Genomic DNA, 70228 nt, shown 5'->3' on the forward strand with positions numbered 1-70228 from the left:
GGAGCAGATGAGAGAGTTTATATCAGCAGAGATTACGTGCAGTATATTAGATCAGACTTTTGTGATCTTTGGTACAGTCAAGGAAGGGATTTTGGAACTTTTGGATAGCCGCCTCGAGGCCTTCCGGGCCGAGATTACTGCGGGGAAGTTAGGGGCTCCTCTGGAGCCCAATGTTTATGGATCTCTGGGATCCTTCAGTACGGAGAATCCCGTTATTAGATCTTGTCATCTGGGATCGGAGGTAGGTTACGCACATTGTCTTCAGGAGAGTTCACTGCATGATTGGATCGTGGTGGAGGTTTCGTCGGCCGTGCAAGAGGAGTTACCCGTCATTATTGGGCGTGTTACTGATAGGTTGACCGCTAAGTTTCAGAGTCAGATGGGCCATTCAGACAGTTGGTGAGGTAGTCGAAGTAACTCGGGAGCAAGAGTTTGGTTTGGATGTGCAGTTAGGGAAGAGGAAGCGGACCTCTAGTCAGGCTCAACGATCTCAGCAGTCGGACGCTGCATTGTCTGACGTAAGAGACCCAACTGGACAGGAAGGGTGTGCAAGGGATGAATGGACACATGAGAACGTTCGCATTAGGTCTAAGTGCGGCAGGTGTGGGTGGAAAGGTCACAATCGCCGGGAATGCACAGTGGAAGTAGAGTTGTGCCATCGTTGTCATCAGCTCGGACATATCACGGCAAGCTTCCCCCGTATAGTGCTTAAGGCAGCTCAGGATTCATCGCAGAAACTTCGACAAGGAGGGGGAGTTCGGGTTCCAATGCCCGTGATTCCGCAGGAAGTCAAGATCGAGCCGCAATAGATCGTTGGTCAGTTTTCCATTTCAACTTCCATTTATGATTTTATTGTTATGGTACTGCATCGATGCTAGCAAGTGTATTTCAACATATTATGTTTTCTGCTTATGATTAAGTTATATGTCATCTGCATACCATGGATGTTAGAGTAGTAGTTCGAAGATGATTCCCTTTAGAGCAAATTCTCAGGATGCAGTCACTGTAGCAGGTGTGTGTGGGGCTCGGGAGGTGTTATACTAGTCTTCAAGAGTGGCTCATATTCGGTATTGGTTAGTTTTGGGGCTCTAGCGGTAGTAAGCATTGGTTGTTAGTAGATCGACCCTTTAGATGGAGAGAAGGATTGGGAATCCTTCCCACACGGGGATCTATAAGGATCTAGTCGAATCGAAGTGGGGGAGAACTATCCTAGAGGCCAGGAGCAGGAGTAAGTGCAATTGGGATGATTTCACAACTTTGTTGGGAAGGAAAGCAGCCCCAGTGGTTGTTGGGATAGAGGAGCGCATGAGTTGGGAGTTTGGGAAACTTCCCAACATTGAGTTCGTGTATTTGCGGTAGACGATACCTGGGTGGGAACCAGGTGCGATATTTTCTCGGCAGGATGCGAGTTTAGTCCGGATGTAAGACTACGGGGTCGCCGTAGCAATCTCCAACAGTTAGACAGAGCGGGAAGAGTAGTAAGGCTGCGGGTATAGTCGTAGCAATCTCTAGCAGTCAGATAGTGTTAGGGTGTTGTAAGTATGCGGGTGTAGCCGTAGCATTCACTGGTAGCTAGTTAGAGGAGTGTGGGCGAAGGCCCGTATCTCCTATTCAGCCTGATAGAGATCGAGGAAGGATAGTTCGTTGAGGATTCAGGATGGTTTAGGACCCGCGCAGCCCTAGATAGGTGAGACCGGGGGTAGGGTCGCTCAGTAGTATGGTTTGGGTGGGACCCATGGGCGAGGCCCTTGTGATAGTAGCAAGACAAGTAAGAGTTGAGAGAAAGAGACCGCTCTAAGGTATAGTTTGGGTGAGACCCGTAGGCGAAGCCCGTGAGATTTTAGCAGCACAGGTGGGACCTGGTAGAGACCGTAGGGTCAAGATAGGGGATCGAGGATCCCAGGACTTATGGGGTCAGGGTGGCTAAGTAGATAGAGCAGTTGCTGATAGCCGAAGATACTTCGGAAATCGATGGGAGGGACTGAGTCATTGATCTTGGGTTCAATAACCGATATGAGTCCGGTAAACCAGTTAATGGCAGATTAGTCGGGACCAGGGTGGTCTCGTTTCATCCGGAAAGAGGACAGGGGATAGTAGGACCTTCGGTTGGGGATAGCGATAGGAGAATTCCTGATGGAGCAGCTAGTTCACCGATAGGTGCTACGCCACTCACAGCAGGGTTGAATAATCTCAGAGGGAAGGGTTTGATCCTGTTGCGCAGCTCTCGTATGAGTCTAATCGTTACAGGGATGAATCTTTTACTCGAAGGATTATCTGATCCATTCGCTATGATGGGCGTTCAGCACTGAGATATAGTAGGAGGAAGCATTCAGTGGGTATCAGTGAAGTGACCAGCACTGGGAGTGGCTGGAAATGCAGATACAGCGAAGACTATGTCCTTCACAGAGATAGGAAATGGAGTTGATTGTGTACCGTTGCCTTGGGAAGTCCGTAGCGGCACAGAGTAAAGGGGTGAGCCCCTTGGATGCCAAGTGAAAGTACTCGGGGAGTACTGGAGGGATTGTCGGTTGGATAAGAGCCATGTTCTCAGGATTACTGGTGATCAGAGTGCTCTCGAGGTTTTTATCTTCAAGAATTAGTTTTGGCTAAATGATCAGGCGGAAGGTCAATCGAAGTGATCCATCGAGGATCGGACTCGGTAAGAGATGTATCCTTCAGGCAGAAATGTTGTGAGCAGATTGCAGGATAGTTGGTCATAGCGGACTTCGAGGAAGAAGTCTAGTTTCAGTGGGGGAGAGTTGTAACACCCTAATCCAGCAGACCAAGAATGGAAAGGAAAACCCTAAGTCAAGGAGTCAACTCGTCGAGTCCAACGAAGAACTCGATGAGTAGGAGCGTGTTCCGTATCGCGGATTAAGTGGCCGACTCGGCGCGTCAGGGGACTGACTCGTCGAGTCTGGTTTGGGTTGGGAAACCCTAATTTCAGGACTTGGTGCCCTATTTAAGAATCATATTCTCATTCCCTCAGCCTCTTTAATGCTCTCTCGAGTCCAGAACGAAACCCTAGTGCGTTTCTTGTGATTGTGAGCCATTTTTGGAGTGTGTGTGGTCTACTTGGAAGCTTGAAGAAGGAGAAAAGCTTGGAGGAATCAAGAAGAGGATTGTAGATCCAGAAATAGCTTCTCAATCTCATCACTTTCTGGTAATCAAGTCCAGACCTTGCTTATCAACCTCTTAGATCTCCTCATGTCCCTTTTGTTTGAGTTTTGGTTCAAAAGCTAGATCTATGGGGACAAGGACGTCCCAAGCTTAGATTCATTCAGATCTGGAGCCCCTAGGTGTGGCTAAGGCATAAAGGTGCAAGATTTATTCCATTAGGATGTCCCATGCAAGCTTAAAGAGATTATCATGGCCTTTTGGAGCCCTAAAGGCCATTCAAGGAAGTAAAGTCCAGGACTTTACGTGGTTATTGGATGCCTAGAGCCTAGATCTTGATTTTCCCCATTTTGGTTTGGAGTAATAAGGGTTTTAGATCATGGAGTTATGTCTTAATGAGCTAGGGTTTTGTCTAAACCCATTAAGAAGGATTAGGAGTGGGTAAAGTTGGAAACTTTACCCTCATGAGGTAATTTCCAACATGTAGATGCAGCTTGGGGTTTAGATCTGAAGTGGAGGGGCTTAAACTGTTAAGATGGACCATTCAGACTGAGGGACTCGGCGAGTCCAAGGAGGGACTCGACGAGTCGAAGTGTATTGTCCTGTTTCTGTTCAAGCTAGAACTCGGCGAGTTTGCGAGTTGACTCGAAGAGTTGATTTGATGAACTGCGAGTCTGTTTAGCCAGGGAACTCGGCGAGTTAGGAGCGGACTCGGCGAGTGGGTTCATGATTTCAGTGTCTTGGGTTTTGTACTCGACAATTTGAATGAGACACTCGACGAGTTGAGTCAACTTGGAGTGTTGACTTTTACCATTGACCGTTGACTTTGACTTTGACCAAGTTTGAACTGAATTGACCTCCAAGGGTGTGTGGTCTAAGTGATATTTTGAGGTATTGATAGTTCGGGGAGTCAAAGGATCAGCAGTCCGGGGGATTTCCAGCTAGCAGCAAGAAGAGTATCAGCAGGTCTTCAGCAGGGCAAGGTGAGTCTCCTCACTGTGTGCATGGGTCTACGGCCACAATGCCGGCCCATTATGTTTATGTTTATGTATAGTAGGAAGACCCGGGGGTTAGCCCTAGGCACTCATTGTGACATGTTTCAGATTTAGATCCGCAATCGGGGTTAGCCCGATGCAGTTTATATGTTCCGGACTTCAGTACGATGCCGGGTGGGGCCCGATGCAGTGGGCAAGGCCCATTATATGTTATACGTGTTATTGTATGGTATGTGGCAGATTGGGGAACTCACTAAGCTTCGTGCTTACAGTTTTCAGTTTTGGTTTCAGGTACTTCCGGTAGCGGAGGGACGAGCTCGGGGTGATCGCATGGCATACACCATAGTTTGTTAGCCTGGGATGTTTTACTCTGATAAAAAAAAGAATATGTTTTGAGATTATACTCTAATTGATATAACAGTTTTGTTTATGAATGAAATGGTGGATGATTATGGCTTTCAATAATGATTTAAAAATGAAATTTTCGGACCATATTTTTAACGATGTTACACTAGGAAGGATCAAGGGTTTCCTTGTAAACCATTGTGTCATTTTCTTTTATCATTTGCTATTACACAATCTGAACATCACAGCCTCTCATTCTAGGCATTACATATGGAGGATTAGTCTGTAGAGGATGTTTTCATGAGGTTCATTATCACAACTAAGTAGAGGTTCTTATTATTCCCTAATAATTTTGAGAATACTAGTGATAATGTAAAATAGTTGTAGTAAAAAAAGTCGAAACCCGAAAGGAATACAAAACAATTAAGTTCATAAAACTTTGTCATTTAATCCTTTGTGATAAAAAGGATTGTTTATGCATGAAAATGCAGTGAGAAAGAAAAGTTTTTTTTGTAGAGTCGATGTTTTGATCCAGGTAGACAGTCTGATAAGCTGTCATAAAAGAACCTAGGATGTTTTTAGACAATATAAGTAAGATGATTTAGTACTTTGGGAGCACGATATCATGCCAATCCTTGCTTAGGATGAAGAAGTGACTTACGTGATCTTTATCCTACACTATTTTGCTAATGATTATGGGACGTAATCATCCTAGGGGGGGGGGGGGGTAAATGTAACGCCCATATGTCACACACCCAAACCGGAACAGCGGAAACATTATGGGGCGGAGGACGTCATGTACAATATCACAACAATGGAATAATAGTAATCAAAGCAACTACAACCATTGTATTAATAGTATAATGTTTACATTGTATTTGATTCATATAAAACTAACTCCAAAAGTAAATAACAAGTAAGTCTCGAAGCTACTATGCTCCATCTTCTTGAACCCGGTGCATGTACCTGTCTACTAGTGTCCTGAGAATACAAGTAGGTTTTGAAAATGTATCAGCATTTAAGCTGGTGAGTTCATAAGCATATTGGTATTCGAAATTATGTTCTTTGTTCCTTGAAAACGTTAGTGTGTTCCTTCAGAAAATCCAATATTCTCTTTTTAAACGAAATGCAGCCTTAAAACCCAAGATCAAATGTAAAAGTGTTATTTCATACTTATAATAGTATACGCGGTTTTAAATAAATAAAAAAACCATTTTGAATGTAAGATGATTTCAAAAATGATAGTTGTTCTGTACTTGACAACAATGTAATGTAGTTTTATAATGATATTAATAAAACCCCTTTTATATGATTGTTAAATCCCCGTAAACTATATGTGTCATTGTTTCCCTATGTGAGTTATTATAACCATACTATTGACATAGCGACCTGTGACGACGTTCTTCAGGCGTCGGATTGTTATGACATTTGTCACCCCAGACATGCCGGTCTAGCTGTTGCAAGCAGCTTAGGTGTGGGTTGTCAATCCCAATATAGATCTATATACAAGTATCACGCTCCCCCTACAAGAGACTCTGATTATAACTATAAGATTTTAACCAGTACTCTAGGAGTACCATGAAGTAGTACCTCACAACCTGATTCAATGAGTTTACGTGTAGTTTAAATGAAAACCCCTTTTGTAGTAGATATGAAACCTTTCTTAGTATGTTCGTAGTATTAATGTACCATAAACTATACCCATTATAATTTATCATATATGTTTATAGTGATGAAAGACCCTAATGTGAATGATTATTTCTATTTCATGGAATAAAACTAATAAGAAATGCAATCATCATGTACCTATTTAGTGCTATACACTTTGCTCAACATCTTACAAAGTGTTAATGAATTTTTAAACTATTTTACTAGTTTTAAACTTTCAATCACTGTTTTTAGAAAAATCATAGTAAAATCATTGTAGGTCGAAAACTGAATCCATAAACTCTGGGAGTTCGGATTATGTGTCTAGTTTGTTCATAATTTTTATTAAGATTTTTAGTGGTCTCTAACCAGTGTGAAAATGTCCATCTTCACAGACTGGTCCGAAATCACTTCTGAAATGATACGCAGTTTTGTAAAATTCACTATAAATTGTAGACAAATCGTATGAACGTGTGTAAGTAGTCATTAGAAAGGTATAAACCTGAACTATGTGCATATAAAACAGTTTTGAAAAATAGTTTGTTTAAGATGGTCAAAATAGTACGTGAATGGACCATAACTTTCCTGTTCAAAGTTGTTGGATGAGTTAGAATATGTTTTGGTGTTGTGACTTGTATTCTCCCCCTTAAAACTTGTAGAAAACATGAAAATATAGGGGTATGAACTCACCTTAAGTGATTCCCTGAGGTGGAAAGTTGAAGAAGAAGGGTTTTCAAGTCAAGAACACTTTGAAGGATGCTTGAAGATTTGAAGATCCTAAGAACAAATATGTCGATATTTGAGTAAATGATTCATGATTTGTATGAAGAAGTGTAGAATATTTAGGAGCTGAATCAAGGAACTTACCTAGAATGGAGAAAACCTCCTGAATACTTCTTGCCAAGAAGATCGTGAGAGAGAGAGAGAGAAAGAAAAGTGTGTTTTTAGATAAGGCAATTGAGATTTTGAATGTGAGGAATAAGATCTCTTGGGTGGATTTGGTTAAGGTAATCTGATGGAGTGTTGGGATGAGTTGAAAAAGGACAATGATTTGACGAGGTAAGGTGTGAATAGTGACGTAAAGTGGGTGATTACCTTATGAATAAAATAATGACTCTTAGACATTATTCATAAAAATGTGTTCTAACTCTTCAAGGTTGTCATGAGAATTACCAGTTTGAGGGTGTTCCCGACGTCAAATACTCCTAAAATTGTTAAAAGGTCCGAAATGGTAAAAAATACGGAATGGGTCCGAGTGTCAGGAGTGTCCGGAGTCAGGAGTGTCAGGAGTGTCCGGAGTCAGGAGTGTCAGGAGTGTTCCGGACCAAGAGGGTCCTTTTGGTTTTTTTCCTTTGGTTTTGAGCTGTTTTCAACAAAGGAAGGGGTTGGGATAGTACATATGTTTATAAAAAGTTGAGAGAGATTTGGGAGAGATTTGAGATACAAAGAGATATTTAGGAAAGATTTGGGAGAGAGAGATAGAGTGGGAGAGATTGAGAGAGACTTTGTTTGTGACCTTTGTTAGTGTTTCGCCCAGTAATGAAAGGTTTGTAAACCCCATTATGCCTCGTTATGATTGTTTTATTCCCCCGAAGGGTACGTAATAGTGTTTCCTAGAATCGTTACATCCCTCACCCTGGTTAGGGCTTAGAATTTCTGAACATGTGAAACTTCCGAGTGATACTTTATATTATGATAGATAGTTGTACATTAGTAAACATAGAGTAATTCCTAACATACAAGCACTAGTTGAGTTAATAGGTTTGACTTGTTGACTTTGTCTTGACCGAAGATTGACGGTTGTCACATCATCCCCCGTTAGAATGAATTTCGTCCTGAAATTAGCATTTCGAATGGGACTTCAAGGGTTGGGGAAAAGATGGGGGGTCATCTGGGAACACTTCGGGGGGGGGGGGGGGTGTGGATTCCCGAAACATCCTTGAGGGTTTTGTTTGTTTATTTATTTATTTATTTATTTTCTTCTTGCTTCTCATTTACTGCACGGGTTAGGAAGGCATGACACCCCTCGTGTGGGTCCTTCTGTGTTTTAAAGCGAGCGGTGATTCTGAGGTCTGTGTCGTTATAGATTAAGAGCGCTTTGTTAGTTGGTCGAATAAGGCCAAGGGTCTCTTCGTAGTACATGAAGTTGGTATGGCAAGGACCAAGCCAGCCCATGTCAAATGTCGATGTTTGGGGCTTCTTTTGTTACAGTTGTTAATTCGGTTTGGAAGAGGTGATTGTTCAGAGTGATAGTGCATTCTACACGCACATTTTCAGTGTTTTCAATTTTATCCTTGTTATTACTACTACGAACTTTCGGCACCGCTTTAGTGAGTACAGGTAGTAAGAGTGCTCCGGAATTTGTGATGAAATTCCACAATTTGATTTTACTAGGTCCCTCTGTAATCGCTTGATGTAAACAAATCGTATATAGTTAAGATTGAGAAGACAGTCGACTAAGTAACTCTGCCCTAAATCCACAATCAAACAAGAAACAGAAAATAAGGCGGAATCACTCACTCTAAGCCTGCAGAATCTTAACGATGTGTGACCCTAATGTTTACACTAAAGCCGTCATAGTTTCCCTGTAAGGATCCTTAGTTTTTGTATGAATGTAGTGATTTGTTCTGACGAGAAAACAATTTACTTACTTTTTAATTGGTACCAGTCTCAGTAAAGATTTAAGTTGTAAATATTATTGGTTGGGAACGTACCAAAAATCCCAGAAGGGTTCCTCGTTGTTTCGACATCTTCTATGGTTAAACTCCTCCTGCTCCTCCGCCATTCCTCTCTGTTGGACAATCTCTCTTGAAATGTCCCGTTGCATCGTATATATGGAAAACTGGTCTTTCTCCGATATTGGTGGTTGAAGTGATGCGTTGGGCCGGAGTCCTACAGAAGCGAGCAGTGTGCCCCTTCCTGTTGCAGTTATTGCAATGCAACACCCGGCAGAATCCCTTGTGATGGAAGTTACACTTGTTGCACTTCGGTAGCGTTCCGGCATATCGATGGGCTGGTGCTGGAGTGGCGGATTTTGTGGCATCATGAACTACCACAATCTGTTGCCTCTTCCAGGGCTCTTGTGTTGGCTGTTTCTCATTCTTGCTCCAAGCCTTTCATTTATAGTTCTTAGGTTCGCAGTTTGTAGTGTCTTGGTAGGCAGACACTCGTTGGTTTCCATGGTTATTACTACGATTGGAATTGTCGATGTCGATTCCATTCTCTCTTGTGTTGTTTGCATTGAGTTGTGCCATGACAGCTGTCACGGTGGCCGTGACCGTGGCTTGAAAAGTGGTGGAGTCTATCTATAGAATCGGTGTTTCGCCGGTTGGCTGGTTACTTCCTTGTGAAGGCATGATTCTGTTGCATGATGAAAAACGAGATCGTTAGTAACTATGGTCGTTTCTATATATATATATATATATATATATATATATATATATATATATATATATATATATATATGTATATATATATAATTTTTTTGAACTCTTCTCAAAGTTCTTCTCAACATCCATGAGATGTACTTATGGTAGGGAGTAGAAGTAGGTATTTTACAAGTGTTAGGTTTACTAAAATAGACTGTGGGTGCCCATGGCTTTCTTCGTAGCTAGGACGGTTAGCACCATTACCTAACCCACCGGTACCACTTGCGTGGATTCGAGTCGTGGTTGTTACAGTGGCCTGAAAAACATCAGTGTCGTACAGTGGTGGATTTGTTGACGTGTTGTTGAGGGTGCGTCTTATGGGTCTATGGGGAGGAAATTTTCTACTGTAAGGTTTTTAAAACAGGAAAGGGTGGTAAGTCTTTAGTAGTGATCATAGGTCGAGTGTTGTTTGAACTAAGTTATCTTAGTTTTGTGTGTATCATGTTCCGACTTTTATGGCGTTTTGAAAACAATTCATAACAGAGGTCTATGTACAATAGACTTATGAATTTTTTAAATATTAATCACCCTTAAATGAAATTTTGTGACTTGATTCACTGATATTAGTGGTGACGAAAGGGGAAATAAGCCTAACACATAGTGTGAGTAGTGTAGTCACTAACTCACTAGGTTATATTAGGTTGTTTATTAACGTGACGCATAAGGTGCTCTGCCACCTCGCATACCTCGCGAGTGGTTCCTTTTGCTCTTGATCCTTGTTATGTTTTTTCCAGTTTCAGTTGTAAAGTTTTGTTGTCTCAGGGCATTCCTATAGTGTTCTTGCTCTTCATAGGTGTGTTGATTCCTTGCTCTGTCATGCTTCAAGTTTTCTCACCGATTTCCATTATGCAATAATGAAAAATCTGAACCCGAATGTCCAAGTGAGCTTCGTAAGTCTGCTTCTGATAAGGTAGGGTTCATTATTGATATCGACGACATCTTTTCTCTTCGACTGATTCCTTCTCGGAATCTCCCTCATGAACCTCTTTCTGTTTCTTCCTTAACTCCTCTGTCGCCTGTTGTAGTGGAGTGGCTATGTCTATCTTTGTTGGGTGTGCGAGAATGGGAGTATCTAAAGAATCTATGATATTAAGTAAAACATTTCTATCGAAATTTTTATGGTGATACTTACCGAGTCCTCCTATAATCACGCAGTGTATGCAAGTTGTATATAATCAAGATCGAATAGACCTTCGAAAAGTAATCCTACTCCAAGACCACAACCAAACAAGGAACATGAAATAGAGCGAAGATAACAATTTCTAAGTCTATAAAATATCAATTATATAGAACCCTGAGAGTATACACTCCGCAATTATAGACCTGCCAGTAAGGGTCTTTTGGTTTTTACATAAGTTAGTTATAGTGTCTAAAATACTCCTATAGTATTTTAAACTTTATGTTCGGTTTTAGTATTCCTTTGCATATAGAGTTGGTAAGTTTTAGACTTGCTGCAACACCGCTATAACTCCCAAATACATGTTGGTCATATCTCAAATGAATATAGTTGATCAGGCCATATTTATCCCAGATATGATTACATAATTGTCTAGGTTTGACTATAGTGTTCAACATCTAAATACTTATGTTTTGTACTTCATGTAATACTTGTTCTAGTATGTCTTCATGTTTGTATACTTCTCATAAAATACTTATATTTTAAAAGTATACTTTTAGTCAGAGCGCTTCGGACCCATTGTATTTATAGTTGTATATCTTCTTATGGGTTGATATACTGAGTTCACTATAAACAATGATATGATACTAATCTGTCACACCCCCAAACCGGAAAGGCGGAAACATTTGGGGGCGGAGGACGTCATGTAAATTTATCACAACAATTGAATAATAGTAATCAAAGCAACAACAACCATTATATTAATAGTATAATGTTTACATTGTATTCGATTCATATAAAACTGAATCCAAAAGAAAATAACAAGTAAGTCTCGAAGCTACTACGCTCCATCTTCTTGAACCCGGTGCGTGTACCTGCCTACTAGTGTCCTGAGAATACAAGTAGGTTTTGAAAGAGTATCAGTATGTAAGCTGGTGAGTTCATAAGTATTTTGGTATTCGAAATTATGTTCTTTGTTCCTTGAAAACGTTAGTGTGTTCCTTCAGAAAATCCAATATTCTCTTTTTAAACGAAATGCAACCTTAAAACCCAAGATCAAATGTAAAAGTGTTATTTCATACTTATAATAGTATACACGGTTTTAAATAAATAAAAAAACCCTTTTGAATGTAAGATGATTTCAAAAATGACAGTTGTTCTGTACTTGACAACAATGTAATGTAGTTTTATAATGATATTAATAAAACCCCTTTTATATGATTGTTAAATCCCCATAAACTATATGTGTCATTGTTTCCCTATGTGAGTTATTATAACCATACTATTGACATAGCGACCTGTGACGACGATCTTCAGGCATCGGATTGTTATGACATTTGTCACCCCAGACCTGCCGGTCTAGCTGTTGCAAGCAGCTTAGGTGTGGGTTGTCAATCCCAATATAGATCTATATACAAGTATCACGCTCTCCCTACCAGAGACTCTGATTAGAACTATAGGATTTTAACCAGCACTCTAGGAGTACCATGAAGTAGTACCTTACAACCTGATTCAATGAGTTTACGTGTAGTTTAAATGAAAACCCCTTTTGTAGTAGATATGAAACCTTTCTTAGTATGTTCGTAGTATTAATGTACCATAAACTATACCCATTATAATTTATCATATATGTTTATAGTGATGAAAGATCCTAAGGTGAATGATTATTTCTATTTCATGGAATAAAACTAATAAGAAATGCAATCATCATGTACCTATTTACTGTTATACACTTTGCTCAACATGTTACAAAGTATTAATGAATTTTTAAACTATTTTACTAGTTTTAACCTTTCAATCACTGTTTTTAGAAAAATCATAGTAAAATCACTGTAGGTCGAAAACTGAATCCATAAACTCTGGGAGTTCGGATTATGTGTCTAGTTTGTTCATCATTTTTATTATGATTTTTAGTGGTCTCTAACCAGTGTGAAAATGTCCATCTTCACAGACTGGTCCGAAATCACTTCTGAAATGATAGACAGTTTTGTAAAATTCAATATAAATTTTAGAAAAATCTTATGAACGTGTGTAAGTAGTCATTAGAAAGGTCCGAAATCACTTCCGAAATCACTTCTGAAATGATAGACAGTTCGTGAATGGACCATAACTTTCCTGTTGAAAGCTGTTGGATGAGTTAGAATATGTTTTGGTGTTGTGACTTGTATTCTCCCCCTTAAAACTTGTAGAAAACATGAAAAGATAGGGGTATGAAATCACCTTGAGTGATTCCCTGAGGTGGAAGGTTGAAGAAGAGGGGTTTTCAAGTCAAGAACACTTTGAAGGATGCTTGAAGATTTGAAGATCCTAAGAACAAATATGTCGATATTTGAGTAAATGATTCATGATTTGTATGAAGAAGTGTAGAATATTTAGGAGCTGAATCAAGGAACTTACCTAGAATGGAGAAAACCGCCTGAATACTTCTTGCGAAGAAGATCGTGAGAGAGAGAGAGAGAAAGAGAGAAAGAAAAGTGTGTTTTTGGAGAAGGCAATTGAGATTTTGAATGTGAGGAATAAGATCTCTTGGGTGGATTTGGTTAAGTTAATCTGATGGAGTGTTGGGATGAGTTGAAAAAGGACAATGATTTGACTAGGTAAGGTGTGAATAGTGACGTAAAGTGGGTGATTACCTTATGAATAAAATAATGACTCTTAGACATTATTCATAAAAATGTGTTCTAACACTTCAAGGTTGTCATGAGAATTACGAGTTTGAGGGTGTTCCCGACGTCAAATACTCCTAAAATTATTAAAAGGTCCGAAATGGTCAAATATACGGAATGGGTCCGAGTGTCAGGAGTGTCCGGAGTCAGGAGCGTCAAGAGTGTCCGGAGTCAGGAGCGTCAGGAGTGTTCCGGACCAAGAGGGTCCTTTTGCACTACTAGAAAAACAGCCTTTTACGACGCGCGAACCATGACACGTGCTGTTTTATGATACGCAATAGTGTGTTCCCTAAAAATAGTGTCGGCTGTCCAAAAATTAGAAGGATTTAGGGCACACATTCTTGCGCGTCCTACAATAAGTGTCACATTGAAAAAAAAAACACGGAGGGCACATAACATAAAATGTGCGTCCTCTAAGTATGTCACTTTATATTTTTTAAATGAAACGAGGGGTCACTTCTTTTGGGGGAAACGAAATTCCGAAAAGTTTGAAAGGTCCGCCATGTTATTACCTTCTTTCCACCGTTCTTCTCTCCTAACTCAAATACCCCAAAAAACCCTAATATACTCTCTTATTTTCTCCCACAGCAAACTTGCACCATCACATACCTGTGGAGAAGATCGCTACCGGAAAAGTGATCTCCGGTTGGTTCCCTCTAAAGAATTCAAGTACTTGCCCCAGCCGCCTTCCTCTACCGCTCGTTCTCTCTTCGACGTCCCTTTCTCTTCTTCTCACTTCGACAAACCCTTTCTCTTCTTCTCAATTCTCGACGTCGACAGCTTCTCCCACCTCCGACGTTTCTCTTGGCGTTGGCGCCTCCCACCTCTGACCTCCGTCCATCTTCGCCCCGCCGTCTAACGCTTTCCAGCGACACCCAGCCGGTGGAGCCCCTCCTCTCCGGCACTTTCCAACGAGACCCAGCCGATAGAGTCCCTCCTCTCCGACAGTGAAGTTTGCTCTTCAATTTAAAATTTGATTCTCTGGGCTGATAAATCAGTGAAGTTACGCCTCAAAAATCGATTTTGGAGTTGTTGGTCGAATCCCCTGATGTCGATTCCCAAGTGAGTTGTATTTTAGTTGGGTTTTTTTCTGATTCCTGCAATTGTTGTTGCATATGATGCTGATTTCTTATTGTAAGTGTTGTTGATTCTTATAATTGTTGCTAATTATTGCAGATACTATACTGTGACATTGGAAATCCACAATCTCTAGAAAACTCACCAAATCCGGTTTCTGTGTATCCACTACTCTTTTGACATCCCTTCCACACCGAAACCAAACCCTCTTCAAGAGACTTCCATGGCTGTTGCTGCTTTAGAACTCGAAGATGACGCTGAAGAAATTGATGACGGTTTGAAACAGAGCTGTTGGGCTAACATGCCTCAAGAGCTCTTGAGAGAGGTCTTGATCAGGATTGAATCATCCGAAAATAAGTGGCCTTCCCGGAAGAATGTTGTTGGTTGTGCTACTGTTTGTAGGAGTTGGAGAGAGATCATGAAGGAGATCGTTAAGAGGCCTGAGATTTTCGGGATGTTGACTTTCCCAATTTCTGTCAGGCAGGTTTACCTCAATTCCTACAACTATGTCTGATTGTTTCGTTTTTTTTGTGTGCCTCGATGATTATCAATCGTTTTAGGGTTGGGATTTTGTTGTATGATTCACTATTTGGGTGTATCCCTTTATTGTGTGGTATTTATTCTGATGTGCTCGTTCATATCTATAAGTTTATAAGGATTTTGTTGGGTGTAAACAAAGGGATACACAAGGGATTGATTGTGTCAATCACATAAGGAAACAAATATTAGGATACATAACATGGGCTGAGAAATTAAGAAATAACCATATCTATTATACTTGTATGATCCACTATTAGGGTTGATGAGCTAAATGATAAATAATTACCATTTTATTCCTCTGTCTGAATAAGTATTAAATGAAAACATGGTTGTTTGATAAGTTTTCTTAACTAACAGAAAATTACAATCTAAATGAAAAAAGAAACAGAATAAAGAAAAGACCATAAAACAATAGAATCAACAAATGAAATACAACTTGCTCAAATGTTCTAAAAGCACACCTGTCATTCCAGCTCCTTTCTTCCTTTCTCTATCCCATACACAAAAGTTGAGGTCTCTATTTTCACACATGCACACTAAAACACACATGGAATAAAAAAAAAGACAAGCTTCATTTGATTTTTTATCCCACAAAAGATATAGTAAGATGTTTTCATAATAGGGATCCAAGTTTCCATATATCACAAGTTTCCATATAGTTAGTGTTTGAGATTGATATTTCTTGCTGACACATGTGAATACATTGTTACATAATGTATAAGCTCCTAATTTTTTTCAAATAAATGTATTATTAGGAATTTTGCAGTTAAATTGGCTTCTTAACTGTTTCAGTTAATAATTAATAGTTTCTTGCTAACGTGCAGCCTGGTCCTAGAGAATCTCTCCTCCAATGCTTTATAAAATGGAAACGGTCTACTCAAACATATTTCCTTTTCCTTAGTTTGACTCAAGGTAAAGTAAACATCATTTAATTCTTTTTTTCTAGGGATAAATGCATGAAATAGCAATGTACTTATTTTAATTATTATTATACCATTGTACTTACATTTCTTCTGTAAAACAACATGGTAATGACTAATAAAGTTGGAGTTCCTAACATTCTTTTTAGCTTGATTGAATTTGAAGGGTATTTCTTGTTTTATTATGAGCTCTATGATTTCTCACATTTGGGTTCCATATTTACTATTTTGTCCCTGTAATCTGGCAGCACTTGCTGATGATGGAAAGTTTCTTCTTGCTGCTCGCAAGTTTAGACGCACCACATGTACCGATTACATCATCTCATTACATGCTGATGACATGTCAAAAGGGAGCAGTAGATATATTGGAAAATTAAGGTGAGTATTTACACTTACAATTACCATTTGAAACATTCAGTTTATTATGATATGATTGGAAAGTAAAGTAAACATCATATTCTTTATATGATTTGATGACATAGGTCAAACTTTTTGGGAACAAAGTTTATTTTATATGATGGTTTGCCGCCTCATGATGGAGCTAAAATGACAAAGAGTCGCTCCACAAGATTTATGGGGTCCACTCAGGTTTCCCCTAGAGTTCCTGCTGGAAGCTATCCAGTAGCTCACATCTCATATGAGTTGAACATGTTGCAGGAATTAGCAATACTATACTGCAATTGGAAGTCCACTCAGGTTTTCCCTAGATTTTCCAATGTTATTTAGTTTCTACATCATTCCTTTAAATTAGTCAAACTTTGTTGTAATCTTTTGACCATGTTTGACTCTTGCAGCTGAATGGCTTATATATGGTACCTATCCAAGGAAGCAAAATATATATGTGATATCATTCAATGAATGGGTGTTATAGTTTACTAATGGAATGGCTTTTTACCATTTGTACAATTTTGGTGTGGAAATGAGACCTATAAAGCTGACTACTAAAGTTTCTGGTAATCACTCTCAGCAAATCATATTTTTGATTTGTTTTCTTAAGTGCCTTAAATCCATTTAAAATATCATGCAAATACAAATCCAGATTTGATTGTTTGTTAAGTTACACCACAGTTTAATGTTTATTTCACTCTAATCTTTGTTTGTTTGAAATTGTACATATGATGTCCAATTAAATAATGCCATTCTTGCTGAAGACAAGCATTTGTCCATGTAAGTGTTCTTATCTTACTTTATCATGGGACATGGATATTACCTTGTTTTTCATGGTCTTATTCTGGTTTGAATTGTTTCTAGGTATGATGAAATGTCATCCAAATTCACTATAGAGTACATTGCTAAAGGTGCTACTCAGAATTCAATCAGAGTTTTCCAGGTAAGTATCTGCAACATTTTTGTGATTGTTCTTCATGAAAGTGAAAAAAGACAGATTTACCCTCTTTATGATGGTTTGCAGTGAATTCTTCAAATCCCTGGTGCAACAAGTTACGTGGGTTTTATGTGGCCTTTAATTTGCACGCTAAGTGTTTGTGAAAAGTCCTTATCAATGATTTGGCATTTAGAGGCACCTTTTGGGATTGAGAAAAATGGGCCTTCTTGAGTTGATCTATTATAATGTTAGAAAGGGTTAGAATTTAGAATAATGAAATAAATTTATATGAATGTTTGATTTTATAAAAAAAAATATGAATGTTTTAGCTTTTTTTTTCTCCCTCAGTTACATTTGTCTACTATTGGAATGATTATTTGTATAACATTAACTTTTGTGCAATGGATTGTATTTTTTGTATATGGTATTTTATTTCTATTATGAGACATGAAATGCAAATTTAATTTGAAAATTAATAAATCTATAAATAATTTTTTTTTAATTAAAATTACGATACGCAAAAATGTGTGTCATCTTCATTTATGACATGACCTTTCTTGACAGCGGTTTTAATGATACGCATTGCGTGTGCGCGTCGTAAATGCGCGTCGTCTATAAACGACGCGTAAAAGCGTGTCGTCTTTCGTTATGACAGGGCCTTCCTTGACACGCATTTGCGCGTCGTCTGAGCGTTTTACGACACACATTGTGCGTCGTAAAAGGCTGTTTTTCTAGTAGTGTTGGTTTTTCTCCTTTGGTTTTGAGCTGTTTTCAACAAAGGAAGGGGTTGGGATAGTACGGATATTTATAAAAAGTTGAGAGAGATTTTGGAGAGATTTGAGATACAAAGAGATATTTAGGAAAGATTTGGGAGAGAGAGATAGAGTGGGAGAGATTGAGAGAGACTTTGTTTGTGACCTTTGTTAGTGTTTGGCCCCGTAATGCAAGGTTTGTAAACCCCATTATGTCTCGTTATAAGTGTTTTATTCCCCCGAAGGGTACGTAATAGTGTTTCCTAGAATCGTTATATCACTCACCCTGGTTAGGGCTTAGAATTTCTGAACATGTGAAACTTCCGAGTGATACTTTATATTATGATAGATAGTTGTCCATTAGTAAACATAGAGTAATTCCTAAAATACAAGCACTAGTTGAGTTAATCGGTTTGACTTGTTGACTTTGTCTTGACCGGATATTGACGGTTGTCACACCATAAGTTAGGGCTAGATGATTAAAGTATAATAGTAATAATTATTATAATTAAAAAAAATCCTTGAATAGGATAATTGTTCGCCGTACGCGTTATGATCGACAAATAGATGTTTTTCATAGAAGAATATTTAGGATAAATAATCTTGATGAGAGTTGTAGTAATCGTAAAATCGAGAGCATACATATAAAGAACGCCTAAATCTGACTTTGTATGAAGAAGTTATGATTTTTCAAAGTTTCAGTATAGCAGTGTGTGATATAGAAATCAAAATTTAGATCGGTTGAGTGTTAGACAAAAAAATTAAACAATAGTTGAAGATCTCTTTAACGTGATTCTGTCGATATAAAAACAGTCGAGAATAGAATTCGTATGAATGAGTTATGATTTTTATATGGAGTTTAACAGTCTAAGCCCTATAAAAATATAACTTTATAAATAAAGTGAGAACCAAGCAACATAGTCTAAAGGAAAGTTGTAGTGTTGGTATATAGCTATGTGTGGATATAAAGAACGTCAAAAATGAAGCCCGTACGAAAAAGATATGATTTTTAGAAGTTTTTCGAAGATCGCACCGCGTAGGGTAGGGCGCGACGTGCCAATCTTCTAGAATGTGGGGTGTGGACCACCATCTTTTTGGCACATGAAAACAAGGAAAAGGATTAGTGTCACCCTGAAGGCACAACGTGCCTCGTATCTTACTATAAATATGTTGTGAATCTTGCTCATTTTCTCACAACTCAAACCCAGATCTCTCTTGTCTTCTTTCACCCTTTGAGTCTGATTTTTTTCCGAACTTCTGAGCATTTTAGTAGGGATTTGAAATATCTAAGATCCTAACGAAGAGAAGCTTCTGTGTCGGAGTTATACCCGTGCAAACTCCCAGTTTTTGCTAAAAACTTTGTAAGGGCTTGTTTGATTTGGTGCTGACCGGGTCCGGTCAGCACTTTTGGCTGACTCGGTCCAGTCAGCTTGTTTGATAAAAGGCTAATAACGTCTGACCCAGTCATTTGGTCTGATTCAGTCATGGGAAATGGCTTGACTCGGTCCTAGGTTAAAAAGAAGTTGACTAGAATATTTCCCAATTTTTGCCCAAACGCTTTGAACGTTCCATGAATAAGCTCACGTTCCTCCTTCTCCCGCTTCTGTCTTCGCTGAAGTTTTATCCTCCCCTCTGTCATCGCCCTCCTCCACCTACTCAAACACAGCCATCCTCCACCAATTTCTACTTAACACCGACAAGCTCTACAATTTTTAGTCTCCCTCTTTAATCGATTGATCTCATGAAATCGATTCATGAATTGTTTTTGAAACCGATTAATGAAATAGTTTTTGAAATCGATTCATGAAATCTTTTTTGAAACCGATTGCTATCTATGATGGGTTTGAGCCATAAGAACTTTCCTATGTGTACATGCAAACCCTAATTGCTTGGATCTAGGTTTCTCTAATTGAACATGCATTGAATCCAAGACTTGCAATACTAGATCTAATGTAATATATTGAATCTAGTCATATGAAATCAGATCTGAAAAATACCTTGAATTACTTGCTTGATACTTCTTCTTCTTGGAGCTTAGAGTCACAATTGTCACTCCTCTAATGGCTTACAAACACCAACTAGCAAGAAGATGATCTTGAGAGAGAGGGAGGAGGGATAGAAATCGGCCCTAGGGTTCCTTGGCTTGCAAGAGTGCCGATTTCTCCACCCCAAGGGTCCTATTTATACTATGAGCTATTAGGGTTTCTCCTTTAACCCTAATTGAATGACTTAGGCCCTAAGCAATCCAAGATCCTTCTAGATACAAGGCTTGGACGAATTTAAGGTTCCCAAACCCTAAATTTCGTCCACCCCAATATCCATAAGGATACATAGCCCAAAATACAACTATCACACATTTGACAGTTTATGCCCTTTATTCAATTAACCTCTTTAAGTCACCAAATTAATTCTCAATTAATATATGACTTATATTAATCAAATAATATTATTATTCCTTAAATATATATTATTCTCATAATATATTAATAATATCTCTTCTCTCTTAACAAATCATCCTGTCAAGTTGCTATGGTGAAGGCAACCCAAAAGGACCATGCATAACCGGGTCAAGTACTTACCAAATATAGTTACAGCCTTAGACACTAATCCAACAGTCTCCCACTTGGATAAGTCTAGTAACTATATATGCAAACACAATCCGATTAGCAATCGTAGCTCTCAAAGACGCTGTCAACTCTGATCTTATCAGTATCCTGTCCTTTAGATAAGGGAACGTATAATCCTCTGTTCTAGATATCGTGCGGACAATTACATGGAACATGGTCATACTTATTGTCCTGCAATTTGTTTCTCGATCTCAGATTCATTTGACATAGAACTTAATCGAACACATCAATTTAGTTCTGACCGGGCCCGGCACATAAGTCAAATCAAATCATCGAGGGGCCCTGATATCGCTTTTACCCTCTTAGGATAAAAGGAACAGATAAACTTCGACTTATATGCATTTATTATCCACTAATCAAGTTACACACAACAATACGTTTTATAACATCAAGTTACTGATGCGTTTGCGCATTATCAATGCATAACCAATTAACAAACAATAAACCATATATCTAGGTTTTAAGACTATATGATATTACCATCTTGTGATCACTCGTGATAAATTCCATGAAGTGATTCCAACAAGTGCGGGTTTATTCCAATGCTCAAATCAAGTTCATAAGCACTCATGAACGTTGCAGCAAACCTTTGCAATGTTTAATACACTTTAGATAATCTACACACCAATTCATGACAGTCTTCATTCATACCTACTTCCAACATATGAACGACTGTGGACTATTCGAATAATTCGATTATTATCAAATAATTAATTACTCAGGAAGTCAAAACATGCAAAATGAAACAATAGTTAAACAATTAACATAAGACAGTAGCTTTACTTATAAATAATACTCCTTTATTTAATCATCAAATGTCAATTACACTTATCTATTACACGTTTCCAAACTATCTAATCTAAACTAATATCGTCCTTTAGCCCAATGCTCCTAGCGTGCTGCAAATGCTTAACCCTGCTAAGTCCCTTTGTAAGCGGATCTGCTGGGTTATCCTCTGACGATACCCTCTTTACCACGAGGTGTCCTTCTTCTACTCGATGTCTAATAAAATGATATTTTCTGTCGATATGTCGAGATCTACCATGATCCCTCGGTTCCTTGGTCAAGGCCACCGCTCCTTCATTATCACAGAAAATTTCCATAGGCTCCTTTATGGTAGGCACAACTCCAAGATCACCAATGAAGTTCTTCAACCACATAGCCTCCTTTGACGCTTCGCTCGCTGCAATGTACTCTGATTCTCACGTTGAATCAGCTACTGTTTCTTGCTTGGAACTTTTCCAAGTCACCGCTCCCCCATTAAGGGTAAAGACCCAGCCCGACTGCGAATGGTAGTTGTCCCTGTCGGTCTGAAAGCTGGCGTCACTATACCCTCGTACCTTTAAGTCATCACTCCCTCCGAGGACTAAAAACCATTCCTTGGTCCTCCGAAGGTACTTAAGTATATTCTTGACTGCAATCCAATGAGCTCTACCTGGGTTCCCCTGATATCTATTGACCATACTCAAAGCAAAGGCCACATCAGGGCGAGTACAAGTCATAGCGTACATGATTGAGCCAACTGCGGAAGCATAGGGTATTCGGCTCATCTCAGCTATCTCAGCTTCTGTACTCGGGTTTTGAGTCTTACTCAATTTGGCATTACTCTTTATCGGTAGTTCTCCCTTTTTCGAGTTTTCCATACTAAAACGTTTTAGTACCTTATCCAAGTAAGTATTCTGACTAAGTCCTATTAGTCTCTTACTTCGTTCTCTCACTATCCTTATTCCTAAAATATAGGAAGCCTCTCCGAGGTCCTTCATAGCGAAACACTTCCCGAGCCAGGACTTAACCTCTTGCAGAGTCGGGACGTTGTTTCCTATGAGCAGTATGTCATCGACATACAAAACGAGAAAGCTAACTATACTCCCACTGGCCTTGACATATACACATGATTCATCTTCACTTCGTACAAATCCAAACTCTTTGACTTTCTCATCGAAGCAAAGATTCCATCCGCGAGACGCTTGCTTAAGCCCATAAATGGACTTCTCAAGCTTACACACTCTATTGGGATGCTTTGCATTGACAAAACCCTCTGGCTGAGCCATGTAAACATCCTCAGCCAACTTCCCATTAAGGAAAGCGGTTTTGACATCCATTTGCCATATTTCATAGTCATGAAATGCAGCAATGGCCAGCATCACCCTGATAGACTTTATCTTCGCAACTGGCGAGAAGGTTTCGTCGTAGTCAATTCCAGGAGTTTGAGTGAAACCCTTTGCAACCAATCGTGCCTTATAAGTGTGCACGTTTCCATCCACGTCGGTCTTCTTCTTGAAGATCCACTTGCACCCGACCGTCTTACGACCTGGTACATTGTCAACCAAATTCCAAACTTGGTTGTCATACATGGACTGGATCTCGCTGTCCATCGCCTCTTTCCATTTCACAGACTCTGGGCCTGCCATGGCTTCCTCATAGCTATTAGGTTCATCTAGATTTATTAGTGTACCATCACTAATATACGTGTCCCTTCGGTACTAATATGAAAACCATAAAACTGGGGTTGAACTCTAACTCTTTCGGAACGTCTAAGAGGTAAGGACTCGTCAATTGGTTCAACTGGAGTTTCCTCCTCGGGTTGAGCGCCAGTGTTAGAGGTTCCTTCATCGCTAGATTCTTGAATCTCTTCAAGATCGACTTGCCTCCCATTGTCTCCTTGGCTTATGAGTTCTCGCTCTCGAAAAACCCCTCTCCTTGCAACGAAGACAACATTGTCACTCGGCCTATAGAAGAAATATCCAAAGGATTTCTGTGGGTAGCCGATGAATATACATCGCTCACTACGAGGTTCGAGCTTGTCGTGAGTTTCTCGTCTTACGAAAACTTCACAGCCCCAAACCTTGATATGTGCCAACGAGGGAGCTTTCCCTGTCCACATCTCGTGAGGTGTTTTGGCAACCTTCTTTGTGGGTACTAAATTAAGGATATGGGCGGCAGTCTCTAAGGCATACCCCCAGAATGAGATAGGTAGTGAAGCACGACTCATCATGGAACGAACCATGTCTAGCAAGGTTCGATTACGCCTCTCAGCTACACCATTCAATTGTGGTGTCCTAGGTGGCGTCAATTGTGAAACTATTCCACATTCCTTGAGGTAGTTGTGGAATTCAAGACTTAGGTACTCTCCACCTCGATCAGATCGAAGCATCTTGATTTTCCTGCCCAATTGATTCTCCACTTCTTGTTTAAACTCTTTGAACTTTTCAAAAGTTTCTGACTTGTGCTTGATTAAGTAGATATACCCATATCTGCTATAATCATCTGTGAAAGTCACATAGAAGCGATTTGCATCCCTTGTGGTGGATCTAAAGGGTCCACATACATCTGTATGTATGAGATTCAATAAACCCTCACCCCTCGCACAAGTGCCAGTGAAGGGTGACTTGGTCATCTTTCCAAGTAAACAAGATTTGCACGTGTCATCTTCCCTAAGGTCGAACGACTCCAACACTCCATCCTTTTGGAGTTGGGCTATGCGCTTCTTGTTGACATGTCCAAGACGACAATGCCACAAGGATGCTTTATCCATCCATTGGAAGAATCCATACACAACACATCATTTCCTAGGTTATCTACAACCATAACAGTTTCATAAATTCCATTACAAGGCATTGCTTCAAAATATAAAACACCATTTAGATAAGCATAAATCAAACCATTCTCATTATTAAACGAATATCTAAATCCTTGTCTAAATAAACCATGAAAAGAAATGATGTTTCTTGCCATATCTGGCGAGTAGCAACAATTATTTAATTCTAAATTCAAACCATTCCTAAGCTCTAAAGAATACACTCCAATCTTGGTGACAGGCGACGTTCTTCTGTTTCCCATGATCAGATTTATTCTTCCAAGCTCCACATCCCTATTTCTTCCTAGTCCCTGCAAATCAGAACAAATGTGGTAACCACACCCTGTATCAAGAACCCAAGAAATAGCATGAGATGAAGCATTAGATTTAATTGTGTAAATACCTGCGAAAGATGGCTTGATCTTCCCATCCTTGATGGCTTGCAGATATTCCGGGCAGCTTCTCTTCCAATGCCCTATTTTGTGGCAATGGTGGCACTCTGCCTCCTTTGGGTTTGGGTTGGGCTTAGCAGGATCAACCTTGGTCCCACTAGAAGAGGAACCATTTTGGGACTTTCCTTTGTGGTGGTTCTTTGAAAAAGCCTTCCTCTTCTTGCCCCTACCCTGTCCAATAGCCAAAACAGGAGCAACGGGTGGATTGGGAGTTAGTGCAACAGACTTGTCCTTGAGGTTGCTCTCAGCAGTCCTCAGGAGCCCTTGGAGTTTGCTTAGGGTGACCTCTTCCTTGTTCATGTGGTAGGTCATCCTAAATTGGTTGTAGCATGAGGGCAAGGAGTGAAGAACAATGTCGATAGCCAAATCCTCCCCAAAGTTGACATTCAACTTGCGAAGACGATCAACATACCTTTGCATCTTTTGCAAGTGCACAGTAAGAGACTCTCCACTTCCCATTTTAGCAGTAATCATATTCGTTATGATTTCATAGCGCTCTTGCCTCGCGCTTTGGTGATACCTCTCCATCAAGTCTAGATGCATCTCATAAGGATACATGTCCTCATAGGACTTTTGGAATTCTGAGTTCATTGTGGCTATCATGATGCAATGGACCTTCATTGCATCATGCTCATGGTTCTCAAAGACAGCCATTTCTTCAGGAGTAGCAGTTTCTGGATTGATCTTTTCGAGCTTCTCATCGAGAACATACTCTTTGTCCTCGTAACGCGCAATTGTGCGAATGTATCTTATCCATTCGCTAAAGTTCGTTCCATCGAATGTCACTTTTTGACAAAGGCTCATTAGAGGAAATGAGCTAGCAGCTGCGTTGTTTGCGTTAGACATCTACAAATAGAAAGAACAAAGTTTGATTAGATTAAGTCCCTAATTAACACCCAAAATGAAAAATTAGGGCTAGGACCCAACAATGTTATTTACACATTAGAAAAGGGATGCCGTAATCCAATATGCAAATAATTTGGAGGTAAGTGAATGACGATTCACTAATTCTTCACCATAAAAACATAAGCTTTAAGTTTTTTAAATGTATTGAGAATTCCTAGATTTCTTTGAGATTCATTGAACCTTTCAATGGCATGTTTAAATCTCGATATGCCCCTCTCGTTTGTGACTGGGATGCCGAGGATCACAAAGTGGGTGTGAATAACCATGCAAATGTACATGGTGCCCTCACTGTTACAGTTACCTATTCAATGTGCTGGTTAACCACACACGCTCCATTGAACTATAACGAACGATGAGTCATCCTTTGTCACCTTTGCTTAGAACCCAATTAATGTGCCGGTTAACCACACGCGCTCCATTAATGTCTTAGCGAGGGTACAAAGTGTAATTTCATGGGATTGCATTAATTCACTTTTCCTAAAGTAACTAAGATTGGGAATTTTATAAAACATGTTTAGTTACTTTATATTGATTCATTATACTTATTAATGAGAGGAGGTTTGCCCTATCCTACCCGTTCGGCTAACGACCCTCCACCAGTCAAGCAAGCGGTGGGTGTGAATGTACACCCATTAAGCGCCATTTTATAGGCAGCAACCTTATACCCACCTTATAGACCGACTTCGTGAATGAGGCCTACTAACGGTAAGACTAGCATTGTAAATCATACATATATATATATATATATATATATATATATATATATATATATATATATATATATATATATATATATATATATTAAGCTTGTAATAATATAATAGTATAGGGTTGAATTTTAAACTTGTAAAATTCTAGGGATTGAAATTTAAAATTATCCAAATTAAACTTTTAATCACAAAATTTAAAATTTCAAAGCTTGAGGACAAGTCTTGAACTTTTTCAAAGCATAAGGATCAAATAGCAAATAATATAAATCATCTAATTAGATTATCTCAATTTGATCTTATTTAATGTTACTTGCAAAACAATTTACCAATTCAATTCAAATAATCAACAATTATCATATAAGGAAATTATTATTCAACTAATTGGTAATTATCTTTTGTTAGGTCAAGAATATACTCATATATATGATTAAAATCGGATTTTAATGACCCAAAACAGTTAAGGCAAGTATCCTCAAGTAAAACAGCAAGAAATCCCGAAACTTCCTCCTTCTGAAGCTCGAACTCGCCGAGTACCTCTATGGACTCGCCGAGTTGGAGCTACTCGCCGAGTCCACAGTGGAACTCGCCGAGTACAGCAGTCAGAATCACAAAATCGAATTTTTCAAGCAACAAGCAATCAACCAATGCATCAATTCAATAGAAATCAATCAAAGCTCTGATACCACTGATGGGTTTGAGCCATAAGAACTTTCCTATGTGTACATGCAAACCCTAATTGCTTGGATCTAGGTTTCTCTAATTGAACATGCATTGAATCCAAGACTTGCAATACTAGATCTAATGTAATATATTGAATCTAGTCATATGAAATCAGATCTGAAAAATACCTTGAATTACTTGCTTGATACTTCTTCTTCTTGGAGCTTAGAGTCACAATTGTCACTCCTCTAATGGCTTACAAACACCAACTAGCAAGAAGATGATCTTGAGAGAGAGGGAGGAGGGATAGAAATCGGCCCTAGGGTTCCTTGGCTTGCAAGAGTGCCGATTTCTCCACCCCAAGGGTCCTATTTATACTATGAGCTATTAGGGTTTCTCCTTTAACCCTAATTGAATGACTTAGGCTAAGCAATCCAAGATCCTTCTAGATACAAGGCTTGGACGAATTTAAGGTTCCCAAACCCTAAATTTCGTCCACCCTAATATCCATAAGGATATATAGCCCAAAATACAACTATCACACATTTGACAGTTTATGCCATTTATTCAATTAACCTCTTTAAGTCACCAAATTAATTCTCAATTAATATATGACTTATATTAATCAAATAATATTATTATTCCTTAAATATATATTATTCTCATAATATATTAATAATATCTCTTCTCTCTTAACAAATCATCCTGTCAAGTTGCTATGGTGAAGGCAACCCAAAAGGACCATGCATAACCGGGTCAAGTACTTACCAAATATAGTTACAGCCTTAGACACTAATCCAACAATCTAACCATCTCCTTCAATCGAAATCACAAGTTTTCCATCTCTATTCATGAAATTGTTTTTTTTTGCCATAAACGCATTCCTCCATCCATGTTTTGGCTCGTTTTTTTCTTGCAATTAACTTAATTTTCATTTGTATGTTTTTTGGCTGAGTTTAGTTGTGAATTGAATCAAGTTTGTTGAATCAAAACTCGAGAAATTATGAAGTATTTGAATGTTAAGCAAATTACTATTTTTGTTTGTGCAAATTCGTACCGAAACCGATCCTTCTCTGCTATATATTTGAAATTTATTTTGGTTTCTAAAATTGATTTTGGTTCCATTGCTTTAGGTTGTCATGGAGAACCTTGTGTTGATGTTTTATCACATTAAGTACCCTTGAGTTTAGTTGTTCGTACAGGCCACTGTTTTGGGAGCAACTTGAGCATTCTAGTTTATATGTCAAGAACAAAGCATAAATCTGGAGTAGTGAGAGATATGCATTATCACAAACTTATTGATGTTTTTATTTGTTATTACTTTGCATATTGTTGTATGGCATATCCTTAAACTAATTTGTCATGTGGGATTTTAAGCAAAAAACTTGTATCTTCTTTAATCTACATGCATGAAACTGAAGCCATCAACAAAATTGTCCTTTCAGGTGTTCTAGACAATATTGATCATGCATAGCAGTTTGAGACGTTAGCTGGTGATTGGTTTAAGGATAGAAGTAAAATAATGTTGTCAATTGGATTGTTATTCATAGTTTTGGAACAAAGAAAAACACTTGATTGGTTTGTGTTTTTGAATTAAATGGCATTGTCAATTGCTCTTGTATTAAATGGAATTGTAATAACTAAATAGAATCATGCTGTGTTGCAAAATAACAAAAGGGTAAAATGGTCATTTTAATCATTCAGCACAGCCAGTCAGATGCATAATCAAACAAAATGGTCTCAGTCAGATGTAGATTCAGTCACAATTTCTAACCTAGTTAGTTCTAACCCAGTCAGCTCCAACCTGGTCAACAACTATCAAACGACCCCTAAGTTAAGCTACACTTGTTATGCTTTAAGTGTAACTTATGTTTATGTTCATTGTTGTTATTATGAACCTATAATCAAGATTTATCAGTGATCCCATGTCATAATACTAGTTGATATACTTACAGTAGTGATGTCTAGGCTAGATCTAGTGAGGTGTTTAAAGTGGGATTTCCAAACAGTATACTCTATATTCCAAATGGACCCTACTTACGATATGATCTTACCTGGTTATTCCTTATTTGATAGATCTCGATGTATTCATTGGTATTGTTGAGGAATCCAGGAAATAGTTTAACTACGAACGAATACTGAAGCATAGTAATATTCGTATTTAGGATATTGGAAGGGATAAGCTGAAGAGATAGTAGAGGAGCTAGCTTTCCCCAAGGATCTTCTACCGAAGTCAAGTGAGTGCATATTTACTTTCATGAACATGATTTTAATACAAGTATTAATTAAAGTATTAAATATCTACTGGAAGTTTGTATGTAAATTAAATGAATATTTGATGATATACAATATGAGAACCAAATATGGTTCTATAAGTATTAACATGTATATAGGATATTATTGATAGATAATAATAATAGAAGTATTATTACTAAAAATAGAAATGTGTATTAATACTAATACACTATGTTAAATATATATATATATATACTAAGTTCGGATAAGTGTTGCCTAAACAGAGTCGGTATTTGAAGTTGATTATAAGCATTGTATACTTTCCTAGTGATAAGATAATACTTACAAAGGATGCTTAGTTTGAGTTAAGTTGAAGAGATGTTAGATTTACCATGTACTGTAAATATATTACATAGGCAGCAACTTTGGAATGATTATGGTTACTACAACATTGTTTAGTTATACCCTAAGGGATGCTTAGTTCAATTAATGTTGGATATTGGGTTGCGTCTTATTAAGAGTATGCGTGCAATGAGATTGTTGATTGGTGGAGTATGTCCTACGTACAAAAGTACTTTTTATATACAAATTCTTTATCGAATCTTTGTGTCTCGGGTTCTACTTACGCCAGGGTATTATTATGTGTTGGGGTACGAGTCTTACTCGTACCAAGGTGTTATAATGTGCCAGAAGTACTATCATCTACAAGGTCCTTTTGACATTATTACGTGTCAGGGTGTGGGCGCATACTGGAGTATTATACTAGTATTCTCCCTTTTCTTTTGATGAGCTTTGTGTGTCAGCGTTTTCATTTACGAAGTAATTGAGGGCACTTCCTAAGACTTCCAAATAGGGTACGTCAGTAATAGACCACTACTAGGCATGTCTGAGGAGATTTTTGCTAGTTAGGGTGACTCTGGAGGTAGTACTTTAAGTACAAATACGTCAGGACCATGTCAGCGATAGGCACAGTTATCAAGATAACCACCTTTGACTTAATTGTCTTGTGGTATTTTTGAACATCATTTTGGCGATGAGATTTATTCTGTTCCCCTTATATGATGTCTTTATTGATCCTCATTTGTTGCTAGGGAATCCCTGAAGCAGTATCATAAACTTGTTGTTCACATTGACCCTTAGGTTAGATCTCGTAAGGTCATTGTATATTATCAAAACGAGAGGATCGACGGGATAGGGTAGAGTGTGTCATGGATATAATATATATTATATATATATATATATATATATATATATATATATATATATATATATATATATATATATATGTGTGTGTGTGTGTGTGTGTGTTTATGTGTTAATGATAATAGTTGGTTTTGCAGGTTTGAGATAAATAAATATTAAATAGGTGTAAGATTGAAAATCCAATGTACTCACCAGGCTCCACAGCCTGACCCACTCAGTTTCTTTGTATCACAGGTAGCGGTGCGAAGATACATGGATAGTGATGTTTGAATCCACTGGGAGATTCAAGAAGTTTAGACCATTAGTACAATATGTTGTTGTAAGGCCTGTAATGACTATGTTTATGCTTATGTTTCTTTTATCAGTTATGATATCCCAAATTTTTAATAATTAATGAAAAACATTTCTTCGAAAATGCTCTTATCTCATATTTGTTATGGAACAAATTATGCATTTATAAATTATACTCTGTTAAAAATAAGCATATAGAAAAAGTTTTTTTTACCATAAAATTGGGGATGTCACAATTTAGTTATCTTCTAAATATATGATAATGAATATCAACACGCCTGAAAAATTGTAATATCCTCATTAAGAGATGGTTATAAATTCTAACATTAGTGTTAAAATGATAAAATTACTAACTATTATTATGAACATTTTATGATCGATATCTTATATAGTTAGTCATATGTATTTAATTAAATGTCATGTGTATGACGTTATTAGAGTGTAATGATGACTCTAATAATTTGAGGATCAAATGCAGGTGATCCTCAACATACAAACACCACAATAATTTCTATGATAATCTTGATCACATCATCAATGATTGGTTGATAGAAACTAAATGACATTTTTTGAGTAAGGTTCGGTTTTTTTGGCTCTTAATGCCTCTTAAAAAGAGACACGTCTGAATCTGTAAGATTAAGAGTGTTTGGTTAGCACTTAATTTGTCCTCTTAATTGGAAAAAAAATGTATGACTGAATCAGATGGAAATTCAAGTTTGAAAAATAAAAATCGAGTATCTTACTTTTTCCTATACCTACCGTCGTCACCCCTATTCTCTCTTTCTTGCAACCATCAAAGAACACCCATATACCTACGATGTTCCCTCCACCACTGCATCATCGATATGCAGTCAGAATGTCAGCCCCTCCGCCATCAGCTAACCACCGCCTCCACTAGTGACCTCACCTCCGCCCGCTCCACTGGCCGCAAATGCCTTCCAGGTCCTTCATTGACAGCACAACTCTTGGCAAGTTCTTTTTCTTGCCCTAAAACTTGATTATTTTCAGTGGAATGGTTGGTGATGGTGGCAGGAATCTGATTCTCTGCTTGAAATCAGATGCTTTGTCCTATATTCGATTCTTTTCTTTTCCTAAAACTCGACATCAACTTCGAAATCAATGTTGAATTGATTGGAATCTTACAAATTGCTTGTGGAATCGATATTCGGTCTTGAAACTTCATATAATCCATATGAACATGAAAAAAATCCATATGAACACACGTACGTTAACCGTCATGGATATTGGACCCTCCATGACAAGGAGAATATATAGTCTTCTTAATTTTAACAAAGCATGAAACTTTAGTCAATAGTACATCTTGATAAGTCTTCCTTTTGTTTTCATATACATGTCTGTCTGAATGTCAATAAACATCCCATTTGATTACTTATTAAATTTGACACATAAATAAAAGTTGATAGTTTGATACAATATGTTGTTTTCATTTGAAATATTCGATGATTTATGCAATAAACTGATTTAAAAAAAAATTGTTAGAATGTAGTATCAACTTATCTATTATATCTGGTTGTAAAATAGTTGAAAATTTATATAGATATACAACAGGAAAGGAATCTATATGAACACCTATGTGTCTATGCCTCTCTTTTATCCACTGTAATCTAATCATTTTAATTTTTTTATGGTCAATTCAATTTTGAAACCAATGAAAATATCTCCATTAATGATTGTATAATTTTCCATTGAGCTTATTTGTTTTTCTTGTTAAATTTGGATCTGTAGGTTGAAATGTTGGAAATAAATACAGAGGGGCTATTGAAGGGCATCTTTGATGTAATGATGGAGAAAGAGTATGGATGTATTTGTTTTGCTTGAAAGTCCACTTGTTGTTTTTCATATAGTTCAGGTTGTTTTCATAGCTACTGTAAGCTTTTTTTTCTAAGGGTTAAATGCAAGTAATAACAATGTATTTTTATTGATTTCTATTTTATAGCATCATACTTTCACCTCTTTAGTTATAGCACAAAGCAATTTTGATTTTTGTTTAATTTTGTATGATTAATTTTGATTTTGTTTGATGTTTATATATATATATATATATATATATATATATATATATATATATATATATATATATATATATATATATATATATATATTGGGAAAGAGGCCACAGCCCCGGCAAAGAATATATTTTTAATTATTGAAAGAGTTGGTTCGGTTATTTTAATAACATAAACATTAAATCCAGCAATTCAACAAAAAAAATACAGACGGTAAAATTGTCATTTTTATAGTTCAGTACAATAATTTAGAAGTTCCAACCAAACAATATGTTAAAAATTCAGACCCTCTTAGAAATTCAGACATCTTAAAAATTCAGATCTTACCAAACATCCCCGAGATTATCACATATTACTTCAAGTTAGTCATCCAAATTTCACATCAAAAAGACGACATGATTCAACGAATAGATCAAGTTGTGGCTTTCTTTTACATCTTTGTGATTCGGTAATATGGTTTCAATTTATGATTTATGTATTTTGCTATCATAAGATTATTAACACAATTTCCAAAAGCCCGTTTAATTACAAGTTCCATATCCTTTGTTTTAGTTAAATAAAATGTTGCAGTTTGGCCAGAAATTACAAGATATAGTTAGGATTTATTTTAGGATAACTAACAAGTTCAAACTTTATTGTTTAACCACCAAATCATCAAAGTAAAATCAAAACGAGTACCAAACAGCGTCTAGACTTTAAAATGTGTCGCTCATTAATTTGTTAATTTAAATGAAATTGCGTCCCACTTACTGATTAGACAAAAATTCCACCATCTTGAGGAAATTTCGCAGGATTGTAATTAAATTTCTTTGAACATGGCCACTAACAAATTTTCACAAACAAGTTTGCCTATCTATAAAATGAACTATAAATATTAAAAACTATTGCTACACTCTTTTATCTAATATTTTCATTTTAATATATCTGAGTTCTAAGTTAATTAATGGTCGGCATCTAGTTAGAATAGTTATTGGTGCAAAAAATTTATATGATATAAGCATTGACAATTGCCGTGGTAGAATTTCATGCAAATACGTGTGTACTAATTGCTGACATCACACGTGGAAATTATGGATGTAATTTGTATTAATATTATTTAATACGCAATCTAGAAAGATTATGTGTATTAAAAATTCAAAGATTAGATCCCCACACAACACTCATTACGTCATTATTCTAGCAATTACTTAATATCATCAGTTTGTTTATTCTCCATCTCATGCTCTATATAAATTATTCGGGCATGGGGTGACGTACCGATTCGTTACTACGGTTAAACACAATTATCTGTTTACACATACATAGAAAGATATAAATCAAGTAGTCAATAACTTCTATAACTAAATAGATTTAATTATTAATAAGAAATTTTTAATGTAAATTACACCAATCGTCCTCATGTGTGTGTGTATATATATATATATATATATATATATATATATATATATATATATATATATATATATATATATATATATATATATATATATATATATATATATATATATATATATAGAGGTAGAGGTTCATTTGAGACCACCTATATTTTGTGAGACATGGGGACCAAATCTTAGCCTTTGATCAAATTTGATCTTGTGGCTCATAAAAAAAGGGATTAACACTAATTAATCTAACTGATTAGTTAATTAGAGGTAGATTAGTCACTATGTTAAATTTAAGATGATCAGGTTAGCTTAATTTTCACGTCTTCAAGAAATCATCTCACCTGTTAGGGTTTTCTACCAATTTATTCGATGAAACAACATTCCTTGTTATTCAATTCAATTTGATCGATATTCTATCTCTAATCTTATATTCTTTCAACCGATAATCGATTTGATTTGGACATTGATCGAACGATGCTAAATCATAGCTTTTAAATTCGCGATTTTTGTGTTTTTCGAGTTCATGTTCTTGATTCTTCTACATCTGCAATTGATAATCTGAGTGTTTTTGATCAATTTTAACTCTGTGATCATCGATTTCGGTAGAGGTTCAAGTGTTCAACGATTTCTGCTAATCTTCATCTTCAACAATTGTTTACGATCTTTCAATCTGTGAATTTTACTCAACATCATGAAATCGTCAATTGATCAAGGTTTGAGTTTTCATCAATTTCACTGTTACTTTCATATAACGTATTCAATTTTTAACCTAGTTCATGAATTGAATCATCAAGCTATTATCGATTTCTCCAATTTTATATTTGTATGATTTGTGATTTCAACAATCAAACATCATCTGTTGTTGAGACATCCAATTCAGCAATCAAACATCATTTGTTGTTGAATTTGTTTGACCTAGAAAACAATTTAATCTATAATATGTTATTTGACAATGCATCATCTATTTCATTGTTTGATTTTTAACTTTCATTCAATCATTATGTTTTTCAGCAATACGTCATCTGTTTTCGTTTGATTAACATCATCTATTTGCTTTTCATTAACATCATCTTAGTGATAAGTTCATGAGAATGCATGTTATTCTTATAGAATATTGTACATACATTTATATATCAATAATGATAACAGTTATGGATGATTTGGATATGCATGACATCGAAAACAATCATCTCGATGAAGAAAATCATCAGTTCGGTTCTAATGATTCAAAGATTCTTCATAACGAGGAAAATCAATCGGAAACCCAAGGTAATCATTGCTTTCATTGTTAGTTGCATATAACATATTCAATTTTTAATCTAGTCACAGTTATGGATAATTTAGATATGAATGAAATCGGAAATGATCATTACGATGAAGAAAATCATCAATTCAGTTCTGGTGATTCAGAGATTCTACATAATGATGGAAATCAATCGGAAATCCAAGGTAACTCTGTTACTGATATCGGTTATTCTTTATAGAATGATGTTGGTGATAAGTTCATGTTACTGCATATTATGCATATAGAATAATGCACATATAACATTGTCGTTTTTTATGATTACAGTCATATGAATGCAAATTATTCTGATTATATGTTAACATGGTGGTATATTCTTTTTTCTAGTTCAAAGTGACAATGTTGCAGCACAATATGGCTCTTGCAAACAATTCATTGGAGCTGATGGTTCTTTCTTTTGGATTCTAGAGGTTGAAGCTAGTTGGCTACCTCCTATGGGTTCAATTTTTAAAGATATCAAAGATGCTATTAAGTGGTATAAAGGATATGCATTAAGATCTGGTTTTGATATTAGAAAATCAACAGAGAGGAAAAATAGTGGAATCACAACTTCGAAATATTTTATATGTAATAGAGGGGGATTGCCAAACACTTCTACCTTAGACACGATTAGTGATGATCATAACAAGCAATTGAGAAATAGTAATTGTAAACGCACAAATTGCAAAGCTTTTGTTGCATTCAAAGTTATACCACATTCTTCAGAAGTTTACTTGTGGCGCTTTGAACAACAGCATAACCACAAATTGATCAATCAAGATTGTATGCATCTTTCAAGAGCTAAACGTCAGTTGGATGTTGTTGATCAAGCTTTTATACATAAGCTTTCGAGTGCAAAGGTGGGGGCAACTACAGCATATAGGCTAATGTGCGTTATAAAAGGAGGATGTGAATTTGTTGGTGGACTAGAGATAGATTGGAAAAATTTTACAAGGGATATAAATTGTCACATCGGGGGCACTGATGCAAATTTGTTGATTACAAAGCTTCAGAATCATAAAGAGAATGTTACAAATTTTACATTCGAATACAGATGTGACAAGAAGTAGTTAAATGCTCTCTTTTAGGCTGATGACACTTCAAAACAAAATTTTGAGTTATTTGGGGACGTTGTTTCGTTTGACGCAACATATCGTACAAACAGGTATTTATTCTGGAATTATAAACATTTTTAGTTATATATTCTAATGGTATTTTTTTGTGTTTTTTTTAGGTATTGTATGGTATTTGTACCTTTTACTGGCATTGATAATCACAAAAGGTACGTCACTTTTGGAGCTGGTTTGTTGTGTAAAGAAGATACAAATTCCTATATTTGGTTACTTCGGTCATTCTTGAAGTGTTTTGGAAAAGCACCAATCATGGTCGTGACCGATCAAGATCCAGCAATGAAAAAAGCTATTGAGATAGTATTGCCATACACAAAACATAGATTTTGTATGTGGCATATCACAAGTAAACTTCCATTGAAGGTACTAACATTATTGTTATATTCTTATCAGTATAAATATGACATTATTTTCAATATAAATATGACATTATTGTTCTTTTCTTATCAGAATATTAAATGGCATATTTTTTGTAATTAGAATAATATATTAAATGAAATGCCTTTTTATACTGTATTATATTCTTATCAGAATATTAAATGAAATATTTTTTGTAATTAGGATAATATATTAAATGAAATGCCTTTTTATACTATATTATATTCTAACAGAATAATATATGAATTGTTTTTTAAGGTAAGCTGGGAAACAATGAATGAATCAGATTTTAAGGCGGACTTCAATAGTATAGTATGGGACACCAAAATTGTTGTGAATGATTTTGAAATGAGATGGGATGCATTAATGGTAAAATATAAGTTACAAGACAATAAATGGATGAAAGATATGTTTGATTTGAGAAGCAGTTGGATTCCAGCCTATTTTAAAGATGTACCGATGTCAGGTCTAATGAGAACAACTTCTCGGTCGGAAAGTGAGAATTCAGCATTCAATAGGGTATCGCATCATGGTTATACGTTAAACAATTTCATGAATGCTTTTGAGTCTGTTATGGAAAGGCAAAGGAATAATCAGATCAAATTTGATTTTGATACATCTACTATAATTCCAATTATCAAAACACCTCTTGAAGATATGGAGAAACATGCATCTATGGTATACACCAGGACTATTTTTCTCATGGTGCAGAGGGAGATTCTTCATTCACTTGTTTCTTGTTCACAGAAGAGTGTTACTTCAGGTGTTGTTTCCGACATATGCATTGTCAAACATAAAAGGACAAATCTATCAAAGAAGAAGGTAGTAGTTGAGAAAAAAGAAAAAGTTGACATCGATTCTGGATGGAATTTTAACACAAGTGAAGGTGAATTTGAGGTAATGTTGACATTTTTATAATTCTAATATTTTAATTTTTATTACTAAATTATTTTCTTAAGTTTTTTTTTTATATTATTGTAATTTTTCTTATTAGAATATACTTAATATTCTAATAGTTTTGAAAAATATTCTAATTTTTCTTTTTTGAATATACTTATTATCCTAATACTTTTGAAACAGGTTGAATTCAACAGAGAAGATCTAACGGTGAAATGTTCATGCATGCTTTTTGAGCGGTTTGGAATTTTTTGTAGACACATCTTCTGTATTCTAAAGATTTATGACATACAAGAGATTCCGTCAAGATACATTCTTAAGAGATGGAGAAGAGATATTATCCCCACCACAGTTTTGAAAAGGACGTTTAGATATGGTGATTCGTCTAGAAATGTTGAGAAGGTTGCATACAAAGCTTTTTCCATGCTTGATCAATGCTTGTCTTCATTAAGTAATGATGACAAGAAGTTAGAAGAGTTCATGCAAAAGCTAGAAGTTTTTATGACTGATATTGGTGAACAAGGTTCAGACAAATCACCGGTTACAAAAGAAGCTCATATTGATAAACTTTACAGAGCTACTACGAATCCTGAAGTTGTTGATGTTGAAAATCCACCTATGGTGAAGAATAAAGGTTCTGGTACAGGAAAACATTTAAAAAGTGCTTTGGAGAAGGCTACTATTCAAGGTAACAAGCAATCAAGATCATGCAAAACATGTGGGGTTAAAGGGCATAATTCAAGGAAATGTTTGACATTGTTGAATAACTCCAAGGTACAAAGTGCATAGTTGTGTCTAGAAATATATTTCGATTTTTTTCGTATTTCAATAAAGTTCAATAATACCATATAGATAAAATTTTGAGTTTCTTTAGTTTGGACATTTTTCAGATGTTTTGGTTTGTGATGATGTATGAGACATTTGGTTTGTGATGATGTATGAGACATTTGGGTTGTGATGATGTGTTATACATTTGAAAACATATTGATTCTTCTAATATTTTCAATCTTTAATTTTTTGAAGTATATACGAATGATTGCAGTATAATGTTTTGTTATCAAATTATTATAATACAAGATTATACATGTAAGAATGTTATATAGGTATATGCAACATCTAATATTATTCTAATAGAATAATGATGCCACTATACATTATTCTATTAGAATATTCTACCATGGTCATTAAGAAGTGATCATAATACCAACTATACATTAAGCATTAATCACCTAATAAACCATATCAAGTTTCTTACATAATACTAGGCATCATTTTTTTGTCTAATTTGTTCAAAATAAGATAGATATTACAAAAGGAATTTTTGTTAAGTCACCATAACCACGTTCATAAAATTCCAAACTTCTATCAAATTCTATTTACTACCCATTTCCAATTCATCCATTCTATTGATACCTTCCTCTAACATCTTTTTTCTAGTCGCATGATCAAACTTTCCAAATTCGATTGCTTCTTTGATAACTCTCTCCTTGTGGTTGTCGATTTCATGTGTAGCAATCTTAACAGAATATAAGGCATGTAATTTTTCAAATTGCACATCTTGCACATCACTGCCTTTTTCCATTTCCACATTCCACTTTCCTTGCTTTTCTCCACAATATTTTTCCATATGTCTCATTAAAAGTGCTCCATTCTCTGTTGTCAACTTCTTTGTGTTGCAGTCAATTTTCATCATCTTCACTGTTGTTGATCGCAAACCTTTGATTTTATTGACGATAAATGTAGTTTTCTCCAGATATCGTATAAAGTACAATTTCTGCAATGTATATTAACAAAATTACATTATTCAATCTATTATATTGTAACTTTAATACATTTAATAAAAGTAAATGAAAACTTACTAATGATGTAGGTGTCATTCCATAAGTTTCTTCTAACGATTTTGTTTCTATGATGTCTATAATATGAACTTGTGGATATGTTAGGTTGAAAACAACAGCATACATCTGATCACCATTAAGTATTGGGAAAACCACCTGCAATTCCAACAAATTGATCAAAAAGTTAACATAATTCCTATCCTTTAATAATGTAATATTTTAATTAATAAAATATTCTTACGAGTTTAAAATCATTGAAATCTACATTTGCCTTGAAATTAGATAGAAACTCATCAACACGGGTCTCAAAAGTTAAAAAACGCTCGTCAAAAGATTTAGTTTCATCTAATAAATTAGAACTCTGTAAACATAGAAAAACAGAAAAATTAGAATATCTTGTTATAATATACAACTAAAATATAAAAGTTCCAATTGTAAAAGAATTTACCATAATTTTGGTATTGAAGAACAGGCGGTATGGTTTACTTTTTGACTTTTGTTCCTCGTAATTTAGAACAGCAGCCCAAGAATCAATCACACTATGATGTATAACATGATAAGGTCGCATGCTCTCAAAATCCTGTCTATGCATAATCTCTCCCGTATTTGTTTCAAAAAGTACATCCCTTAATTTTAAACATTAACAAAAAATATGTCATCAACATTAGAATAAATATCCACATGCATTATAGTTAAACAACAATTCAAAAAAATAATACATGTTTAATTGAAATAGCAAGAGTTAGTGACTTACATTATGTTTTTATCCTATGCACATCTTATTAGAACCTGAATCAAAAGAACATTCTGCAAATCGATTCTATCAAATAAATTCACAGCTTTATCCATATATGGTGATTTGTAAGAACTTATATCATTCCCTCCCCCCCCCCCCCCCCCGTGTCACCATTTTGAGATTCAACCCTTTCATGTGATCCTTTTTTTTCATTTTCATTGTTTTGATTATCAGCACTTGAAAAAATGGGATCTGAAAATAACTTAATGAACTTCTCTTTCAATTCATTTGTTATATTGACATCTGGGAACTTTGATATACAATCAGAAACAATTCGATACATGTCCTCCTTTCTGGATGAAACTTTATTGAACATCTTATCAAATTTCTCTTTATATTCCTGAAAAATAATAAAATACTAGAATTATAAGCATGTAATATTTTATCATCTCAGAATATCTTAGAATATTTACTATGATCCATAAACATGTAATATTAGAATATCCAGAATTTTTTATAACATCATACTTTAACGTAATATAAAAAGAAATTTTATTTTATATTTTAGTTAAAGTTACCTCAACAGTGTCATAAAGATCGTCTTTCACATTGGACGGTCCCTCGCTATCTCTCGTCATTTGTGTGATAACAACTTTTCCACATCCAAACCCACCATCTTCAATTTCAAAAGACTGCCTGCTATTCAAATCCTCTGTTGACCACATTGTTAATGTTGGAATTTTTGACTTTAAGATTAAACGCTGACATTCAAGACCGTCACAGTAAAGTAGCTGCATGATAGTAGTTTGTAAATTATATTAGATATTCATAAATAAAAAATAATTACAATAATTAAACAAAAAGCATACCATCAATAACAACATTGGGCCATTATAATAGCATTTCTTTTTATCTTGATGCCATAGAGATCTTGTATTCTTCATACAGTAATTTAAGTACGCACACCAATCAATGCATGAGATGTCTTCAACTCCAACTACTCTTCTAACAGGATCTATGTTGCACGTCCCATAAGAATGTGATTCAGCAAACGTATTCACAAACAAAGAAAGAAAATTTAGCTTGAAGATATCATCATCTCTTTTGGATTTCAGAATGGCTTCTTTGAATCCAGTGGCATTCATTGTTTCTTTTGTAAACTGGCTTTTCCATGTAACATACGTTTCGTTCTCACTGTCAACAAAATGAAAATCAAACAAGCTTCTTCCTCCATTTGGTAGACCAAAGACTTTATGAATCTTTTCTTTTGTGATCTTAATTTTTTTTATCAAGCACAATACTGTTGTTTTGATGATCATAATGTTGAACAACAAAATGTGCAAGCTTCAACGGAATTCTCTTGATGTTCAACTCCAAAAGTGATCCAAAACCCATCTTCTTTACACATTTTTTTTGAGACATACTTAAACTTTTTATAACTTCAATCATAGCTCCGGGATTCATTCTAGTATTTATTGAAGGCAGATCTTTTAATAAATCTTTTGTTGTTTTTTGTGTCTTTTTCTCGATGTTATCATTTGTATTGTCTAACTTCCTTTTTTTATTTTTTTCATCTTCAGAATGCACCTTTTGTTTCCCTATTGTTCAATGGATTTTCAGAATAAATAATATTGGAAAAAAGATAATAACATCATAAAAATAGAATACAACTTAACACTTCAGAATATTCTATTAGAATAACATCTATATGAATATGTCTACTATGTTTCAGAAGTCAGTGAATGTTGATACGTCAATATAATTAATAACAGAAGTAAAAGTCAATATCATGACTTAAGTACTTAATCGCATAATTAAGTCCAAACTGTTAGTGATTAGGGTTAGGCAAAAACCCATTAGGGTTTAACTAATATGTTATTAGTCAACACAAAATCTCCAATTAAAACGAACTATGTAAAATGTTTCTGCTAACTGTAATTGTAAATGCATAATCAATAATAACAAATATGAATTTTACCTATATATGACATTCTTGCTATTAGAATAACATTAATACACAAGATATTATAGTACAAATACAATAATTGATGATATACCTTTTTTTTCTTTGACATTTGCTGTTGTATCGGTTGGTTCATCAATAAGCTTCAATGATTTTCTTCTTTCAATTAGTCGTTCGACTATTGAAGTTTTTTCATGAGTTTTAGCCATATCCAACCTTCTTGCTGTTTATTGTCATTTTCATAATAAAATTAGGAATTAATAATTGATTTATCATATCCAAATATCTAGATTAACATTTAAAAATATTCTATTAGAATAAGGAAACAAATTAGATTAATATTTGAAAATATTCTATTAGAATAAGATTAATAGAACATAGAAAAACATTAATAGAATATAGAATATTTTATTGTAATACATAGAATAACATAAACAAATGAGATAAATAGTTTATTATAGTACATAGAATAACAGAAACATATTAGATTAATATTTAAAAATATTCTATTAGAATAAAATTAATAGAATATAGAAAAACAATTATAGAATATAGAATATTTTATTATAATACATAGAATAACAGAAACAAATGAGATAAATATTTTATTAGAATAGAATAATTGATGATGTACCTTTTTTTTCTTTTTCTTTTCATGTTGTAGCTGATAATTCATCAATCGACTTCGATGATTTTCTTTTTTGAACCAACAGTTTGCCTGTTGAAGTTTCAACTTCACTACTTCTACCGAGTGTCATCATTTTTATTTTTGATTTTTTCATTATTGTTATAATATTAGCTGCATGAAAATAATTAATGTTAAATACACTTTAATTGTTGTTTGTTATAGAAAAACACTTACATTTATTTCAAAATTATATTCTAACTCATCATAATAAAGATACACATAATAAATTTAAAGCAAATTGACCAATATGCCCATGCACTGTTTATTTATGAGATTAAAGTTACTTGAATTTTCTATAAACACAGTTACATACATACACATAAAAAAACAGAAGCAAATTGATGAATATGTCCCTCTACATAATATTTTTCCATCCACTTACCCGAGTGATGCTTGACTTAACCATGCATAAAGTTTATACAATGATTAAAGTTTTATGTAAAAGAACAGTTAGAAGTTGAATCACATAGTAACATGTCAAAAGTGGAATGATAACTCTCTATTTTCTCAGAAAATGCAGAAAACCAATATAATATCTTGATTGTCAATTACACAATTTTGTTTTTGTTTATGTGATGAGTTCTATACTAATTCAGATCAAGTTCTGAATTATTAGAGGACATAATATACAAGTGTTTAATGGAAAAACTTTATTATTCTTCTTCAGACCAAGACCACCAGGACCAATACCATGAGGAGGTTTCTTTTCATATCTGCCTTGAAAGCACTTGTGTCTATTTCCCTTTTCACATACACACAAAATCTCAAAAGTAATAAATAAATGTGTTTGGTTGGAATCAAAACCGAATGCCCTTGCAAATAAATGAAAGGCTAAAGCTTGATTTATCATCAATCCAAAGAATCCCACATAAGAATGTATTAAATGTAATATAAGTAGGGGCACATGTTTGTTATAAATATATACTCAAACAACACAAAAACGCTCATATTCTCAGATGTGAAGGCTTTGTCTCATTGTCTGTGCTGAGTATTTCACTAAGATACAAGAGCCCAATGCCCTAATTATTAGTATGTGGATATGGAGACTGGAGCAGCAATAGAAGGTCAATTCTCGAAGCTACATCGTCGTTTTCAAACGGAAACAAGGATATAAAATGATAATTAATAGAACTATTGAAATACCTGGAATTTCTTGAGAATTTTTGGTAATAATGTCATTTAGATGATCTGATGGTGTAGATTCTGAAGCACGTGTTGATGTAGCCATCTTCGTTGATAAGAAATACTCGATAAGAATGAAATTAAGTAAGTTTAGGGTTTTATCGAGGGATTAGAGACCAAAATATGAATCAAAACGTTTAAAATCGATATGACAAGGGTTTTTAGGGTTTTTATAGATGTTTTCAAGTGAAAATCGGATTCACAACATCGAAAATTGAAATCGATACAAGGAGAAATCCAAGATGATGAGTTCAAGAGCACAAGAAGTTAGGGTTTTGATGGATTGTTTAAAACCGAAAAATGATAAGAAGTTTGGAAGAGGGTTTTGAGAATACAGATGAAGAAATTGAGTTTTTTTATTTTAATTTTCTTCCCTCGTGAATAAGTCGTAATCTCAAAGTTATTACATTTGTCCCTTTTTCGTCCCTGGAAAATAAGTCCTTATATTTTTAGTCCCTTTTAATTTAAAAACTTGCACTTTGGTTCAAATATTATTTTAATTGTAAAATAAAATTACTTAATTACAAATATTCTAAAACAAATATTTTCATTTATTCTAAAATTTTACTTTTACTAATAGAGACAATGTACTTTTTTTTTCTAAAGTAAGATGTTCTAAAATATACTAAAATTTTATTATCCTAATTTTTTTTTATTGCAACAGGATACTAAATTTAATTTCATTTATTCTTTTTATTAAAATATTCTAAAACAAAATTACATATTATATTATAGTTAGATAATAAAACGTTTTATTATTAAGTATTTTAATGAAACCAGAATAATCAGAATAATTTACATAAAACAAATTAGAATAAGCTTAATACAATATTAACAATATGTGTTTTTATTTGTCAAAATTATTGTATAAGAATAATAAACATATATGGATTTTAATCATTTATCATTTTACCAAACAATTTTTTAATCAAATAATTAGGCATCATCAAACAAAAATTTTAAACGCTATATAACATTTACTATTAAGCAGTAAATATTTTATCAAGATACCAACTAACTGGTTTAAGCATATCATTTACCAAAATATCAATGGTTTAAGCATATCCTCAAACATAAGCATTTAAAAAAAAACAAAATAGAAATTAAATTGTCTGTATGTAATAAGCCAATATAAGAAATTTTCAAACTTTCTTCATTTCCAGATTGTCTCTTGCTTCACTCCCTTCTTTCATCAACATACACCTAGTTTTCTTATCAAGTTTTGAAAATTTCAATGCTTCTGCAACATTCAATTTTCTCTGCTTGTTAATTTGATGGTTTGCTAGCTTAGCAACATAAAATGTACGCAACTTTGCAATCTTCTTAGATGTCCTAACACTTTCTTCTCCCAGTTCCACATCCCACTTTTCTTCTTTCTCACCCATGTATTTTTCCATGTGCCTCATCAAAAATATATCATCATCATTTGTCTTAGCTTTTGTTTGCCATGTCATTTTCATTTTCTTTGGCTTCACAGATTTAAACAAAGAAACCTTATCCCGCCGATTGTTGTACAAAAACTTTGAAAAATACATTTGCTGCAATGTATATTAATAAAATACCATTATTTTTATAAAATTATAACTATATTAAGTAAATAAATCTTATAAGAATATAAATATTATATTTTATATTCTAATCATAATTTATTTACTTATACAGAGTGGTTTTCTTAAAGTAAACAATTATGATTAAAATAAAAATTTTAGATTTATGCAAGAAACATTTACCACAAGTTTAGGAATCTTTCCATAGATATCTTCCACTTTTTTGATGTATCTTATGCTGTCAATGATTATATGTTCTGGATTTGTAAGGTTGAAAAGAAGACAATAAAAATGACCACGGTTGTGTATTGGAGAAAACACTTGTAGTTCAAACATAAATACAGATGAATTTTATAAATTTTAATAATGAATATGTTATCTTGTAATCAAAAATACATACCAGATTAACAGAATTGAAATCCACTTTTCTTTTGATGTCATATAAGTAATTGTTTACAGCCTCATCAAAAAGTCGGAATCTTTCGACAAAAGGTATTGAAGAATCCAATAATTTTTCTGTCTGTACATATAGAACAATAGAAATATTAGAATACATTGTTACAAATTATAATTAGAATATAGAAAATAAATTTAAAAATTAAGTACCATAATTTGAGTGTTGAAGAAGACACGTGGTGGTGATTTTTTGTTTCTCAGGTTTTCTTCTTCAAAATTAAGAACAGCAGCCCAACAATCAATAACGAAAGGATGTATCCTATGATTTGGACGTATACCCTCAAAATGCACCCTATCCATTATGTCTCCAGACTCGGTTTCAAACAGCATTTCCCTTTAAACAAAAATATTTCATTGTAGTTAAAATATATTATTTAACTAAAACTAATGTAAATTAATTAGAATAATATTTTCTTTTGAATAGTGTTACAATATTCCAATAAGAATATTACACAATACTCAAATTTATAAAAGTATTCCTTTAAGAATATGCATATATAATTAAAAAAATTTACTAAACATTATGGATTTACTTACATTGGATCTTTGTCTCCAACGCATCTAAACATGATTTGCGCCATTATCTCTTGCCCAGTACTGACTTTTTCACTTAAGTCAATTACCCTATTAACAAAAGGTGATCTAAAAATATCTGGATTAGTCACCTTCCTTTTCACTCTTTCATTCACATTTTGACCCTTTTTCCCTTTCTCATCTAAAATATGCTCTTCATTCCCTTCTAACTCTCCATCTTCATCATTACCCTCAAAATTATCACCAGTTTCTGCATCGTTCATTAGTTGGGTTATTTGAAGATAAAAGGAAGGAAATTCTGAATTTTCAAATGTTAGTTTTTTTGGAACAGGAGATTTTACAACTGGATTTGGAATTGTATTTGAATCTGGATTTCTGTTTGAAAATATTATAAGCAAATCCTCATCTAATTTTTCTATGAATGAATCAGACCAAGGGGAAAAATCAATAGATATACCTTTTGGATTGTGTTTTGGTGTAACAATTGAGCTCTCACCTATATTGTCTCCAACCACCTTCTCTACAATATTCCCCTCCCTAATCTTCTCCCCACCAATCATTTCACCACCCTCAACAAGATTTTTGCTCTCAACATTCTCTTCTAAATTCTTCTTTCCAATAGTCTCGTCTATATTATTCACCTCTAAAGCCAAATTTATTTTTTCATCAACATTTAGTCCTTCAATTTCTATTTGTCTTTTTGGATTGTGCGGATGTCTAATCGTTTCCTTGCCAATATTATTCTCTAAACCCAAATTTATTGGGTCGTCAACATTCATATCTTGATCTTCTTCTTTTCTTTCTTCATTATCTGGAAACTTCTGTTGTAATGGTTTAACAGCTAAAAATGCAACCAACTTTGTATTCATTCCTTCATCTTTATCATCATCAAAATCAGAAATTTTTGTTTTATTAAGCTCTTCATCTCTATCTGCTTTGACTTCAGTTCTCTCCTTAATAGTTTCTGATTTCTCTCGACTTGAAAAAAGTGTAGTTGAAAGTATGTCTCTAAACTTTCTTATCATCTCCTTCGTTCTATTGTCTTCAGGGAATTTCGATAGACAATGAAAAATAATATCTTCCATATTATCCTTTTGAGTTGAGACATTGTTGAAAATTTTTTCATACTTTTCTTCATACTTCTGGGAAAAAAAGACATTAGAATATTTTTCTTATATTAAGTTAGGACATAATTAAAATATATTCTAAAACATAATTTAATAATATATTCTACTTAGAATATACCTCAATACGTGTGTCCTGATTCTCATTCTTGTCACGTTCTAAATTTGAACTTTGTTCAATTAGATTTCCAACCCCAAATCCACCAGCTTCAATCTCAAAAGATTGTCTTTCCTTCAACTTATCTGCTGTCCACATCGTAACTAATGGTGTTTTACGTTCTATTTTTTGGAGCTTGCATTCAATTTCATCACAGTAAATTAGTTGCATTATTTCAACATCATATTAGATATCCATTTTTAAGAAAAAAATAAGTATATGAAAAAACATACCAACAGCAACAACATCGGGCCTCTGTAATAACACTTGGGGTTGTCTGGACGCCATCTCCCTTTTGAATTTTTCACACAGTACAACAAATACACACACCAATCGATTTTAGAAATGTCATCTACTTCAACAAGTGCTCTAACTGGAAATAAGTTGTATGTCCCCATAGGAATGGATTCTGCAAACGTATTAACAAATAAAGCTATGAAACCCAGCTTGACATTCATATCTACTTGTTCGGATTTTTGAATAATCTTCTTGTAGTTTGTTGCATTTGCCTTTCCACCTTCAAGTTCCTTCATCCATCCATCAAACACTTGATGATCTTCGCTAACCATGTCCAAGTCAAATAAGCTTTTTCCAGTTTTGGGTAAACCAAACACTTTATGAATTTTTTCCTTTGTGATCTTTATTCTTTTTCCTTTAATCAGAATAATGTTTGTGCCTTCATCATAATGCTCAAGCACAAAATGGCAAAGTTTTAAGGGAATACTCTTAATGTTGATCTTCAAAAATGCTTTAAATCTCATCCGTTTCACCCAATCTTTTTGTTCTGATGTCAAAGAACTTACAGCATCTGTCATCAATCCAGGTGTCGATCTAGTGTTTATTGAAGGCAACTCCTTCAATATATCTTTCACAGTCTTTTGCTCTTTGACGGTTTTTTGCTTCTTTATTGCTGCACGATTGTCCCCACTATTCCTCTTCCTTTTTGCTTCTTTAATCTTTGTCACTCCTTTAACATATTTTCTATCACCGGTTCTCTTTTTTACATAGATTTCTTCATCAGATTCATCATCAGATTCATTACATCAGTCATAAATGTTAGTAACACCACAAAAATCCTATATCATCTAATTACAAAGTAATATTCCAACAGAATATTATACATATACACTTATTATATCAGAATATTCTATGAAATTTAATCCAAAAATACTATATCATCTAAGTAAAATGTAGATATAGTATTTTTATTGTTCGAAACACTCTAATATTTCTATTGTTCCATAATATTGGAATTATAAAGTATAAAATCATATTTCAGGAAAAAAAAAGTTTATATTATTTTACCCGTTGACTGTGTATCTGATTCTGTCTCTGATTCTGTTGAAGAATCGGAAACATGCTTTTTCTTTTTGTGCTTCACATCATTATGGATTAATTTGTTGTGGCGCTTGAAATGTTTTTTGACTTTTCTTTTTTTCGTTTTATTTACTTTATCTGCATCAATAATTATTCTATTAGAAAAATATAATATACTTTTATTGGATGTCAACATATATATTATAAAAGACAACATATTTTACCATATTCATCACTCTCTGTTGTGGATGTCTCTGACTCTGATGTCTCTGACTGTGAAGATGAAGAATCTGAAACATAGTGTCTTTTTTTCTTTTCAAGTCTTTTTTTCTTTTTTGTATTTTTAGCTGTATGAAGAAATTTAAAAATTGAAATAAATTAGAATATTTATTTTAATCAATTTGAATGTTCATAATAATCAACTGAAGAAAATAAATCCAAAAAATTTATTTTGTGAAGTGTTTTAAAGAATGATTGTTGATACCTTTTTTAATTCTTTTTCTATGCTGTGAGGATGAATCAGAAGAAGAATCAGAGTCGCTTTCAGAAGTAACAACGGTTTTTTTTTTAAATTTTTTTCTTTGATATTCCTTCATCTGCCTTCTTTTTCTTTTGATTTACAATTTGCAAATCTTTATCATGAAATTTAACAATTAAAATCAATTAGAATATATGATAAACAAAATTAGAATATTCATAATAACTAACTTAAAAAAATAAATCCAAACATTTGCTTTTTTTATGAATTATTTGAAAGAAGTGTGTTCATACCTTTTTTAACCCTATATTGACCCCCTGAATCTGGATGAAGAAAACTATCAAATAAAAACAATTAGAATATTTATTAAAAACATTTAGAAGTTTCTAAAAGCAATTATAATATTTAATCTAAAAGTAATTACAATTTATACCTATATCTATATAAAATTTTTTCCCTGTTTTTGTTACAGCTGCATTTGTTTGCACTTTTTTAGCTGCATCAATAACAACAAATTCCATTAGAATTCATATTAGTTGATGATATATAATCTGGTCACAGTTCTATAAATACATAACAACAAATTTCTATTTATCAATCAACATAAAATCTGCATTCTTTTTCTTTTGATTTACAATTTGCAAATCTTTATCTTGAAATTTAACAATTAAAATCAATTAGAATATATGATAAACAAAATTAGAATATTCAGAATAACTAACTTAAAAAAATAAATCCAAACATTTGCTTTTTTATGAATTATTTGAAAGAAAATGTGTTCATACCTTTTTTAACCCTATCTTGACCCCTTGAATCTGTATGAATAAAATTATCAAATAAAAACAATTAGAATATTTATTAAAAGCATTTAGAAGTTACTAAAAGCAATTATAATATTTAGTCTAAAAGTAATTACAATTTATACCTATATCTATATAAATTTCTTTCCCTGTTTTTGTTACAGCTGCATTTGTTTGCACTTTTTTAGATGCATCAATAACAACAAATTCCATTAGAATTCATATTAGTTGATGATATATAATCTGGTCACAGTTCTATAAATACATAACAAAAAAATTTTATTTATCAATCAACATAAAATTCACTAGAATATCAAAAGGTTTTTTGGCTACACACTATACTACAATCATAATAAGAGATTTATGTTACCAAAATCTATAGTATTAGACAATTTATGAATCTAAATCTAATTAAATGATGAACAATTAGTTAGAATAACATAACATCTTTGCTGATTTTGATTAAGAATATTTAGATCAAATGAAATGGGGAATAATTAGAACACTATGTAGAGTTAACATTTAGATACACAGACTCTATATAAATCACATACTGAGATTTAGGTTTAGATTGTATGTTTTATAATGCTATATTCCATTACATCCTGACTTCGACATATAAATCGCTAGTGAAATATCTCGATTATTAGACATTTATTGAAGATACACAACGATTTAAAGTGAAAAAACTTTCTATAATAAGAACAGATAGGTTTATTGAATAAGAACAAGAGGTTTATAGTATTATACTTACTTGGAACAACTGTTGATACAAAATCAGAATCAGAATCTGTAAAATGAGCCATTTGATTCGATATCAAATTCAAAATCAAAAGGTTTTTAATGTTCTAGTTGATTATCGAGTGGTTTGCGTGTAAGAATCGGAAGATGAATTTCAGGTATAATGAGAATAAGGAGTCTGAAACAATGATCGAGATTTGGAAGCAGAACGATGATCGAGATTTGGATCAAATGGGTTTTAGTGTTCGTATCTAGGGTTTTTAGGAAGAATACCGGGTGTTTTTGTGTGTTGAACGAAAAAGAATGCAAAATTCCATTCCTGCCGCTCCGTGTCTTGATCTAATCCCAAAGTTCCATTAATTTACAAAATTGTCACCGCCTAATTTATGGTTTAATCTGAATTAATATCAGCCTTTCATTATTCAAGATGAGTGGTCAAGATTTGGTCTCCCCGTCTCACAAAATCAAGCGGTCTCACATGAACCTAACCCTATATGTATATATATATATATATATATATATATATATATATATATATATATATATATACATGCTAAAACGCACGTTCAGTCTCTATTTTCAAAAATCAACTTGAATCATCATTTGTTTGGTTAAAAATTGCACATGTCATCCCTCCGGACATAAAAAGACTATTTGCCCTAAATAATTTCTTTTTTAATTTTCTTTTATTTGTTATAAACTTTAGATTAAAAAGATAAATAAATAAATATTCACACCAAACCCACCCACCCTCTCCTCTTCCCTTTAGGTCATCTGGTATACCAAGAACGAGCCCCTTCGTGGTCTAGGTGACCACTAACCACTATAGCGCACACCATCCCACTACTTAGTGGTAGCTAGTGGTAGTGGTGGAGTGTGGTGCAAGCAACGGAAGCTAACGCCCAATACATTTCTTTCTCTCTCTAACTTTCTCTATCTCTCTCTACAATAAAATATATATATATTTTATTTAAAAATAAGAGAGTTATAGTGGTGAGTATACCAATATTTTAGTGGTTGTGTGTGGTGGTGATGTGGCACCCACCACTAAAGTGGTTAGTGGTGGGTTTAACGGATGGTCTTATCCAGCTTCGTCTTCCCCCTTTCTCACCATGTTCTCTTCCTCTCCATCGATATAATAACCTATGTCTCCCTTATTTCCTCTTCATTGATCGTCTGCGTGTGGTATTGACTATTGAGAGTGTATGTGCAAAGCTTCTGGGGCTACCACCACCCAATTCTTCCTCATTTGACACTGCCTAGGGTTTTCTCTGAACTCGAAACCACCATCAACATACCTGCAACATCTGGTTCTGATTTTGCGTGTTTATCCCCCAAAGCAAGTCTCTACACATACATTGTCTTCTTCTCTCCCTCCAAACGATCACCAGATGCGTCTTCTTCTTCTTCCTGCTCTCGATTCAATCGACAATGAGCAACAAGAAAAATGAAAATCGTTGTCTCTCCTTATTTTCTTTCCTTAATTGAAACAATCACCTAGGTTTGCTCTCTATCGAACACACCCTACACCTTCCTTTTTTTTTATTTGCGTGTTAACACGATTTACATAAAGGTGCTCGCTTGGTAGGGCTTTGATTGTTAAGTTTATTGTTGGCTGTGATTACAGAAGGATTGGTCGGAGATGACAAAAGAAGGGAATGAGATGGGTTTAGTTGGAGCTTTCTTTCTCATTGATTTTCTTGTTCTCACTGATTCTCCTATTCTACACCAATTTTCTTTTAGATTAGAAAAGATAGAAAAAGGGGACGACAGATGGTGGTAGAGAGCAACAACAATGGTAGCTGATTCTTCCTTCCTAATTTGCACTTATTACTCTTTTCTGATTTGCAGGTAGGTTTTCTGATGAAGGTTGGTGGTGGTTTGTGGTTTGTGGTTATTTTCAGTGAGGGTTGAAGTGGCGCTTCGTTCTCTGGTAAGGGGTGGCGATGATGTTCCGTTTTCCGATGGTGTAGACTGTCGGCGGTGGTGGTTGTGGTCAGGTCTTATTCAACAAAATAGAAAAATAATTAAAATAAAATTTAATAATTAAAAATATCAAAAATGTTAAAAATAAATGAAAAAGAAAAGAAAAAGGGCATTATAGTCTATTTATGTGTCATAAGGGATGAAACGTGCAAATTTAAACTAACGAGGGATGAAGCGTGCAACTTTTAATGACCTGAGGGACGGTCCGAGTCAAATTTTGAAAATAAGGATTAAACATGCATTTTGTCATATGCATGAGGGACAATTGGTGTAATTTACTCAATTTTTACTATTCTAATAACTCTTGCTCTTGCTTTCCCTCCCTCCACTACAAGAATAATGCCCTTTCCCTACCACTTCTTTTGCACCTATGTCAACCACATGTTGTCGGGATAGCCTATGCCGACGACATGTCGTATGGATCGAAAATCTCTCTGTCTCCCCCCCCCCCCCCCCGATAATCTTTTTTTTTCAAAAAGATACTTTAATGCATCTAGCACCACATATATAAAAGCAAGATCATAAAATAAATTACCAAAAAAGTACGACTTATATATATATATATATATATATATATATATATATATATATATATATATATATATATATATATATATTACACATGCATACCCAAACTGGACATACAAACTTTAAATGAGGTTTTTTTATCTGGTTTTTCAAGTTCAGAAAAAACTTAAATTAAGCAATCAACTACTATTACTTCAAACTAAAGCAAACAACTAGAAAACGAGATTTAATCAAGAATTAAAAAGATACTTCTATTTAGCTTCGAATCCCCCATTTTCCTAAGATTGATTTCAATATAATGGATTAATTTTGTTGGTTACCAAATTAGAGATTACTAGTTATCTTGATCTGATTACCTAGCATATATCAATTTATTAACTTTAATTTCAATGGTCAAGCAAATTAATAACACCAAATTGATTTTAAGGATTACTTGGACTAAGAATGATAAGATCTAAAAATTACCTATCTATGATAAAGACCAGTAAATCAAGAACATATTATAAATCAATAATGCTCTCTAGCATAATTATAGAAACTAAATTTTACCACCTAATTCTATGATATGTTATATCACTAGATCTAGCAACTTAATGATCATAAACAACTAGGTAACAAGCTCATGAAACAAGAATGATCATCCAATTACACAAAAATTGAAGGAAAAGTGATAAAGGCTAGAATTTTAACATACTAGGATGATGAACTATCAAACACAAGTTAGAACCAACTTCATTAATCCACAAAATAAGAAATCAACACATAATATTAGGTTTCATCTAATCTAAACGAAAGTAAAGGGGTATTAGCCCATGATTGTAGCAGAAACACACATAATCAAAGAGTAATCTAAGCTAAACATTGTAAAAGCTAAGCAAACTAAATGATTAATGTTGATCTTCACTTTAATCTCTTTATTCCTTGTTCTCCAATCAAAATCAGTGCTTCTAAGGGTTTCTTAGAGGTTTTTGGTTGCTTTTAGTCGAAGGAATCAACAGCTCTTCATCGTATTTGACCTGATGATCGATATTTATACTTGCCAAAAATTAGGTTCCATGTCGTGGTCGTATGCCTTCCACGTCGTGGAAGACATCTTAAACGTGTATTCCTCAAGTCTTCATGCAAACACCAAGGAAGGTTATGGGTATGACACGTCACCACGTCGTGGCAATAAGATGGACACGACGTGGCATAAAAATTATGCATGTCTTCTATTCTTCTTTTCCTCTTGATGCATGCTCCAACCTCCAAGTTTCCAGCTTTATCCAGTTTTGGTCCTTTTCCTTGAGAATGTCCTTTTTGGCTACAAAATAGAATTTATACTCTATAAGCACCAAATATCTTTGTAATTAACCAAAATGTATTGAAATAATTCATAAATATATGTATAAATATAACAATATCAATGCCCCCGCCTTTTCAAAGAACCCATGTGTTTTTGTTTTTCTTAACATATATGATGATGATAACCACACAACTATTCCATCTCTATCAATACATAAAACTCCCTCGATAAATAGGGCATGTTCATCGGGGCCCAGTTGAGGACCTTGTCTATCTACCAATGAATCAAACCCTTCACATGCTTCTATGTCTAAAATCTAACATCACACATACATAATAGATTTCCATATCAATAGTCATAAAGTCTATCCCTAGTTAGATATCATATGTGTACACAGTCTCAAAATAGCATCTCCAAGACCATGTCCTTTTCAAATTCCACACCTACTAGTATGTTGACAACTTTACTAGCACAATTTGAGCCTAAGGGCTTTATATTAACTCTTAAGCATCGTGGATGGGTTGTGGCTATGTATGATAAACTTAAAGCTCTTCGTCAAAATCATATGTTGGATCTTATACCTCGTCCCTTAGGTGTGAATATAGTTGACTCTAAGTCGAATTACCAGACTAAGTATCTCTTAGATGGGTATGATGAGCACCTTAAGGATCTTATAATTAAGGGTTCACATAAATTCTTGGTTTCGAATATACTAATACTTTCATCCTGGTTGTTAAGCTTGCGAAGTATCTCTTAGATGGGTCCATAAATGTTTGTTTCGAACAAGCGATCTATATGGAGCAACCACATGCTAATGTTGATCCATAATTTCCATTCCATGTTTTTCATCTTCGTAAGGCTTTATATGTGTAACGCTTGTTCCAGGTATCATTTATTTCTCAAATTTTTAGGGTTTTGCACTAGGACTCGACGAGTTGGGGAGCCCCAACTCGACGAGTAAAGATCATTTTGGACGTGGGACTTAGGGTCTACTCGACGAGTTGGAAGGCCCCAACTCGACGAGTAGACGTTGTAAAGGAAAACCCTAATTTTCAGGGATTTGTACTCTATTTAAAGAGCTTATGGCTCACTTGTAGCCTCCCTCATCGTCCACACATCCCAGAGAAATCCTAGTTCGAGCCTTATACCTTCTTGAGTGTGTAAGAGAGCTTTGGAGAGTATTTTTAGTGTGGTTGTGAATGAATTTGGAGCTTGAAGAGGTTGGAGTAAAGAGAGAGGCAGTAGATTTGATATCTACTATGTTTTGGCAACCATCTTGAGGTATAAAGTTTCTACCTTGACCTTTATTTTCTTAGATCTCATCTTATGGAAGTATATTGTCACTTTGGTGCATAATGGTGTCATCCTTGGATTTGGACTAGTCATGAGGATATGGTTCCAGATCTGGACACCTCTAGGCCTCCATGAACAGAAAGTTGCTCACTTTATATAGTCTAGGTCCTTCTCCATGCCCTAAACCTTGTATGAGACTTAGTTTTAGTGTTTTAGCCTCTTGAGGCCTTGCATGCACGTAAAGTTTGCAACTTTACGTGCTATTTTAGTCCTAATGGATTGGATCTGTAGTTTGGGACTTTGGATTCGACTGAAAGGACTGAACATGTTGAGACAAGGGAAAACTCGGCGATTTGCCCTCGCAACTCGACGAGTTGGATCGCGTTTTCCCGTTTTCGGTCTGCACCGAGAACTCGACGGGTTGGATCGGGTTTTCTCGTTTTCGGTGTACACCGAGAACTCGACGGGTTGGATCGGGTAACTCGACGAGTTGGTTAGGTTTTTCCCCGGTTATTCTAAACACTAAAGGAACTCAACGAGTTGCTAGATTCACTCGACGAGTTGGGTCAACATAGACTGTTGACCTTGACTTTGAACGTGGTTGACCAAGTTTGAATTTGAGGGTATTTTTGGTATTTGTGGATTTTGACCAAAACTAGTCACATGATGATTATAGGCAGTTGAGTTGGAGTTGCATGTTGGGACTTATTATATCTTATCAGTTCAGCATTCTTGAGAGGTGAGTCTCCTCACCATACCAATGGGTCTAAGGCACCAAGGCTGACCCATTTTATGATATATGTGTTGGATTAGGTGTCTAAGCCCATAACTATAATTGGTATGTACTTGAATTGATAGCAGCACAGTCCTTTTGGGTTGCCCTCAACCTAGCAACTGGACAAGGAAATTATGAAAGGAGAGATATTAATTTATAAGATTAATAAATTAATATATATATATATATATATATATATATATATATATATATATATATATATATAAATGATTTATTAATATGTTAATGGAGTAATATATTAATTAGAAATCATTATGTTTAATTAATTGTTAGCCAGAAATTAATCCGAATTGATTTTGGGGTTAAAAGAATTAATTATAAAGTGCAGGGACTAGTTTGCAATTAACTGATAGTTGAATGGAAGGATCCAGAACTCCCTTGGAAGGGGGTGGACGAAAACCCTAGGGGAAACCCTAGAGAATTCGTCCAAGGGGTCCAAGATAAGGCCTTGGGTCTTGCTTAGGCCCTAAGCAAAGGATAACTAGGGTTTTCCCTAAACCCTAGATCCCTCAGCTATTTAAGGAGCCTCCTGGCTCACATTTGAGGTGACTGATTTCTTTGGAAGAAACCCTAAGGCCAAAATTGCATACTCTCTCCATCCTCTCTCCTCCAAGTTTCCTTCTTGCTAGTTCTTGGGTGTGATTCCATTAGAGGCATTACATTTGTGGTGCTAAGCTTCCAAGAAGATCAAGATCAAGATCAAGAGGATTATCAATTGTTTGCTATAACAATTGAAAGGTATGTAACTCCTAAACCCTAGTTTGATAATTTCGAAATTAGCCTCTCTCCTCTAGGGTTCTTATTTTGCAATTCAAAGTTGTATGTTCAATAGTTAAAACATAGATCCAAAGTAGGTTGCATGTGAACTTAGGAATTGTTTCTAGTTTATTTGTTTTAACTAAAACCCATCAGTGGTATCAGAGCCATTGTTTGTTTTAAATTGAATTGCTATAATTGTTGAATTGCAAATTAGGGTTTATAGCTATTAAACCCTAAAGGCCAAATTTTTGATTTCTAGGGTTTTGGATATAAGGGTTTTTTTCGAAAACCCTAGCCTCCAAAGAACCCTAATCGAAATTAGGGTTAGGGTTTTGAAAACCCTAGCCTACTCCCTTGTGAATTTCGAAATATGCTAGAGGATAACTAGGGTTTCTTGTTTTGGATAATTGTTACTTAATTAGATTAATTGGATAATTATCCTTACCCTATTTTTCGAAATTAGAGGGATAAGGATTAGGATTAAATTAATTGATTAATTTAATTAGATAATCCTTACAAGATTTAATAATTTGATTAATAGTTAATTAATAGATAAATATTAAATCTAGTTAATTGGTTTATTTAAATTTGAATCTAATAGCTTAAATTTCGAAATTTATATAAACCCTTGAAGTTTTAAAAGGTTTTAAAACACACCTTATATATATATATTATAATTAAAGGTTTAATATTATATGTATAAGAATATGGTCAGTCAAATCGCTAGTATGCCTCATTCACGAAGCTAATCTATAAGGGGGGTATAAGGAAACTGCCTATAAAATGGTAGTTGAATGGGTGTCCACTCTCACCCACCGCTTCCTTGATTAGTGGAGGGTCGTTAGCAGAACGGATTTGATAGGACAACTACTTCTCATTAAAAGTATAATGATATTAAAAGTACTAGAACATTATTTTCAAAATCCCAACTTTAGTTACTTTAGGAAAAATGTGAAAAGTATGCTAATCCATGAAATTGCACATTATGCTTTATTGGTCGTTAGTGGAGCGTGTGTGATTAACCAGCACACTAAAAGGCACCAATAAAGAGTAGTAATGGGTATCTCATAATTGTCATTTTGATGGAGCGTGTGTGGTTTACCAGCACATCAATAGTTAATGATAAAGACAATGAGGTTACCAAGCACATTTGCATGGTTATTCACATCTTGTTTGTGATCCTCGGCATCCCGGTCACAAATAGAAGAGCATAATCTGAGATTAAAACATGTCATTGAATAGTTTCAATGTATCTCAAAAGAATTAGGAATTTCACTTCATTTGTTTCGTCTAATGGTGGAATTGGTGAATCGTCATTCGCCTACCTTTATGAAATTTGCACTTGGATCTCGGCATCCCATTTCTGAGTTGTGAATCTTCATAGTTGGATCCTAACCTTGATATTATATCTTTGGGTTATTTTATTAAGGTATCTTGAAATCTAACTAAAACTTTTTTTTCAGATGTCTACTCCTGGAAACACTTCTGCTTCGTCCTCCTCCAACCAAAACTTCTCTTTGCTCAATATCTGCTCCAAAGTCGTTATGGATGGCTCAAACTATAACGATTGGATGCGCAACATCAAGATGGCTCTTCGTTTCGAGAACAAAGAATATGTTCTTGAAAAGGAGCTCAAAGAGCTTGATGAGAATGAAGCTACTCCTGAAGATCTTGCTGCCTACAAGAAACATTACGATGATGCTACCAAAGTGGCATGCATCATGGTGGCAACTATGTCCCCAGAACTGCAGAGGTACTATGAGGACTACTGGCCTTTCGAGATGAACAAGGACCTTATGGAAAAGTACCATAAGCGAGCTCGTCAAGAAAAGTTCGAAGTAGTCAAGTCACTCATGGCTTGCAAGATGAAAGATGGAGAGTCGGTTGTGTCACATGTGCAAAGAATGCAACGCTACATAGAGCGTTTGGTCAAGCTCAATATTCACTTTGATGAGGAATTGGCCATTGACATGGTCTTGAACTCACTTCCTGAATGTTATGGTCAGTTTATTCTAACTTACCATTTGAACAATACTGAGCAGACCTTGGCCCAATTGCACAACTTGTTGCAGACAGCTGAGGCAGGGATGAAGGGTAAAAGTATACCCTCCACACCTACGAGTGCCCCTGTTTTGGCTATTGGACAGGGAAAGGGGAAAAAGAGGAAAGGTCCTCCCAAGCAAAACTGGAAGAGCAAGGCTCAAGCTGGGTCATCTAGTAATGGCCCAAAGGCTAAGCCCAATGGTTCCACTCCCCATGTTTCTGATCCAAAAGAGGCAGTTTGCTTTTACTGCAACCAAAAGGGGCATTGGAAGAGATCTTGCCCACAATATCTGCAAGATATCAAGGATGGCAAAGTGAAGCCATCTTCGGCAGGTATTTACACTATTTCTGCTAATAACTCATTATCTTCTCGTTCATGGGTCCTTGATACAGGATGTGGTTTTCATATCTGTTCTGATTTGCAGGGTCTAAAGGAAAGTGAGGAGATAGAGCGAGGAAGGATAAACCTGATCATGGGAAACAGAAAGTCTTCACCAGTAACCAAGATCGGAGTTTATCAGCTTCTGCTTAGTAATGATGTTAGATTAGATTTAATAAATTGTTGCTATTCGTCTGAGATGACGAGAAACATTATTTCATTTCATGCATTGTTCAGACAAGGTTTTACATATTCTTTTAATGATTTGAATGGTTCAATTTCTGTTTATAAGAATGGTGTTTTTATGTTTGAAGCTTTGCCTTGTAATGGTGTGTATGAAACAGTGACTTGTGTTGATAGCCTAGGAAATAGTGTACTTAATATTGACTTGTCTAATAGTGTAGACAAGGCATGCTTGTGGCATTGTCGTCTTGGACACATTAACAAGAAACGCATAGCCCAACTCCAAAAGGATGGAGTGTTGGAATCATTTGACCTAAAGTCAGATGATATGTGTGAATCTTGTCTTTTGGGAAAGATGACAAAATCACCATTCACAGGGTCTTGTGAAAGAGGTGAAGGTCTGTTGGATCTCATACACACGGATGTGTGTGGGCCCTTCAGATCAACTACAAGAGATGCTAATCGATTCTATGTGACTTTCACTGACGATTATAGCAGATATGGATATATCTACTTGATCAAGCATAAGTCAGAAACTTTTGAAAAGTTCAAAGAGTTTAAGCATGAAGTCGAAAATCAATTAGGCAGAAAGATAAAGATACTTAGATCCGATAGAGGCGGGGAGTATCTTAGTATCGAGTTTAACGACTATCTGAAAGAATGTGGGATAGTCTCACAATTGACTCCTCCTAGGACACCACAGTTAAATGGTGTAGCTGAGAGGCGTAATCGAACCTTGTTAGACATGGTTCGTTCTATGATGAGTCGGGCTTCGCTTCCCATTCACTTCTGGGGGTATGCCTTAGAGACAGCCGCCCACATCCTCAATCTTGTCCCTACAAAGAAGGTTGCCAAAACACCTCACGAAATGTGGACAGGGAAAGTTCCCTCGTTAGCACACATTAAAGTCTGGGGTTGTGAAGCTTTCGACAAGCTAGCAGCTAGAAGTGAGAAATGTGTTTTCATTGGTTACCCAAAGCAGTCTTTTGGATATTTGTTCTACAGGCCTAGTGAGAACGTGGTCTTTGTAGCACGAAGAGGAGTCTTTCTTGAAAGAGAGCTCATATTCAAAGAGGACAGTGGGAGCACTATTGACCTTGAAGAAATTCAAGAGTCAGCCAATGAAGGAACCTTAGATGACACTAGCACTCAACCAGAGGAAACAGTTCCTGTTGAACCAATCGATAACTCATTACCTCTTAGAAGATCCACTAGGGTGAGTGTGCCACCTGAGTTGTATGGTTTTCATATTACTTCAGATGGTGACACATTCATAAGTGACAGAACACTGGTAAACTTAGATGAACCAGTCACTTATAAGGAAGCAATGGCAGGCCCAGAGGCTTCCAAGTGGAAAGAGGCAATGGACAACGAGATTAAGTCCATGTATGACAACCAAGTTTGGAATTTGGTTGATAGTGCACCAGGTCGTAAGACAGTTGGGTGCAAATGGATCTTCAAGAAGAAGACAGACATGGATGGAAATGTGCACACATTCAAGGCTCGACTGGTTGCAAAAGGTTTCACTCAAACCCCAGGGGTTGACTATGATGAGACCTTCTCACCAGTAGCTAAGATTAAATCTATTAGGATATTGCTCGCCATAGCTGCCTTTCATGATTATGAAATCTGGCAGATGGATGTCAAAATTGCTTTCCTTAATGGGAAGTTGGCTGAAGATGTTTACATGAGTCAGCCAGAGGGTTTTGTTGATGCAAAGTTCCCCAATAGAGTGTGCAAGCTTGAGAAATCCATTTATGGATTGAAACAAGCATCTCGCAGTTGGAATCTTTGCTTCCATGAGAAAGTCAAAGAGTTTGGTTTCTCTAGAAGTGAAGATGAGTTCTGTGTGTATATCAAGGCTAGTGGGAGTATAGTAACTTTTCTGGTGTTGTATGTCGATGACATATTACTCATTGGTAACGACGTTCCAACCTTGAAAGAAGTTAAGTCTTGGCTTGGAAAGTGTTTTGCCATGAAAGACCTTGGAGAAGCTGCCTATATTCTTGGGATTAGAATATTGAGAGATAGAAAGAAGAGACTAATTGGACTTAGTCAGAGCACATACTTGGATAAGGTACTAAAGAGGTTTAGTATGGAAAATTCCAAGAAGGGAGAGCTACCTATCCAGAGCAATACCAATGAGTAAGACTCAATGCCCGAGTACAGATGTTGAAATAGATGACATGAGTCGTGTACCTTATGCTTCCACTGTCGGATCGATCATGTACGCTATGACATGTACTCGCCCTGATGTGGAATTTGCTTTGAGCATGGTCAGTCGCTATCAGGGAAACCCAGGTAGAGCTCATTGGATAGCAGTTAAGAATATACTCAAGTATTTGCGAAGGACAAAGGACTGGGTCCTTGTGCTTGGTGGCAGTGATACTTTGAGAGTAGATGGTTACAGTGATGCCAACTTTCAGACGGATAGAGATAACTTCCGTTCTCAGTCGGGCTGGGTGTTTTTACTGAATGGAGGAGCAGTTACTTGGAAGAGTTCCAAGCAAAATACGGTGGCTGATTCTACTTGTGAATCAGAGTACATAGCAGCAAGTGAAGCGTCGAAAGAAGCAGCTTGGTTGAGGAACTTCATCGGGGATCTCGGAGTTGTTCCAACCATCCAGGAGCCTATGGAACTGTTCTGCGATAATGAAGGAGCGGTTGCCTTGACAAAGGAACCGAGAGATCATGGTAAGACCAGACATATCGACAGAAAGTACCATTTCATCAGACATAGAGTTGAAGAAGGCCATCTTATAGTAAAGAGGGTGTCATCTGAAGATAACCCAGCAGATCCTCTCACAAAGGGTCTGAGTAGGGCTAAGCATATTCAGCATGCTCGGAGCATAGGACTGAAAGATGATATTAGTTTTAGTAGTTAGATTAGTTTTGAAACTTGTAACAAAGTAAATGTAATTGACCTTTGGTGATTAAATAATAAAGTATTATTTATAAGTTTGGTTACTGCCTTTGTCGATTGTTTATTATTGTGTTTCATATTTTGCATGTTTTACTTCCCGAATAATAAGATTATTCAAACTCCACAGTCGCTCGTACTTTTGGAAGTAAGTAGTGAATTAAGACTGTCATGAACTAGATTGTAGATTGTCTGAGGATAGGCATGGCAATAGAATTGCTGCAATGTTCATGAGTACTCAGAAATTGAGATTTGAGTATTGGATAAACCCTCGCTCAGAGTATCACTTCATGGAATTCATCACGAGTAATACTGAGACGATAATATCTTATAATCTTGAAACGAAGATATATGAGTTGTAATTTACAAGTCAGTTGTGCATTGGTGATACGAAAACGCATCAGTAACTTGGTGTTATAAAACGTATTGTCATGCATAATTTGATGAGTAAAAGATACAAGCATATGAGTCAACGTTTATTCGTTCCTTTTGCCCTAACAGGAAAAGCGATATTTGTGGGCCCCTCGATGATTTGGTGTTGACTTATGTGCTGGGCCCAGCCAGGACTAAATTGATGTGTTCAATTAGAAGTCCTACATCATCACAAATCAGGAATCGGGAAACATAGATTCTGGACAAAGAGATTGATTATATTCCATGTCTTTTATCTGGGGATATCAAGCAGAACGAAGGGTTATATGATTACTTATCTTAGGACACGTAACTGACTGGGTCAGAGTTCGGCAGCAGCTTTTTGGAAGCTACAATTTGCTGGTCAAATTTAGAAGGCATACTAGCAATTATAGTTACAGACTTATCCAAGTGGGAGACTGTTGGATTAGGTGTCTAAGCCCATAACTATAATTGGTATGTACTTGAATTGATAGCAGCACAGTCCTTTTGGGTTGCCCTCAACCTAGCAACTGGACAAGGAAATTATGAAAGGAGAGATATTAATTTATAAGATTAATAAATTAATATATATATATATATATATATATATATATATATATAAATGATTTATTAATATGTTAATGGATTAATATATTAATTAGAAATCATTATGTTTAATTAATTGTTAGCCAGAAATTAATCAGAATTGATTTTGGGGTTAAAAGAATTAATTATAAAGTGCAGGGACTAGTTTGCAATTAACTGATAGTTGAATGGAAGGATCCAGAACTCCCTTGGAAGGGGGTGGACGAAAACCCTAGGGGAAACCCTAGAGAATTCGTCCAAGGGGTCCAAGATAAGGCCTTGGGTCTTGCTTAGGCCCTAAGCAAAGGATAACTAGGGTTTTCCCTAAACCCTAGATCCCTCAGCTATTTAAGGAGCCTCCTGGCTCACATTTGAGGTGACTGATTTCTTTGGAAGAAACCCTAAGGCCGAAATTGCATACTCTCTCCATCCTCTCTCCTCCAAGTTTCCTTCTTGCTAGTTCTTGGGTGTGATTCCATTAGAGGCATTACATTTGTGGTGCTAAGCTTCCAAGAAGATCAAGATCAAGATCAAGAGGATTATCAATTGTTTGCTATAACAATTGAAAGGTATGTAACTCCTAAACCCTAGTTTGATAATTTCGAAATTAGCCTCTCTCCTCCAGGGTTCTTATTTTGCAATTCAAAGTTGTATGTTCAATAGTTAAAACATAGATCCAAAGTAGGTTGCATGTGAACTTAGGAATTGTTTCTAGTTTATTTGTTTTAACTAAAACCCATCAATATGGTACACTAGTTGATGTAATGATATGTGGTATGCTAGTTGGATGTATGCTAGGTGGTATGCTAGTTGTATATGTGATACTTGCAGGAAAGACCATGGGGGAGCCCATGGCGCTTGGATGTAACACCATGTGGGGGAGCCCATGGATTTTCAGGTAAAGACCATGGGGGAGCCCATGGCACTTGGATGTCAGACCATGTGGGGGAGCGCATGGCTTTCCAGCTAAAGACCATGGGGGATCCCATGGAACTTAGGTGTAATACCATGTGGGGGAGCCCATGATATCCTGGAGTAAGACCCTCGGAGGAGCCCACGACATCCTTATATGTTTGTATGCATGGATTATGTGGTTTATCTAGCTTTTATAGCTAATATGGATTATGTGGATTGTGTGGGATATGCTTTGGGGAACTCACTAAGCGTTAGCTTACAGTTTGTTGATTTGTTTCAGGTACTTTTGATCCTAAGGGCAAGGGCAAGGTTTGATGGTGCGGCATGCACTCTCTCAGGCATTTATATGAGGACACTCTGATATTTGAAATAAGATGTTGATGTTATGAATTTGAAAACAAATGTCATTGAATTTGAAAACAATTGTCCTTGAGATTTTATGGTCTATGGAAATGTTTTGATGAAAAATTTTATTTGGAAAATTTGGTTCGTTACAATATGACCTTAAATACGCACCACGTGCTTGGTTCACCCATTTTAGTTCCTTTCGCGTTCAACTCGACTTTGTTTGTGTTTAGGTTGGCACCTCTTTATTTGTTTTGGCATGTGGTGCCACTCTTATGTATGTGCTTGTGTGTTGACGATATTATTTTCACTAGCAATAATCCTATATCACTTCAGGATTTTGTTCAACACAAAAACAAAGATCTCTTTATTAAAGATCTTGGTTGTGTTAACTATATATTAGGATTGGAAGTTACTCACATGATAGATGGTTAGTTTATAAGTCGGGAGAAATATGCACATGATATTATTAATTGGGCTTAAATGTTCGAAGCCAAACTTGTTTCCATACCTTAGAATGCGGGTATGTAACATTATAGTACCAATGGTTTACCATTTTGATATCCCATACTTTTTAGATCTCTTGTTGGTTCCTTATAATACTTGACTATCATTTCCTTTATGGTGAACTCTATAAGTGGATATCTTCATTCTCCATTAACTTGTATTTGAAGTAGTTAAGTGTATTCTTCGTTATGTTAGGGACACAGTCTAGTTTGGCCTATCTTTCACACACTCTACTACACCTTCTACTATTCAAGATACTCTGACTGGGCTTGTTATCTAATGACTAGATGCTCCACTTATGGTTATGTTATTTTTCTTGGAGGGAATTGTCTCTTGAAGTGATAAGATGCATCAATGGTTTCTCACTTCAGTTCCACATCTAGTTCTACATCTGAATGTTATGCATTGGTAAATAATACTTCTAACATTCTCTAGCTTATTAATTTATTTTGTGACTTGTGGTTCTCTTCTTATGCATCTACAATACTTTTTTGTGACAACAAAGTGAAAAAAATTTTGGCACGAAACCTTTTACCCACAAATGTGCAAAGCATATTGACATTGATTACCACTTCATATGCAATATTGTTTCTTCTTACAATGTCAAGGTTTATTTTGTCCCTTCGCACTTACAGCTTGCTAACATATTTACGAAGGGATTTCCATGACCTCTTTTTAGTTTCTTTCAGTCCAAGCTATGTGTTCATTCAAATCACACGTTTAGCTTGTAGGGGATGTTAGACTATAACTCCAATTGTATGTTAGTTTTTTATTATTTGTCTTTAGTTGTACATTCGATGTTGTAATGTCCCAAAATTTAAAACCAATTTTTTTTCATATTAATTTAAAGCACCCCGGGATCTATTTCACCTCCGAGTCTATTTCACCCCACATACATATAGAAAATAGGCACACGGTTATACAACACATATAGCAGGAGTCACAAAGACTACAAGCACATAACATATCCTAGTGTCCTACAGTATAGTGAGCAAACTCATCTCAGTCTGCTCTCAGTCAATAGATGCTCGGGCTGCTGAACCGGAGAATCCCCTCACTAACCAACCAAACAAAACCCCAATTAATAATTAGTTCATAATCTATAAATAGGAATCTAGTTCATTGGTCCAACACCTAGGGTAAAAGACTATTTTACCCTTTCCTCACTTGGCCCAATATCCGAGGCCTAAACTCAATGGCACTAAAAGCCCAATAGTGGCTCAATTTCCTAAAGGTTACCCAAAGCCCAAAATTGTCCCAAATCCAAAAAGGCCCAAAACCTAACAATGGCCCAAAGTCAAAAAGGTCATTGGCCTAACAAGACCCAAAACCCTAATAGTCCAAATACGGCCCAAAACCGCAAAGCCCAAGACCAGGTCTGGTACGTTGCGCGTACCAGACGTACCTCTGACTTACTAAGTCGCGTTCCTGATTGGGGACTCGAACGCATACGCTTGCGTATGCTCAGCGTACGTGCCCATTAAGCACTTTCACTTTAAGCACTTAATGCTTGCAATTAGGCGTCCAAACTTCATATCTAAGCCTTGTGGAACGTCTTGATTCATAAACTCGTCAACTTGGAGCCTTTCCACGGCTCAAATGAACTCAAACCCTAGATTTAGCATTCTACTTCCCAAATGGATGTAAACACATGCATGGTTGTTCTACAATCATCAAGATGCTAACTTTATGGGCTAGGGACCTCAGAAACATCAAGAGAAGCAAGTCCTAACTTCTGGAGTGGAAGAATTCCCACTAGATCTCATTCATGGGACCAAAAATGACCAAAACTCCATAAAGAGTATATCTAAGCATACAATGAGCAAGTTCCAAGCTTTATACCTCAATGAAGCTGGAAATGATGAGTGGAATCTGGATCTACAAGCTCTCCATTGATCAAATCTCCTTCTTCAAAGCTCTTCTTCCTCAAAGCTCACCAACACACTAAAACACACACAAAGAGGGTCAAATCTTATCTAGAGGGGCTAGGGTTTTAATTGAGGCTCAAAGGGTAATGGAGCTTGAGAAATGAGGGGATCATGGGTCATAATGTTGCTTAAATAGGTTCCAAACCCTAAAAAATAGGGTTTGTCCCCTGGGTGTGTACACCTTTCCAGGGTGACACATTCAGGAGTACCATATCTCCAACCTGAAACTCCAAATCTAACCAGCGTCTGTCTGCGTACCTCTTTTGTCGACTCTGTGTTGTCTGAAGTCTGCCGCGGACCTGTTAAATCAATTTCGTCATCTTAAGTACCACCTCGGTACTCCCCATGACCCGCTGACCGACCTCCCCCCAACATATTGGGGTCCTAAACTTCCTCTCGTAGAGCATCTCAAAAGGAGGCTGATCAATGCTGGCGTGATAACTGTTGTTATACGAAAATTTCACCATAGGAAGATACGTATCCCAACTACCACTGAATTCTAGTACACATGCCCGCAGCATGTCCTCTAATCTCTGGATAGTGTACTCTCTCTGACCATTAGTTTGCGGGTGGAAAGTTGTGGATGAGTGCCCAACTCCTCGTGGAAGCTCTTCCAGAACCTGGAAGTAAATCGAACATCCCTATCAGAGACCACAGAAATCGGCACTCCATGTCCTGCCACTACCTCCCGAATATAGATATCGATTAGCTTCTCTGCCGAAATACTCTCTTGAATCAGAATGATACATTTGAACCTCTTGGATTGAAGGCTTTCTATATGGCACAATTCCTTCAAACGAATCACAAGAATTCAAGCAATCATCATTTTGAACTCCAATTGAACGAAAAACTTTCACATATTCATGAAAATCACATTGCATTTCCTTGTCTTGAACATCAAGAACATCATGAACATGATGAACTTCTTCAAGAACATCTTCAACAAACTCAATAGCATGAAGATCATTTGGGTCTTCAATAAGAGAAACATATTCCTTTTTCGAATAATTCTCTTTCTTTCCCTTCCTTTTTGTTACCATGCCAACATAACATATTCATGGAAATTTGAACCAAACGTTCAATCTTACAAAGACGTTGAAAGATCCATTTTCCATGATCATCTTTCATGTCTCCATAAGAAATCAAAGTTTCCCATGTAATAAACCCGTCTTTCAACAATAATCCATAAAATTGTTAGTCATGGACTTTGTATTTGACATCTTTAATCAACACGATCCAAAAATCATAATGAAAACGCATCATCTTTGATCAATTAACAACAAAGATCACAAGAACTTGGATTTTTCTAGAGAGAGAAAGTGATTATGAATGAAATTCTAGAGAGAGAAAGCGAAAATTGATCAAAATTCTAGAGAGAGAGAGTGAGAGTGATTTCGATATGAATTCTAGAGAGAGAAAGAGAAAATCACATGAATTCTAGAAAGGGAAAATCAAATTTGAAGGAAGATCAAATAATCATTCAATTTCTAGAATCAAAAACACTCTCAAAGGTGAAGAACTTACAACAATTTGAGATTCACCAAATCATGTTGTCACCATAGATCAATTTCTTGAAAAATACAAGCACGCTTCAAGAACACCCGCTCTAGTGTGAATTATGAGCTCTGATACCAATTGTAGTGACCCAAATATGACGACATGTGCGGAATAGTAAAGATCAAAGTGAATCAATCAATCATGAAGAACACAAAGAGTAAATAAAATCGTTTAAGCTCCATTAGAATAGAAAGAGTTTACAAAGTGGGTCTTGTAATAGTCTCTCTCTCTAAACTAGATCTCACATCAATGGGTTCCATAATGGTTCTTACATTAATGGGAGTCATTCACTTCCTATTTATAGGAAAGACTCAACCCATTACACATCACAAGAGGGTAAGCCACATCCAATGACAACTTTACAACAAGCTCATACAGTAGGCATATAAAGGCATCTCTCCTAGCATTCTATCATGCAAATCCTGAGCAGATCCTTAGCCCTAATCTAGCATGTGATTCACATATTCTTAATTCAAAGCATAACACAAAACATGTATGGATATTTTGGAAAAACTTACTTGAGCTCGGTCGATTACATGTATCGCATCCCTTTCTTTTATTAGAAAACTCCTTTTTA

At 35.4% G+C, this 70228-nt stretch overlaps 2 protein-coding genes across 2 annotated transcripts; both read left to right on the plus strand.

Annotated features, from left to right (window-relative positions):
* The first annotated feature begins 14607 nt into the window (after window positions 1-14607).
* Window positions 14608-17266, plus strand: LOC145163752 (tubby-like F-box protein 6). The gene is made up of 8 exons (XM_079082533.1): window positions 14608-14876; window positions 15757-15844; window positions 16101-16230; window positions 16335-16548; window positions 16647-16664; window positions 16724-16805; window positions 17004-17019; window positions 17104-17266. Exons 1-8 carry the CDS (start codon window positions 14616-14618, stop codon window positions 17264-17266), a joined length of 972 nt encoding a protein of 323 aa, XP_078938659.1. The 5' UTR covers window positions 14608-14615.
* Window positions 17267-35140: 17874 nt separating this feature from the next.
* Window positions 35141-38620, plus strand: LOC145163753 (protein FAR1-RELATED SEQUENCE 5-like). Its single transcript, XM_079082534.1, has 7 exons — window positions 35141-35270; window positions 35325-35450; window positions 35632-36349; window positions 36518-36713; window positions 37050-37688; window positions 37872-38462; window positions 38579-38620. The coding sequence occupies exons 1-7, from the start codon at window positions 35141-35143 to the stop codon at window positions 38618-38620; spliced, it is 2442 nt and encodes an 813-aa protein (XP_078938660.1).
* Window positions 38621-70228: the final 31608 nt, after the last annotated feature.

This window comes from Lactuca virosa, chromosome 3 (assembly GCF_052849685.1).
Source record: "Lactuca virosa cultivar CGN04683 chromosome 3, Lactuca_virosa_CGN04683_v6, whole genome shotgun sequence".
In the NCBI taxonomy this organism is placed as follows: domain Eukaryota; kingdom Viridiplantae; phylum Streptophyta; class Magnoliopsida; order Asterales; family Asteraceae; genus Lactuca; species Lactuca virosa.

Coding starts and splice junctions, on each gene's coding strand:
- LOC145163752 (XM_079082533.1), top strand. CDS start 14,616: ATGGCTGTTGCTGCTTTAGAACTCGAAGATGACGCTGAAGAAATTGAT. Junction 15,845..16,100: donor TTTCCTTAGTTTGACTCAAG/GTAAAGTAAACA, acceptor GTAATCTGGCAG/CACTTGCTGATGATGGAAAG. Junction 16,231..16,334: donor AGATATATTGGAAAATTAAG/GTGAGTATTTAC, acceptor TTGATGACATAG/GTCAAACTTTTTGGGAACAA.
- LOC145163753 (XM_079082534.1), top strand. CDS start 35,141: ATGATAACAGTTATGGATGATTTGGATATGCATGACATCGAAAACAAT. Junction 37,689..37,871: donor CAAGTGAAGGTGAATTTGAG/GTAATGTTGACA, acceptor CTTTTGAAACAG/GTTGAATTCAACAGAGAAGA. Junction 38,463..38,578: donor CATTGTTGAATAACTCCAAG/GTACAAAGTGCA, acceptor GACATTTTTCAG/ATGTTTTGGTTTGTGATGAT.